The 72,089-nt window shown below is 37.5% G+C and overlaps 1 protein-coding gene across 1 annotated transcript; it reads right to left on the bottom strand.

The window, feature by feature from the left end:
• Positions 1 to 13,982: 13,982 nt before the first annotated feature.
• On the bottom strand, positions 13,983 to 65,041 carry LOC129404979 (protein bicaudal C homolog 1-like). The gene is given in 18 exon segments (XM_055139927.1): positions 13,983 to 14,173; positions 15,822 to 16,082; positions 21,659 to 21,758; positions 26,087 to 26,247; positions 29,230 to 29,386; positions 36,158 to 36,312; positions 36,696 to 36,735; positions 40,015 to 40,180; positions 42,898 to 42,922; positions 43,891 to 44,077; positions 46,635 to 46,766; positions 47,742 to 47,993; positions 48,210 to 48,404; positions 51,452 to 51,505; positions 52,806 to 52,964; positions 54,102 to 54,181; positions 56,844 to 56,857; positions 64,974 to 65,041. Coding segments are annotated over 17 exon segments (2,076 nt in total). The 3' UTR covers positions 13,983 to 14,173; positions 15,822 to 15,951.
• Between the last annotated feature and the right edge of the window lie 7,048 nt (positions 65,042 to 72,089).

The raw sequence follows: 72,089 nt of genomic DNA, 5'->3' as shown, positions 1-72,089 counted from the left end.
CCATGACGCCCAAAAGGAGAGAGAGAACATTAAGGAATTCCCTGTCACGGGGGGGGGGGGCAGCATGGTGGGGGAGGGAGGGACCCTGGGGCCATCGATGGAGGAGAATGGGCACTAGTGGAGGGATGGGTACTCAAGTATTGTATGACTGTAACACAGGCATGAAACTCTGTAGCTGCACCATCACGGTGACTCGTTAATAAAAAAATAAAAATTTAAAAAAATAAAATAAAATATGGATCTAAAGGAGAGTTAAAAAAATGTGTCCAGTCTAGGCCCATAGTTCATTTTCAGATCTCTTATGAAATAACTCCTGTTATCATTATGTAGAATAACAGTGTCCTTTTGCCTGTTTCTTTCCTCAAACTAACCAGAAGAAACATTAGAAAACCCGAACAGCCCTTGAAAAAGGAGACCCTTTATGGTGCCGCAGCAACTCAGGACTCCCTTTGGCTGGACATTTCCCACCGCAGGGCTGGAGGATTACTATGCAGAACATTTCAAAGCCCACAGCATTGTGGCATGCAGACCCACTCTAGAGCATGTTCTCCCAATTTGCCTCTTAAGTGTTTTTATTTGGTTTCTTTCCATCTTGCATGAGCAGTTGGTGCTCATAATCCTCAAGCAGTTTGTAGTTGGTTTGTAACGATCACTCCACTTGGTCCCCTGGTTCAGTTCCAGCTGACACATTGGTTTGGACATCGTCTTCACTTAGCTGTCAACTTAGTGCTCCAAGCTGTAGACTGGAGTTGCCACTATTTGGGATTCAATTTTCCTTTTCGCTGCTCAAAAGATCTCTTTTTCACTGATCGCAGTGGGTAGTGGGATGATTTCTTTGCTTTAGCAGAACATCACAATCAATCTCTAAGAGCATCCTAAACAGGTTTAGTTCTAACATCTGCTAATAAAGAATGGCTCTGAATATAGTGGCCTGGATTAGCCTAAAAAGGGTGAAAACGGCAGCGGGCCCACCTCCAGAATGCTGTAATATTCCATGTGTGCCCTGCTGGCCTCTGATTTGGAGCCCAAGAAATCACCAGCTTGAGAATATCAAAGGAAATATTTTCTGCTCCTAGAGCATGCCAGGTCCTCGGGGTTCTGCCACACAAAATAAACTCTCCTCCAAGTGACTAAAATAATGCTATTTCCGCTCAATTGTGGGAAAGCATAAATAAATGGGACAGCGTGAGATGTAGGAACCAGTAGAGGGAGAATTTGATACATTAAACACACAGGAAGCTGCAGTAGTAGCCACAGGGCTGGCAAAAGATCAGAAATCAAAAGAAAAACACATTTACATTGAGTACACATGGGAGGCATATTTTGATATTTCTCTGGGAGATTCATACAACTTACAGGACACTTGAAATTCAGCCTACAATAAAGTTGGATAAAGTTCTAATATTTTTTTAAAGCGCTAATAAAAAATTAAGCCCTATTAACACATATAGGTTACATTGATAATTCCATATATGTATTTTAAAATACTTTTTAAGCTGATATGAAAAATGTAGAACAGAATTCCTCAAAGAATGATAAATGGACAAGTGTTGCTTTGAGACCTGTATATTTGTTATTTTTTATGAGTACAAAAAGTAGACATTTTAAATCTTTATTCAGAATTTGATGCTGTCATTGCATTTTTTCTATTGTTTACAAATACATGTCTACAAATTACATATATTAATTTGCAATAAGTTAAAAAAACCTTTCCTGTTTTCAGATATGGTTTGTAAAGAACTAGTTTGATGCCATATTTGTATCAACTACATTTATTTTCTTAATTGTGTTTCATTTTGTTTTGGGGTCACACCTGGCAGTGCTCAGGGCTTACACCTGGGTCTGTTCTCAAGCAACTATATGGGGTACCAAGCAATCATATGGGGTGCCAGGGAATCAAACCCAGGCCAGTTGCATGGAAGACTAGCGCCTTACCCACTGTACTATCTGTTTGGCCTCAAGATTCTTTTTCAACTGAAAGAAATTTATACAAAAACACCAATGAAAAGACTTGTCAGGACCTAAGGTGTGGAGGGTGTCTCCCTAGCCATACTCTGGGGGATCCAGGGGCTACTTCCTGGTACTTCGCATTCAACCTGGACAGTTCCATGTGAGTGCCCTAGAATGTGCTGCTCAGGCTCTGTGGTGCTGGCATTCACCCAGGAAGCCACATGGTACTGGGACTGGGCCAAGGTTGGGCACACACCAAGCCTGTGATCGAACCACTTCTCTCTTTCTGGCATCCTAAGTTTAATGTTGAACTATATCTTCGATTCTCACTTTTCTGTCTTGGTAATTTAGAAGTGACTAAAATAGTGTGAGCAGATAGTAAAATATTTTTCATATTTTTGTTGTCTCAGGTTTGTATACTAGTCTTGTAAAGATACATGGCAGATAAATATTATCCATATTATTCTTAGGGTACTCTTTTCTCAGCTTTGTGCTCTGTGATATTTCTTGACGAGTTATTTCTTTAAAGATATCATTATTTGGGAACATACCTTAACCAAAATTTAGTATATAGCGAGCTATCATGTTCCTTGAGGCTACCTCATACCCATATTTTTCCTGATAGAAATGGTGAAGATCCTTTTGCAGTTTATACAAGCATCAAGTTGTCTAAATGTACAAATATAATGTAATAGAATGGAAATGTCCTTCCTCATTTAGGAATTGAATTAAGATTTGGAAAATAGGGTAGGTAGCATTGGGGGGACTTTTTCAACCCATAATAAGAATTTATGTCAAGCAACTACATTTGGATGTTATTAATGTCAGTTCAAGATTCTGGCAATGAGTAGGGAAAAGGAAGCATCAGCCACGCACATCACCAAAATTAAAAAGCTGGAAAATTTTATTCATGGTGACTTTATATCAAGTTGCATCAGCAGTTTGGACAAAGAGTCGATTGTGCTTCACTGAAATTATGTCTGAACATAAATTGTTTTCTAGATGTTTTGCTAAAGCCTTTTAAAGTCTAATTCCCACAGCCACTCTATTAGGGATTAAGATGACTGAACACAGTGAGTTCAGAGTCATTTGTTTTCTCTGGCCTTGAAAAGGGCCACACACACCAAATTACTGAATTGCTCTTTCTCCTGTTGTCACTCATCCAAATGTTCTATTATGAAGTTGAAACCTTTTAGTTACTGTCATTTTCCCCTAAAGGTTCTGGTTCCCACACCAAAATTTTGCCTTCAGAATCGGACTCAAAATCCAATTCCCAAAATCCAATTCCCAAACACATTCCTGGCCTAACCTTGAGTAAGAGAATTTCAAGCTTCATTTGCCTCTTTTCAGAATATGTCAAATAATCTTAACCAGCAAAGAAAATGTAAAATCTCTTGACAAAGTTTTTTGAAGTGTCCAGGCATGTCAGTAGGAGTGGTCAAATATTATTTCAGTTAACTTTTAAAAGGAAACAAACAAAACAGTGTAAATATAAACAAATGGCTTTTTCCAAAAGAAAAGCCCATTGTACACATAAAAAGGAAACTTCCAGGATAGTGATAGATCCAAAAGATTTAAAGTGGGAGAAGTTGGAGGTCAAACTAGGGAGTAGGAATGAAGTGACTTAAGGAAGAATAATTCAACCTAGAAGTAATAACTCTCTGGGAACCTGACAGACGTAACTTTATTATTAATTACTAACTTTCTCCAGACATGGAGAACTCATTTATCAATATTCTGATGAGCTGTAGATTTCAAAGAATATAACAAAAAGCAATAGAGAGCAGATATCTTCTCAAAGTATGAGGTTTCAGCAACTGAATTTACAGTTTTTACATTATTATTTTATTTAATAAATAATAAATTATTTTACATTATTCCTCATGAATAACGTTCTAGCACAGGAAATGGGTTTTCCCTTCTACAGAAGAAGGCATGGGGACACAGTAGAAATACCTGATGCACACAATGAAATAAAAATGCTCCTTCTGTGAGTGGGAGATCCACTTTGTGATAACAGTGGCTGCTATCCACTGCTCACTATGTGCCATACTCTACATGAGATGACTCCCTGAGGGGCACTTGATTGCTTCAACTGTTCTCAAAACTGCACGTTACTCCTTTTTACATATGAGAGTTCTTAGGCAAGAAGGAATACTCTTGAGATCTAAAGTTACGACCTAAATGCATGTGCGTACAGCAGACTATAAAGTTATCCTTTACTCTTTTTGGTCAGACTGCATGAAGGCTACGGGAACAGCTGCTCAAGGTGAGGAAGGGAAGCTAAAGCACCTGGCGTAGCATTGTAGAAAATGGAGACATATCCTCTGGTGATGGTTACAGTGATATAATGCTGCATGAGCATCAGTTTATTATTAAAATCAGGTCAAATGCACTTAAAAATTTTTGATGTAGGATAAATTTAACTCAGTAACTGAATTCAGTAGCTACATAGTAGAACTTACATAAGCAAGAGAGTGGTATTCCACTGGAAACAGATACTTAAGGAAGCTCTGTTTATCTGCAGGTGTCTGGGATGTTTACACAATTGCTATGTAAGTTTGAGGTATACAAACTTAATATATGCTTACATATATTATGAAATTATTTGTTTATAGTAAGTATTCATCTTTCTAGGGTAGACCCCAAAAAAAGCAAAAATAGAAAAAGAAATTTCTTCCTTGTGGTGAGAATGTGTAAAATATATTCTCTTTATAATTTCCAGGTTGACCATTAGCCAAGATAATGTAGTTATCTTCTTGTGTATTACATTTGTAGTACTTCTTTATCTTAGAAGTGGAAGTTTGTAACTTTAATATCTTTCCTCCAAAATATGTAATTTCTGGCAGAATTTTCCCAGGACTTTATACAGAAATCCAAAACCGCGCGGACGCGCGTCCGCGCGACTTAACATTTATAATTGTCATCAATGTGAAAGGGTTCCATTTGAACAGGTCAGACTTGGGGGGGAAACTCCAAATAATAACAGTAAGTTTTTGTTGAAATATTGAAGGTTCTTAATGTAACAGCCACCTCTGGACTATGAGCTAAGCAAAAGCCCCACGCTGGCCAACATGGCGTGGAGTACACCATACTATGAGGCGCAGGAAGGGGGATGAGGGGGAAAAATTAAAAAAAAAAAAAATGGAAAAGGAAAAAGAGAAAAAAAAGAGAGAGAGAGAGTTATGTCAACTATAGTGAGTTTTGTGTTGAATTATGGAATGTAATCAAGGTAAAGAAAAAATGAAGTGAAATTCATTAGTTATACAGTAGGGGGTAGGGGGTGGGGGCGGGGGGTATACTGGGGTTTCTGGTGGTGGAATTTGGGCACTGGTGAAGGGATGGGTGTTTGAATATTGTATAACTGACATATAAACCTGAGAACTTTGTAACTTTCCACATGGTGATTTAATAAAAATTTAAAAAAAATAAAAAAAAAATTAATATCTTTCCTCCAATTCTTTCTCCCTCTATCCTTCTGCCTCTGCTAAATGGACCTTACCTGGTTTTTCCACCCAATGAGTTAATTTGGTCTCTCTCTTTTTTTTTTTGAGCTAATTTTTAATATAAGATTCATTCCCTGTACAAGGGAGATCATAAAATATATGTCCTTGTGACTTATATTACATAGCATAATGCTTTCTAAAAACACCCATTTTGTCACAGATGGCAGAGCTTCTTCCTTTTAATTGTTCAATAATATTCCATTGCATATAGGTACCATACATCATCCATTCCTCTACTGATACACATTTTTATTGTTCTCATGTCCTTCTGAAATAAAACGCCACTATGAACAAGGAGTGGAAATAGCATTTCAAGTTAGTATTTTCATTTGTTTGTGTCTAAGAAATGAAATTGCTGGATCATGTGACAGTTCTAATTTTACTTTTCCTTTCTTCTTCTTCTTTTTTTTTTTTAGGAGTCTCATACTGTTTTCTGTAGTGACTGCCAATTTACAAACCCAGCAACAGTACACAGGGTTTCATGTGCTTTTTTGTCTTTATGATGATGTCATGCGAAGTGATATCTCATTGTGGTTTTAATGGCTATGTCCTATAATGTCATCATCTTCAAAAAAACCTTTTATGTACTTTTTGATCACTCATATATCTTTGACAAATAAACTTAGATTTTTGTCCTATTTTTACTAAACTGGTAGGGTTTTTTTGCTATGTAGTTATATGAATTCTCTATTTTTGGATATTAACTTTGATGAGGTATGTAGTTATAATATTTTTTCATTCCAAAGGTTGTCATTTTGACTTATTGTTTTTATATTACATACAAGGGATCTTTAATTTTATATAACCCCTCTTGGTTTTCCTTTTGTGCTCTTTCCTGTTGTGTTAAAGCCATAAAATCATTACTAAGACACCTATCAAGAACTTTCATTCCTCTATATTCTTCTAAGAAGTTCCTGACCTCAGACTTTATGTTTACATTTAGGTCTAATCTATTTCTAATTAACTTTAATAAATGGGATAATATAGCGATATAATTTATTACATGTGTGCATCCAACTTTTCTGGCACCTTTAAGTATTCCTTCATTGAGCATTCCTGTGTCCCTTGTCAAATATTAATTGATCATATGTACTAGGGTTTATTTATAGACTCTCAATTCTGTTACTTTTATATACTGGCTTAATGCCTGTCTTGTGTTATTTTCATTAATGTAGCTCCATAATATAGCTTGAAACAAGGAAGTGCAGTATCTCTTGTTCTATTCTGCTTTGTCTAAATGCCATTAGCTATTTATTTTGTGGTCTCATATAAATTCTAGACTTTTATCATATTTGTGAAATTGCTTTATAAATATTGATAGGGATTTCATCATATAGATAGCTTTTGATAGTACTGACATGTTAACAGTGTTTTTCAAATTCAAATATTGTTCATTTATTCCATGTTGCCATACTCCTTGTCCACTTCAAGTTATTCATAAATGTCTTATAATTTTTGTAATAGAGCTCTTGCACCTCATCTAGTTCCTAGATATTTTATTTTTTTAAATAATTGCAAGGAGAATAGTCTTCTGTTTGTTTTCAGATAGTTCATTCTTAAAGTCTAAGGATTTGTGTCTGTGTGTATCCTACAGCTTCTGAATTCAATTGTTCTAAAAGTTATTTGGTGGAGTATTTAAGAGTTTTAACAAATAAAATATTATCTACAGAGAGAGGCAATTCTTTTTTATTTCCAAATACAATGCCTTTTATTATATATGTGTGCATGTACATTTAACATAATATATATTTATGTATGTATAATATATATATATATGTCTTGTCTTTTTTACTCGATAGAGCTGTCAGTATGACGACAAATAGGACGGGTAAGACTGAGCTTGGCTGTCTTGTTTCTGATCTTAAATTCATCATTGAATATATTGTAGATTACACACAGCTCTTACACTGGGTTGAGATATATTATGTCTGTAACTATTTTAAGAATTTTTATCATGAAGCGATAGCACAGTGGGTAAGGTGTTTGTCTTGCATGCAGCTGAGCTGGGTTTGATTCCTCTGACCCTGTCTGAGAGCCCAGCAAGCTACTGAGAGTATCTTGCCCGCATGGTAGAGCCTGGCAAGCTACCCATGGCGTATGTGAAAGGCAAAAAAAACCCAAACAAACAGTAACAACAAGTCTCACAACGGAGACCTTACTGGTGCCCACTCGAGCAAATCAATGAACAACGGGAGGTCAGTGACAGTATCATAAACACATATTGAATTTTATAAATATTTCTTCTTTTACCATGGAGATGACCATGATTTTTTTCTTTATTCATTTAGTGTTATATGTCATATTGCTTGCCTATTTTGGACCATCCTTGAATCCCAGGAACAACTCTTCCTTGATTATGCAAGTGAGTTTTGTATGTTCCTAAATTTATTTTGTGGTATTTATTGAGAATTTTTTCCTGTATATTAATCATGGATATTAATCCATAGTTTTCTAGTAGTGTCTGATTTTTTTTTCTGTTTGTTTTTTGGTTTATCAGGGGCCACATCCTTTAGTGCTCAGGGATTACTTCTGGCTTTGTACTCAGGGGTCACTCCTATGTGGTGCTAGATACTGAACCTGAGTTAGCTGCATGTAAAGCAAGCACCTCATCCATTGCACTCTCTCAAGCCCCCTTTTACGGTAATGCTGGCTTTCTCAAGTGAGTTTAGGTTGGGAGTGTTTCCTACTCTTCAATTTTTTAAAAAAAGAATTTAATAAGGATTAACATTTCTAAGAATTCATCAGTGCAACTATGGAACCATCTTGTTCAGAATTTTCGACATTTGGTTAAACTCCACCCCCCCCACCCTCATAAGTTTCAGTTGTTTGTGTATTTCTAAGAACTTTCCCTTTTTTTCCCTAAGGTGTTCTAGTTTGTCAGCATTTAGTTCTTCATAAAAGCCTTTTTTAGATCCTCTAACTTTTTTTTTTTTTGGTTTTGGTGTGGAGCCACACACAAAACAAAAGCAAGTCTTACCTGCTGTACTATCTCCAGCCCCAGATTCTTTGAATTTTATACAACCAGTTGATTTGTCTCCTATTTTATTTATAATTTGCTCATTTCTATACTTCATTTTTTCTGGCTAATCTATGCCCCCCCTTTTTTAAATGAATTTATCTTTTAAAATAGGTAACTCTGGGAATAGCAAGATAGTACAGTTGGTAAGGCGCTTGCTTGCATGCAGCTGATCTGGATCCAATACCTAGACCCCGGGAATATAGATGCTTAAGTCCCATCAGGTGTGATATTTAAGCACAGAGCCAGGAGTAAGCCCTGAGCACCGCTAAATATGGCCCAACCCCCCCAATCCCCCAAGTAGGTAACTGTTTAGTCTTTTCTATTGTTTTTCTGTTGCGCTTTTCTATTGCACTTCTGAGAGCTTGCTTTTAAGTCTCTCTCTGGATGTTGGCCGTTGATGGGATTACACACACCTGGGTTCCTCTGCCGGTACCTTCATGCATGAGGCCTGTCCAAACATGTGGAGAGGGGCCTCAAGCATGGCTGTAGCTAGGTTCTGGTGGTCTTCAGCCTCCGAGAGCTCTGCTCGGGGTGGGGAGGGAAGCTGTTGCCTATCCCCTCTGAGGGGCCCTGGGGAAGACAGCCAGGTGTGCGGGCAAGAGACTCTGTCTTGTAGCCTATTTCTCCCTCTGGGAGAAACTGGCAATCTTCTGAGAGTTTCCTGCCCACATGGGACAGCCTTGCAAGCTTCCCATGGTGTATTCATATGCTAAATCCAGTAACAAGCTGGATCTCATTCCCCTGACCCTGAAAGAGCCCCCAGTGCGACATCGCTGGGAGGGCCAAGTCGAGATGGACTTCTAATGTCTCAGGGAAAGGACGAAATGAGTTGTTACTGAGCCCGCCCGAGAAATCAGTGATTAACGGGATTTCGTGATCGTGATCATGATCGTAATTGTTTTTCTGTTACCCATGACTTTTTAATCTATTATTATTTCTTTACTTATACAAACTATGAGCTCAGTTTATAGTTCATTTGTAATACCTAAGGTGTTTAATACTTTTACATATTTTATTTTTTCACTTGAAGCAACCATGAGCGACAATATTCTTAACGATAGGATTTTATGCATACAATGTTCAAACATTATACCCTCCACCAAAGTGTCCGCTTTCCTCCACCAGTGTCCCAAGATCTCCTATCCCTTCTTCTGTCCCTTAATACTTATTTCTCATCTAATTGCCATGGCAGGGACTTCTAACACTATACTGCCTACTAGTGGTGAGAGTAGGCTTGTCTTGAGCTTGATCTTAATGGAGGCTATCAGTTCTTAAACATTAAGTATGATGTTAGGTTTTGGTACACAACTTTTACTACGCTGAGAAAAGTTCCTTTTATTCCAACTTTATTGAGAGTTTTTGTCATAAATGGGTCCGGAATCTTGTAAAATATTTTTTCTGCATCAACTGATATGACTCTTACAGCTGCTTTAAATATATCCCATAAGTTCTGCAAATTTTATTTGTCTCAAACTTTAAACTTGTACTTTATTTGATCCATTGTTTGCTCAGGAGAATATTGTTTTTCATATCTTTGTAAATTTTCCAGTTTCTCTCTACCTATGTACCACTGTGTCTTCTACATACCTAATTTTAGATTTCTTGAGTTTACAAAGACCTGTGTTGTGGCCTTAGTAAAGTGTTTGATATCCTGGAAAATATTCTTTGTTTATTTGAGAGGACTGTATTTTGTTGTGGTCAGATACAATGTTATGTGTAAGAATGTTGTTTATTTTTCCCTAAAGTTCAAAGAGGGTGTGAAAGTCCCCAATGATTATTCACCACTGACAAACTACTTAATCATGGTAGTTTTATTTTTTGAGAAATATCTACTAAAGACTGAACCAGTTTACATTCCAACAATGCACCTCTTTTTTCTCCATATCCCCATCAGCCCTTGTTTCTGAGCTTTCTGATACAGACCTTTCTCACTAGTGAGGTAGTGCCCCATTGTTTTGATTTGCATTTCCCTAATCATCAGTAGTGATGAACATTTTCCTTATTTTTCTGTTGGTCATCTGTTTATTTTCCCTACTGAAGTGTCCATTCACATCTTCCCACATTTGGTGGTAAGAGATTAAAAAGCAGCACTCAGCAGGCCAGGAGTCACTCCTAGTGAATCTCAGTTAACTGAAGCGGACGCTTCAGAGCTCTAGGCCAGTGGTGTTACAATGTCCAGGGATACTATGAAGTGTTGGGGACCAAATACGGGTACAAGAACATGAAGGCATGCAACACTAAACACTGATATATCTTCCTGGCCCCTTCTCATTTTTGTTGGGAATTTTGTTTTTCTGTTACTAAGTTTTGTGAGAGCTTTATATATATATGTGTGTATATATATACACACACATACATATATGTACATATGTATGTATATTTATTAGGCATTAGTCCTTTGTCATACATATGGTATCCAAATGTTCTTTCAGTAAAATGTTGTTTTAGTGATAATTCTTTTTTGCAGCGCAGCATTTTTGATATAATCCCACAATTTTTTTTTAGCTTTGTTTCCCTTGTTAATGGAGTTTCAGAGGGTACCACTGAAATTGATATCATTAAGTGTTCTATTTTTTCTTCAATATATTTTATAGGCTCATTCTAGCATTTAGGTCCTTAATCATTTTGACTTATGATTAACTTGTGCATCGAGTGAGTTGATGGGTCAATTTCAGTCTTTTGTATGTGATCCTAGAACAGTTTGAGGTCTTTCCTTCCGCCTTTTTATATACCTGGCTCCCTTGTAATAAATTAACTGTCCATGTACATGAGGATTTAATATCTGGCCTTTTATTTTTCATTGATCTGTGTGTCTTAATGCTACACTTTTTATGGCTGTAAATTTATAGTATAATTTAAATTCAGGGATTTTTTTGGGGGTGGATATCCTGGTTGACCTAAATACCAGCAATTCCTCCTGGTTTTACTTGCAATTTAAAGGACAGGCTTTATCCCACAGATGGATTGTTTCCAACAATTTGTTATAAATTAGATATCTATGCAGTATCTGAGAATAAAGGATTTTACTCAGTGCCTTACCTAGAGTGCCTGCTACTTATCAAGCACTCAGTAAGTATATGTTATGAGTTAACAATTTAATATTAGTCTCTTAAGAACTCTTAACTTGAAACTTTTTTTTTTTGGAGGGCCCATACTTGGTAGGACCATATGGTTCCAGGAACTGAATCTGGGTCACGAAGTCCCTCTGATGATGGATAAAGCTGCCATATAATTGAATCTTACAAGAATAAGATATATATTTTATAAGATGACTTTTTTATATGTACTTATGAGTGGCAACAGGAACAATGATTGATTACTGGTTCTAGAATTGCTAGCTGTAATAACATGTCTTAGCTTCTGATTGTAAACAAAGGCACAGACAATGCAAAAACAAAAGCAGGACTTCTTAGAAATCAAAGAAAGGCATAAAACTTATATAACACTTTAAAAATTCAGACATTTTATCTGGCAATGCAATACAAAGATTATATAAATTTATTTTCCATATAACAATTGATTAGTTTAAAAAAAGTTCCCATTTTCAATGTTTAATTCCATCTCTCATTTTTAAAAAAAATCACTAAAAGGACAAACCCCCCCAAAAAAATACAATCTGTATCTGTTCTATATTTACAGATAACCAATCACTATTAGGCACAGATTGATTAAAAACTAACATTTATTCATTCAAATAATCCCAATATTTTGTGCATCATATAACACTGACATTACCATACACTGTAGTGTCATATTCCCTTCATTGCCTCAAAAAGTGAGAAAAGTAATTTCCAGTGTCTTTATTTTTAGCCACCCTATTTAAATGGGACAGTTTTCACTTTGGCATAAAATCAGCACTGTTCATAAAACCTCTATCAATTTAATACTATACCTCCCTTTAATTTTCCTATTGCAACTGCATGATACATACAGAGCTGTGCAAAAAACTCCAAATTATTTTCTTTACTGGGGAAATTCTTTAAACTAAAGAAATTATAAAGTTTAAAACACTGAGCTGTTAGCACAGGAAACAAATCTGGAATTCTTACCCTGACTAAAAATGTAGTGTGACGAATTATGAACAGGAAACAATTTCATTTGACTTACAGAAGTAAATCACTCCCTTTGCATCTTTAAGTAGATATGGCTTACTTTTGAATAGGTATTCCTCCTTAACTGATAGTATAATTTTATTACAGTCTATGCTTTCCAGGTAACCAATGCTATTTAAGTAAAAATTATCCTGTGTGCAAAATTTCTCTTCAAATCTAGCTCTTACTTTGATGGCATGATGGCAACTTGCCCTGGGAAAATGTCAATCAAATGTTTCTCACATTTGTATAAAAATTACCAATTGTTCCATAATCTCCTAAAAGCATATGACAGTGGTCTATGTCCATATGGAAAGTCATGAATACTGAACATAAATATTACAGTACAGGTAATTCACAACATTTCCTATGGGAAACTTTTTCAACAAATCAATACACTTGGAAATAATATTGCTTTGAAGAGGCACTTAAGTGATTGGCTTCGTGGATTAAAAACTCTTCAAAAATCCACAAGATGGTGTCTGAAAATGTTGCCTGGTTTCCTGGACTTTCACAGTATAAGATTGTAATGATGAGTCATTAGCCACTTAGAAAGTGGTTTTGTATTTTTTCCTTTTCTTCAGCTGTCTTACACATATTTGTCACCTTGAAGACTTAAATAAGCCTTTCCATTCTCAACAAATATGTCTACTTTAAACAGACATAATATATGGTTTTGGGAAAGTCCCAGACTTTCATGGCTACTGTGAACAAGATAAAGACAATTATCTATTTCTCCTTCTAATGGCAACAGAGCTGTCTTGTCAGATGATTGTCTTCTTTCAATAAAGTGACAATCTAGGGCTCCAGTTATTGAATGCTGTTCGTTCTCTACCACATAAAATTCTAGTAGATAACAATTTAATCAGTTATGTATTGTATGCTTATAATAGCTAAAATAAGTTTGATATAAATTAAATAAGTGTCCTTTAGTGGCAGCATACTAAAAATAGTCCTTTGCCTTCATATAACCATTACAATCATTTTAGCAATACAGGCAGCAGCTAAATACGATGACTGCAAAGGGTTAATATTGCAAAGTTCATTAGGTCTTTCTTTGCAACTGTTACAGTGAACTAGGTTGATTGCTAAGTATTTCTAGAATGCTGACATAAATGAACAGAACTGGTCCAAAACCAATTGGAGTCACTTATACCTTTCAATCACAGAATGAATACTCGGCACAAAAAGTAGTAATCCAGTACCATTTCAAACAAACACCATAAAAAAAGAGCAAATCTGATTTGTACCCATATATTAGGTGACATGAAAGATAATTTCCACAGGACAAGAAATTAGAAAGTGTAAAGTGCTGAAAGACCTCAATAATTATTTTAAAGCAGTACCAGAAAAATCCACCTTGATTATTTTTTAATCCCCCAAACAAGCAAAAAATAAAAATAAAACAAACTTTTGTTTTCTGGCATCCCAGATGTCAATTCATCCTTCATTTTAAGTAAAAAAAAATCAGTGCATATGTTATATAGGTAAATAAAAACATGAAATAAAGCCCTATTCTCATATTGCAAATTCTGTTCAACTGCCATTAAAAAAAAAAAAAGCAATCCACATGTGGTATTCTCCATGACATAAGAATTTTTTTCCTTCTTTTCTTCCTTTTTGTTTTTTGTTTTTTTTTTTTTGTAATTTTCTAATGATAGAGAATTTTTTTTTTAATTTTTTTTTTTTTTTAAATTTTATTGAATCACCATGTGGAGGGTTACATAGTTCTCAGGATTATGTCGGTTATACAGTTCTCAAACACCCTTCACTTCACCAGTGCCCATCTTCCATCACCAACCCCCCCAGTATACCTGCCGCCCCCTCCCACCTCCCCAGTCCCAACCCTTGCACATGATATGTTTCACTTCGTTTACGCCTTATTTCGATTACATTCCATGTTTCAACATACAACTCACTACCGTTGTTGGGGTTTCCCCCAAAAAAGAAAAGCAGTCCTATTGCCAAGGAGGCATTTGATAGTTCTCCATTGCTAAGAATATAGAGATATTAAGTCCCGCTGTTTGTTACATAGTTTTTCTTTTTCCCCCTTGCCCCGCGCCACCGAGTTCACGCCTGTTTTAGTAATCGCCACGCTGCCTGACAAGGGAAAAAAAACCGAAAAGGATGGTTATTTCCCGTCATCAGCAGGCGTGGGGCTCTGGCTTAGTTGATAGACTTGTAGAGTATCTGCAAGCAGTCTCTGGAACCGACGGTCTTGCGCTGGTGTCGGCTCCGGCTCGAGATTCCACCAGCGTCCCGCTGTTCCTTGTACATAATTTTTCCCCTTATATCCCATTCCCACGCCACCAGGTCTGTTTGCTTAATGGACATCACACTGTAGTTGATGACACACCGCGTTTCTTCCCGAGAAAGAAGAAAATTTCTTCTCAGCCGGCGTGGGGATATAGCTTAGTTCAGTCTAGTGAGATGGCTACCACTTTGATTGCCTTCAATATTTCAGCAACAGACTTACTATTAGGATCTCCCACAAAAGTCCGCCCCATTAGAAAGGAACCATTACATATTGCTCATACTAAGATGACATTAAGTTGCGCGGCCGCGGCAGCGGCCGCGCGGTTTTGGGTTTCTGTATAAAGTCCAGGGAAAGTACAACCAGAAATAACATCACTATAAACTTTTACCCTTTTATGGTGCTCATAAGATGGAGAAACCTAGAGAGAGGCTCGGCGTCTCCGTTTTGCGCTCAGGAAAACCGCGGCCCCTGCGCTGTGTTCAGGAGGGAGGAGTTGAGAGAGAGACAGGTTAAAAGAATTGGGGGATGCCCGGGTCCCACAGCTTCAGCACGCCGTGGGGTCTCTGGTCCCATGCCGGAATTAGTTCAGTGGGCTGCTTGGGGTCCGAGGGCGCTCCCTCGGGCCCCTCCATCATGCTCCTTCCACAGCCGGGTCCAAAAGGAAGCACACGTGGGGGAGGTGGGTTTAAGTATCTAACTGCGGTGGGCGGGGGTCGCCGCCCCCGCCCCCTGGGGACTCCCGCAAGCGCGCTCAAGTCCTGTTTTGGCTGAATCGGCGACTCCGTTTTGCGCTCAGGAAAACCGCGGCCCCTGCGCTGTGTTCAGGAGGGAGGAGTTGAGAGAGAGACAGGTTAAAAGAATTGGGGGATGCCCGGGTCCCACAGCTTCAGCACGCCGTGGGGTCTCTGGTCCCATGCCGGAATTAGTTCAGTGGGCTGCTTGGGGCGCTCCCTCGGGCCCCTCCATCATGCTCCTTCCACAGCCGGGTCCAAAAGGACCTTTTCTTCCTTTTTGGCACAAAGTTCAGGTGCGAGTACGATGCTTTGGTCCATTCACCCAGCGTGCTGAGCACAGTGAAGGCTGTTCACAGAGCTCCAAGTTGGCATCCGTGTGCCCGGGAGGGTCCTGCTACCAACGGCCACTGACACTAGCAATGTCTGAGTGATACTGACGTGGCAGCCTGCCACTCGCTCCACCTTCCAGGAAAGAGGTACGTGCATTTGGTGGTTCAAAAAGCTTTCTTCGGTTCTTATTAAGTTCTAGAAAGGGAAAAAGAGAATCACTGGAATTTCACTGGAGAAATCATGTATTTTAGCAGCAAGACATGGTGGGGTAGAAGAGTCAAGTCTGGTAGCTAAATGGAAAAAAAGCCTTTAGTTGGTGGTCAAGACAGGTCTGAAATACTAGAATATCTAATGTTAAAGGAAATGTTGGTATTACAAGAACCAAAAGCAGCACACAGTGCTGACTGCAGTTTGTCAACTATCTGAGGGCTATCTCTGAGTCCTCTAAATCCAACTAAGCAAATTAGGTTAAGCACACTCAAATTTTATAGCTTTTTAAAGGGAGGGGACTTGGGTTATGACCGGATGCACTGCTATTAAACTCATTCATGTATACAATCATTAATTTTTTTAAATTTTGAAAAGTAACCCCCACATCTAAACACGAGAATACTGAAGGTTTGTGCAAAAATATTAAACAGTCCAGCAACTTCATGGACTCATAATATCCAAGTTCCTGAGAAGTAGTTGAAGGAGAAAAAGCATATCAGTGGGATGTTTATTTAAATAAAACCAGTTTAACAAGTCAACACATGTGAAAATTAATGATAAGTTAACCTGTACTTTTAGGAGAAAACAAAGTTTTTTTTTAAAACTTTAAAGAAATTACACTTGACAGAAAACACTATTTACTTTCTTTTGCCACACCCAGTGGTCTGTCAGGGTGGATCAGCTCCATGTAGGACTTCACCCCTATACTACTGCCCCTCTACTGCCGCATCCATAAACATACACATTCAAGTCCTCAAATCACATAGTTCTTGCTAAATTCTTTACTTGCTAAGTTCTTTACTTGTTTAAGAACTTAAACAAGTAAACAGAACAGTCAGGTTCTGGAAATCAGGGCTTCTGAGAACCACTGCAACCAAATACCTGATTTTACAGTTCATGTAATGTCTTTTGGGAAGGGTAATGGAATGATAGCGCAGCGGTTGGGCTTTCGCCTTTCACTCGGCCAACCGGTGTTCGATTCCTCCGCCCCTCTTGGAGAGCCCGGCAAGCTACCGAGAGTATGGAGCCCTCGAGGCAGAGCCTGTCAAGCTACCCGTGCATATTGGATATGCCAAAAACAGTAACAATAAGTCTCTCAATGAGAGATGTTACTGGTGCCCGCTCAAACAAATCGATGAGCAACAGGATGACAGTGACAGTACCCAGTACTTTATAACATAGCACCTGAAGTTACACTGCAAACTCTGGTCTGCCATAGACGCTCATGCTGAGAACAGACGCTGTAGCAGGTGGCCAAGGATAGCCCTATGACAGATACATGTCTTTCTTCCGAGTTCCAGATAATGAACCAAGACCCTTGATGTTGCACCTTATGGCCTTTCAAAATGTAAATGCCTGCCTTACAGGGGTGATGCAATTGTAGAGACATCTCTTTGGTTCACATTTAGGTCTTGGAGGAGAAGTAAAATAACAGTGATTTATTAGAGCCAACTACACAAAAAACACTTTGTATTCAGGTTGTCCTGTTTGCCTTCCTTCAGAGTAATACTATCATGACTCTCCATTTTAGAAATACACTAACTCGCCCCACTGGCAAAACCCTGCCTGTCCAATGTCAAGATCCATGCCCTGGGCTGCACTAATTCAGGGGACAGAGAAGACCAACCATCAAGAACACAGATTTTGAGAATGCCTAAAGAAACTGGTAGTTTCAGGTATGTCAGATATTTTAGTATGTCAAATCTGTTCTTACAAAGAAAGCATAGTTTAAGACTCTGAAGAAGCAAGGAAAACATTAAAAAAAAAAGAAAGAAACCAAAAAATGACATGCAGGCATGCATAGAGATGACCATTTCAAGTTCTTCCAGAAACACAGTAACAAAGAAATTCCTATTAAAAGCTGAACACATGGATGCTGTTTTTAAAAAATCTGAAATCAAGAACTCTTGAAAGGCACACTATAGGAGAATTAAGAATAGATGAACCCTTCGCAGCACTGTTTACAATAGCCAGAATCTGGAAAAAACCCGAATGCCCCAGAACGGATGACTGGTTGAGGAAACTTTGGTACATCTATACAATGGAATACTATGCAGCTGTTAGAAAAAAAGGAGGTCAAGAATTTTGTAGTTAAGTGGATGGGCATGAAAAGTTTCATGCTGAGTGAAATGAGTCAGAAAGAGAGAGACAGACATAGAAAGATTGCACTCATTTATGGTATATAGAATAACAGAGTGGGAGACTAACACCCAAGAACTGTAGAAATAAGTACCAGGAGGTTGACTCCATGGCTTCGAGGCTGGCCTCACGTTCCGGGGAAAGGTCAACTCAGAGAAGCGATCACCAACTACATTGTAGTCGAAGGCCATGCGGGGGAAGGGAGTTGAGGGCTGAATGAGGGCTAGAGACTGAGCACAGCGGCCACTCAACACCTTTATTGCAAACCACAACAGCTAATTAGAGAGAGAAAACAGAAGGGAATGCCTTGCCACAGTGGCAGGGTGGGGTGGGGGGGAGATGGGATTGGGGAGGGTGGGAGGGACACTGGGTTTATGGGTGGTGGAGAATGGGCACTGGTGAAGGGATGGGTTCCCAAACTTTGTATGAGGGAAGTATAAGCACAAAAGTGTATAAATCTGTAACTGTACCCTCACGGTGATTCTCTAATTAAAAATAAATAAATAAATAAATAAATAAAAATAAAAATAAAAATAAAAAGAATAGATGAACCCTTTCTTTGCTCTCCATTTTCTCAGAGAGCATGAAAGACAACTGGGCCATTGAAGACAAAAACCTTAAAAAGGAACTGAAAACTTAGAGCTAAAAAAGTCACAGCAACTAGACTTGAGAATAAAATTATGAAGGAATTCCTAAAGATAGTTACTGATATACATATTTCCAGAGATAAACCTTCAAGAAAGATTATCAAGGAACAACTCCTACTAAAGAGACCTTAGTTTGTTATTTAATTAAAATGCAAACTCCTTCCTCTGATTTTTTTTTTCAATAAGCCTAAGGAATAGTTTGGGAAAATACCAACCTTTTTCTTTGAAATTCCAAGGTTCACACAATCCTGGCAGCTCTCAGGATCTTGTTGCGGATCTGAACAGAGTCACAAACTAAAAGAATAGGTCAGGAAATGTTAGATCTACCTGAGGTGGCGTGGAGTCTCTCAATAGGACACTAAACTTCCTTTCACCTAGTCCCTGTATATTTAGCTAGCCATTCACTAAAATACTCAGAGAAGTCAAAGAATTTTTAAAACATCAATTTTTTTCTGTGATCCGACTCTACCAGGGACAAATCTCATCTCCTATCACATTAAAATAAGTGTCTTCTGGCCCAAGATTAAAAACCGATACAAAACCTATGCTGCAAGAACAACTCTGATTACAAGTTGAATAATCTAGAAAATTTTTGAAAGAAATTTTGACCACACTTTTCATCTAAACAATGTAACTACCAGACAAATGTGAATCACTGTTGGCCTGCATTCCTGCATGCATCTGAGAAATGGATGTCTCTGTTATCAATGAGTTGAACTGGGGGGGAGGGGGAAGCAGCTTTTTGATGAAGCATTTCTCAACAAATACTTATTGCTTTTACAAATAACACTTTATGGAGTTCAAACAAATGCATTCAACAAAGCACCGTCAGATCATCCTTAATAGAATCATATGCTACTTGCTGTGCAGAGCATACATAAGGCATCTTAGTCACAGCTGCTAATTCCCTTTAAAAGCAAGAGGACATGTGAACCCACTGCGAGGCAGTTTACAGAAGCAGGATGTAATCTCCATAGAACCACACTAAGGATGATTATAATTTCCTGTTCCCCATTCTCCTTCTCAAACCTACCTGAAATACATCACAAATGTATTCCAAGTAAAGAAATTAGTAATCCCTTTAGTAACCTATGAACGTATTCAAAGATGTCTGCTTGTTCCTGAAAGGCTTACATAGTTTGGAGGATTGGCGCATACAGAGAAAGGTTTTACATCTCAGTTTATCACCAATATTCCACAAATCTCCAGTGAAAGATTATGGAGTTCTGATATACTTTCTGATTTAAAGTGCTACCCCACAAAGCATATGTTAAGTATAGCCCTCTGAGACTGAGCTTTGAGGTAAAGAAGCTAATAGAAATAATCCTATTGCTGTAGAGAGCAAGGCAGTACCATGCTATTAACCATAGACTGTTAAAAATGTAGACGGCTTATTTTCACCGTGCTTGATGCTGTGCCCCATATGGAAGCACAATCTCAGAAGTGGAATATGACCTTGCAATATCATTTATTCTAATTGATTTTCATGATTAAAAAACCAAAAGAGGTTTGGAAACTCATAACCTGGCAGAAGCAAAGCCCAGATTTCCTCATGTGAATACTGTGTTCACTCCACTTAGACCAAGCTGATCTTAGGGCAAACATGAAAAAGCATGTGCTCTGTGAATGCAGACATGTGGGTATACAGAACATGGAAACTTTTCACAAACTGAGGTGTGCAGATCTCTATTTCTCCACGGGGGGACCTAACAGGCCCCTCAATGACCAATTCCCTACCCTATTTAAAGCTACTCTTCAGATATTAGGTGTATTATATAAGACTGAAGAGTCAGGTAGGTGGAGGGTGCCATATGCTGTCAAAATTAAATGGGAACCCACTGAGGTTCTTAATTTCATTTGCTGCTCTGATCAGTGAATGCTGTTAGGAAAGGGGTTTCACCAGCTGGATGCCACTGTGATAAAGGCTTTCCTTGCAAATTCAGTGTTTTGGAAAAAGCAAAGTCATTTTCTTTCAACACTTGACATTTGGCTTCTGCCTTCAGTGCGTCTGTATTATTCAAAGTCTGGCACACATACAAAATTGATGTGATGTTTATCAAAAGGGTCTTAAAAAAGTAACCCCATTTTTTCATTTTCCCAATTCCTTCACATTTATCTAATACCTTTTTTGCTGTGAATTAGCTGACTATTCATTTGGCTCAAATCCTTTCAAGTGGCAGGTGCCCAGTAAAAGGATTTTTTAGTATCTATAGTTATATAACAGAGACATTGGAGATAAACAACATTATATTCCTTCATTTTTTTTACTACCTGCAGGACACTACACCATTATGTAATTCACAAATTAAGGAAATGTTAAAAAGCATTAATACTGCCAGGCTGCAGCTATACCAAAGAGCATGTTTTCTTCTATGGTGTAAACACCTCTGTACACACACACACACACACACACACACACACACACGCCAAGTCACATAAATCTGAAATGTAACAGACGTAACAGCTAATCCAAAATAATTACTCATCAACTCAACAGTTTACACTTAATACAATAAAAAAAAGAATTAAATAGCTCTCCCATTTTGATATTCTGTCAAAGGCAATACTTTCTGCAGCAATGTGTAGATTGATATAATTTGCATAATGTTTTAATGAGAGGGTAGGGACAGTATCAATATTTATTTGCAGAATACTCTGAAATCACAATCACTGAGGTGAGGTTCGAGCTTAGTAAGAAAGTGGCTGAGTTAGGTGCAGCCGTATGGGCAGAGGTGATTTAAGTCTTAAAATACAAAAATTAATATTTATAGTCACCTGAGATTGCAAGTAGCATTTTCCTTCTGGCACCAAAAGTTGTGATTCCCAGTTCTTTCAAATCCTGATCTGTGAGAGTGAGGAATGTCTGAAGATCAATCTGTGGGTGAGAAAATAATCTATAACCAATACATTAAAATGTTTTCTTTCTCATTAACTCATCATTGCAACTTAAATTATGTCCGGCCTACTTCCGAAAAAGAATGATGGTGTCACAAACTTAAGAGAATAAAGGTAGTGAAATAAGTGATGGAGTAGAAAAGTCAGTCTAAGTCAGTGGTTTACTGTAATTAAAGTAAAACATAAAACTTAAAAAATTTAAAACATTAATGTTTAGCCAGGACAAAATGGAAGTTGGAGAGTTCTTGCAAACTGATAAAAGAATATCTGTACAGAAAAAAATAAAGTACTTTTAAACTCTGGATTTTGACGTGATAAAAATTAAATAATACCATTATAAGATAGAATTTTCCACTATATTCTACAGAAAACTTAGAGATTCCCAGGCTACAAATCACTTGGCACAGCCCAACAGACTATCTCTGAAATTAGGACATAAGTATTTCCAAGATCAGTATAAATAAACTCTAGAATCAGTGACAATATGTAGGGAAGTAACCCAAGGATGTTACCATTTCCTTAAACGTAGGGTAGGGGAATAAAGAAAATAGGGGTTGTGAACCCAGACACCTGGGTTCAGAACACAACAAAATATATTTTTCCAAAAAATAAAGAATGTAATATGAAATCTTTATTTTTATTTTGGAAGTGCATTCAGATCTTATACCACCTTATCCTAGTTAACATTATCTGAGAATCTCTGAAACAGAATGTCTATATCTAAAACTTTTCTAAAGGACCAAAGAGTAGTAACTCTTCCAGACCCACTTGGTCATACTTTGTATAATCTACTCAACTGTGCAGAGTTAGTTTGAAAACCATCATGGATAACTGAACGAATGAGTGTGGTTTCCAATAAGGCTTTATTTACAAAATCAAGCCAAATTTTTGTCTGCTTTATTAGATAAATTAAGAAAGACTTTTTATGTTTTCTTCCTTCCTGGAACAACTGAATAAGAAATACATATAAAGTATTTTTGAACTTACTGAAATAGGAAATATATGTTTTTTAATGATTTTCTTAAAATTTTTTGGAGACATTCTGTGTGTGAATAAGTAACTCTGCACTTTAGTGTTATCTAACCAATTACTCTCTAATCAGTCACTCTCGGTAAATGAGAGTGACTTTAGTAGTCTGATGATAAAAGTTTTATTCAACTTAGTATTTGTTTAACCAAGAATTTTTCAAATTTAAATACAGGGAAAAGAAGACTACACCCTGAAATCCAATATACATATATTTAATGAAAAAGTTCAGTGATTCAAGTTATAAACCATGAATGACACATGAAATTCATGACAAATTTAGGATCATAAAAATTCTAGATTTTTTATTTATTTATAAATTTTTATTAGTAAATCACTGTGGGGTACAGTTACAAACTTATGAACTTTCATGTTTGTATTTGGTTTACATCCCTCCACCAGTGCCCATTCTCCTCCACCACCAATGTTCCCAATATCCCTCTCACTGCCCCCACCCCAACGCCCACCACCCCACCCTGCCTCTGTGGCAGGGCATTCCCTTTTGTTCTCTCTCCTGTTGGATGTTGTAGTTTGCAATAGAGGTATTGAGTGGCCATCATGTTTGGTCTATAGTCCACTTTTGGTATGCGGCTTTCAACCCGAGTGGGTCCTCCCAATATTCTCTACTAGGTGTTCCCTTCTCTGTCTCTGCTGCCTTTTCCCCCAACATGTGAGGCCAGTTTCCAATCTGTGGGGCAGACTTCCTGGTTCTAATCTCTACTACTCTTAGGTGTTAGTGTCTCATTCTGCTACTTTATATTCCACATATGAGTGTGATCTTTCTATGTCTGTCTCTTTCTTTAAGACTCATTTCACTCAACATGATACTCTCTACGCTGATCCACTTATAGGCAAATTTTGTGACTTCATCTTTTCTAACAGCTACATAGTATTCCATTGTGTAGATGTACCAAAGTTTCTTTAACCAGTCATCTGTTTTTTTTTTAATTTTTAATTAGTGAATCATCAGATTTATATATTTTTGTGCTCATGTTTCCCCCATACAAAGTTCGAGAACCCATCCCTTCACCAGTGCCCATTCTCTACCACCAGTAAACCCAGCATCCCCCCACCCCACACTGCCACTATGGCAGGGTATTCCCTTTTGTTCTCTCTCTCTGATTAGGTGTTGTGGTTTGCAATAAAGGTGTTGAGTGGCCATTGTGTTCAGTCTCCAGTCTACATTCTGCACGGGTCACCCTTCCCCCGTATGACCTCCAACCACATTTTACTTGGTGTTTCCTTCTCTGAGTTGCCCAGAATGAGAGACCAGCCTCCAAGCCATGGAGTCAATCTCCTGGTACTTATTTCTACTATTCTTGGGTGTTAGAATCCTAGTCTATTATTCTATATTCCACAGATGAGTGCAATCTTTCTATGTCTGTCTCTCTCTTTCTGAACCAGTCATCTGTTTTTGGGCACTCCGGCTAAACTAAGAAGCTTCTGCACCTCAAAAGAAATAGAGACCAAAGTACAAAGACAGCCTACAGAATGGGAGAGGATATTTACCCAATACCCATCTGATATGGGGTTGATATCAAGGATATACAAGACACTGGCTAAACTCCAGAAGAAGAGAACTGCCAACCCAATCAAAAAATGGGGTGATGAAATGAACAGAAACTTTCCCAAAGAAGAAATCCGAATGGCTGAGAGGCACATGAGAAAATGCTCTACATCACTAATCATTAGGGAGATGCAGATCAAAACAACAATGAGATATCATCTCACACCACAGAGACTGGCCCACATCCAAAAGAACAAAAGCAGCCGGTGTTGGCGTGAATGTGGGGAGAAATGGACTCTCCGTCACTGCTGGTGGGAATACTGACTGGTTCAGCCCCAAAGGGTTGAACAATATGGACGATTCTCACAAACCTAGAAACTGAGGTCCCATTTGACCCAGCAATACCACTTCTGGAAATATACCCTGGAGAGGCAAAAAGGCATAGTAGAAATGACATCTGCATTTCTATGTTCATTGCAGCACTATTTACAATAGCCAAAATCTGGAAAAATTCTAGATTTTGAAATCAAAATAGCTATGGAGAAGAGCTAGACATTTTGTGATGATCATCATATAGCATATATAGTTGTCACATAAAGCTATATATCTGAAACTAACAAATATGAACGAAGTATCTTAGGTCAGAACAAAAGATTTCTGCCACCAGAAGAGTGTAGGGAGGTGAGCAAATCAGATAAAGGGAAGCTAATTATATGGCTGATGGTGGAAACTAGACTTAATGGAAATCACTACGTAGCACATATAGATGTCAAGTTATAATACTTCAATAAAACTTAGAAAATAACAGTCACATACAATCCTTTGGTTTATTACAGATACATGTCTGGGAATGACTGATTTAAATGATATCCTATAGGGTGAATTAAAAGTAAATCATGGAATAATGTGTATATTTGAAAAAAATAATCTTATAGATCTACAGTCATGTATGCATAATGACATTTTGATCAATAACAATGGCTCTTTGTAGAATCCAAATATATACCTATAGACTAAACATTTAAGTTTGTGTAAATATACTTATTACAGTTTTTACACAATGAAATCACTTGATAATGCATGTCTCAGCCATTTTAAGCACTTAAGCATTTTAAGTATTGTATTCTGACTTTCTGTCGCAATGTGTTAGCTGTACTTTGATAATCTGAAAGCACTAAGGAAAAAAAACCACTCAGTACCTCCTTTCTTTCTATCAGTGTATAATGGCCACGACTGATTAGTCTAATCCAGATCCATGATAGGAAGGATTCAAAAGATGTGTTAGTTTTGTCTCAGTTCAGAAATAGCCCAAATAGTAAATAAATGTAAAAATAATACATTATACTCTATGATAACGAACTTTAGTAACCAGACAAGGATGGAGGAAAAGACACATATTATAGATGCTGCTTTTTAAAGTGCAACATGTAAAAATATCAACTATTAAGTTCAATCATATTAAAACTAGACTTGTTGCTCATCTTAGGAGAACAATGAATCCAAAGCTTCTATGAATCAATCCACTAATTAGGTCATTTCGCTAACACTGGTAAAGGAAGGCTATCTTTTTTTCTTTTCTGCATATCCATCTTTACCGGCTGACTAAACAAGATATGCATGACATTTTTCTTAACAGCAAAGACAAGCTATGAAGCTTGAATATTTAAATGCTCAGTGAGAGGATAGGCATAGGTCAATGAGTGATACCATTCTAGAAGTAGACATACAGACAGCCAAATAAAGACACCCAGGAAAATGCATACATACTGACTGACCTCTTGCTGCTGGAAGACGTCTGTGTATTTACCCAGGCCCAGCTTACTGAAGAGCTCAGGGAGGTCAGAGCCTTTGAAAGAGCTGTTCAGGTTACAGCCATTGCTCCCTGTCAGCGAAGAAATGCAGTCCATGTAATTGCTACTGCTGAGATAGTGTTCCGCTGAAAGGCAAAGGAGAGACAAGCTGAAAATGTAAATGCCCAGAGAGAATAGAGTTTAATTAAAAGTTTTAATCACTTCAATATTTCAAGTTCCTTTGTTGAGCTGAACAGAGCAATAGCTGCAGAAATAAGGCAATTCTTTACTAAAACATTGGCTTTTCATTAAGGAAATGCTGGTTATTGCTTTCAGAGACTCTTGCCATTTAGAGAGTTACTCTTGAGGGGCAGCAATTCAGCAACAGTGCCTCTGTAGTTAATAATCATTAATTATATTCTCTCTAAGCATTCAGAAGAATTTTTTCTTTATAATTGATTTGATATGAATTAAATGAGCTGGAGGGAGGATTTCTGGGAAGAGCAAAGGTACAGTGAGTTACTGTAAATACAAGCTCTTTACACAACCATGCTTTCCTGAGATCAAAAGAATCTGATATTGCAACATATAAATCCCATCATTTCAAATATAAAATTTGATAATAAGTTCACAAAATAGAGCATTTTCAAAATTAGGAAATACATCTAAAACAATGAGAATGATGCTGGAGAGCCTAGATTTCACTGATGATAGAAATAAATCTGTGCCTGGAGAAAAAATTCTAAGGATTTTCCATGGCTCTCTGATTGGTGAGCACAGGTTTCTCTACAATCTGTGGTTCTCAGATCCAATGACAGGCCAGGCTGGGTGATGGGCTAGTAAGCCATGCCAAGTACCTGACAAAATGTTGAAAGACTGAGACATCTATTACTTTGACAATGCTGCTGCAGGAATCCTGGAGAGATAATGGTAGATGCTCAGTCAATGAGATCCATCCGTCTCCTCTAGATTTGTCAAATCAAAAAAATCTTGCTCAATTTTTTTGAGCGCCACACATCACATTTTTCAGGTTATTTTCATCTCCCAATTAATAAGTCCTTCATATGGTTGAGAGATAGTACAGAAGATAAGGCACCAGCCCAGCACGTGACCAACCAGGGTATGATGCCAAGAACCATGTGTGGTTGCACGAGCACTGCCAGGGGTTAAGCCCTGAGCACCCTGTGTATGGCCACAAAAACAAAACTAAACAAAAACCAAAGTGAGTATTTTATATATTTGAAGTGGAATATGTTTCTTCATAAGGCTTCTCTGAAAGACATTGTTTTAACTTTTGTAAGGAGAGTATATAAAGGATTCAGGACTAAGCCCTGAAGCCTAAATTATTCTACCAGTTGAAGATAAAGCCTCAAAGTTATCAAAAGTGATTAATAAAGAATAACCAATGAAGTACCAGGTCAAGGGTGACACACACAAAATACAGGGCAATAACACCATGGAAAGTATTGGCAGGATACTTGGATATAAGGTCATTAATTGTCCAAATAATATAGATGGAGTTATTGAAAAATGTTACACTGCAAGAGTTGGGTATAGATAAGGAAAACCTAGATACTTGTGACCTTGACAAAGATGTCAAGGAAAAGTATCTAAAAGTGTGCTGATCAATAGCGCACATGGGGCTATTCAGCTTAACTGAGGTTAGTGGGAATTAAAATACTCTATAAGTATATAAAACACATTAGATTTTGGCAGCAGTACCAAAAACAATACAAAATCTCATAAAACATCATTATATTAGGTTAGGGAAGATTTTGAAGGACTAGGGTGCATGCTAAGCACCAGTTCTGATCCTTGGTACTAGTAGTACCAAATCCTTAGGCCCTTGATTCAATTGCTAACCTAGATGGCTGAGGATAACTGGAAGTGGTTTCTGGGCCTAATAAGAAATGCTTGGAAGGCCCCTATACCAATAAAGTCTGTAAAGCAATTGCACATTTAAATATTTATACATGTTTTTGGGTCAAACAAATATACCAGTTGAGATTTGAAAAAAGATTTAATAAAATATTCTTAGTGGCAAATATTTACAGATATGCTAAGAGTCCTGTGTTTCTATTTAAATTACTTTCTACATTCTCTTTCAAACTCCCTATACTCTTAAGATAGATTAAAATAATCATTTCATTTTATTAGTAACTAACTTAACCCTAATTTGGGAGGCAGCTAAATTGTACAGTAAATTTTAATTCAGTTAGGTAAAGGAAAAGAAGATGAAGAGAAACATAAACAACCAGTAATTAATAGGGTGTCTCTGAGATACTACTGATAATACACTTGGGAATGAAAAGGATCACCAGACTTCCATATTTAAGCTTGGCTGTCCAGCAGGCCTTTTCAAATCTGAAACTCAACAATGCAGCCACCTTGGCTGATGGTAAAACTTGGCTATTATTACTGTCTACTACACTCATTTAGATTGTCTTTCTTCAAGTATTCTTCCAACACTTCAAGCTACATGTCTCTGGATTCCAATTTTATCAGAAAACCTAATAAAGGACTTATCTCATGATAGCTATGTCAATTCTTGTCCACCCACCAATTTTTTATTGTTTGCAAGTGTGGACATGGCTACAGACAAAACCACAGGACGCATGCTGAGCCTTAACTGTATTTGTTCACTTTCAGAAGCGCCATGCCTTAAACTTTACTGTTTGTCAATTTAACTACATCTTGTCACTTGAAAAGATAAATATAGCATGCTTTTCATCTTCTAGCATTTACCAATGGGCAATGACTACTATTGTCAAGATAGTGAGTTCATCAAATATTACTCATTTCCTTAAGTCCCTATCTTTTTCTCATCATTACCTGTAATATTTTGTAAGATTTATTCATTCAGCAGATATTTATCAAGCACCTACAAGGTGTTAGACATTATTAGACATTTGGAAAAAAATAACAAATAAGGTATAGTCAAACAGAATTTCAAGCACTAGGGTATTCATTAGTAATTACTGAATAAATGAACATAGTTCCTGGTTTGTGAAGCTCAACTTCCACAGGAAGAGACCAGAAATCTGAGTTTATATTTGAACATCACTTAAGCCAAGTAAGCAAATTCTAAACTGATGACACCAAAAGTCTTACTAAAAGTCAAAGCTCACTTGATTTGTTTTGTTTACGTTTGGGACTCCCAAGAGAACCTGCAAATTCACTGTGACTTGCGGGTCCTATTCCATTTCGATCTCGCCAGTTATCAGATTCACTTCCACTTCCCAAGTGCTCACGACTGTTGGATCTTGATAGGGACATAGATGAGCCCTGTAACAAAGCCAGGTAAGAAAGGCTTAATACGGTGGGTTTCCTGGGCTTGGAGGAGAAGTGTGCCATTTCACTTTAGGGTACAATTTGCTTCCTCTGCTCAATGCTGCAGTTTCCATGAATGCTAATGCTCAAGTAAAGTCTGGATCATAGCCTCTGTCCTCAGCCATCCACTATGGACATGTGGTAATACAGTGAAGTCTCCCCTTTTTTCCCATTATGAGAATTGATTGTGTTGCCCCATACCTCCCCCTCCCCCAGAGTTATGTATTTGTAAAGTTATCCCAAGAAAATTCTTACTATTTAATAAATTCACTGAATTCAGCCTCAGGCACAGCCAGAGGTGGCCAAGCCTTCATTTAGTCTCTGGGTCAGAGATAATACAGAAGGTAAGGCGCTTGCCTTGCACATGGCTGATGTGGGTTCAATCCTGGGCACCCTATTCGGTCCTTGAGCAATTCCAGGAGTCATCCCTAAGCACTGTTGAGTGTGGCCAAAACAAAAACAAAACTTTCCTTCTCAATTTATGACACATTTTCTAGGTTTTCTGCCTTTAAAGGATTTTCTTCCTCTCTCTATTCCAAATGTCCATTAACCATGTGGTTTGGTCCCAGCATTCTTTCTCATTACACTTCAGTTTCTCATTAAGTAATCTTATTTTTCAAAGCTGAATGATATCCAGGACTGCAAATCATTACCTCCATGTTTGACATCTTTAACCTCTAGAATCACAGAACTGTCAAACTGACACCTTACACTTAACTGCCCTATCCTAATTTTAAATTAGGGTATTGGAAATATAACTATTGATTACCCATACAAGCAAACTGAATCAGCCTTGATTCCTCCTTCCCTCACCATATCTAACCCATCAGCAATACTATCCAGGCTGATTCTAAACATGCCCAATTCTACCTACTTCTCTGTATCCTGTCATCATGTCACTTTACTAGACATTTTTAGTCTACCCTTATTTCCCACCCCAACAGTCCATTTCCCATAAACAACTTTAAAAAAGAGCAAATCATAATTCTAAAGTCTTAGAGCACTTTTCCAGTATTTTATTATAGATTGAGGTGTGCCATATCTGAGTTAGAAACTCCAACCTTTTTTTAATTTAATATACATATACCACAAATGAAGTCATTCTATATCTGAACTTCTCCTTCTGACTCATCTCACTCAGCATGGAATTCTCCATGTCCATCCATTTATAAGCAAATTGAATGGCCTCGTTATTCCTAACAGCTGTGTAGTATTCCACTGTTTAGATGTACCATAGTTTCTTTATCCAGTCATCTATTCTCGGGCACTCAGGTTGTTTCTAGATTCTGGCTATTGTGAATAGTGCTGCAATGAACACAGGAGTGCAAATCGTGTTTCTGCTGTGTGTTTTTGGGCTCCCACAGTATACTGCCAGAAGTGGTATTGCTGGGCCAAATGAGAGCTCAATTTCTAGTTTTTTGAAGGATATCCATATTGTTTTCCAAAAAGCTGGACCAGTCAGTATTCTCACCAACAGTGAAGGAACGTCACTTTCTCCCCACATCCAAAGCCAGGGAAAGGAGTATTGGTCAATGGTTGGAATCTACCACAAGTCTATATGGGGCAGAGGGTAGGTAAAATAGAGAAGGGACCAGTATGACAATAACAGTTGGAAATGATCACACTGGACAAGAACTGAGTGTTAAAAGTACAAGAGATATACATGACAACCTTTATCAGTATCGCAAACTACAATGCCCAAAAGGAGGGTAGGAGAGAAATAGAGAGAGAGAGGTGCCTAACATAAAAGCAGGCTGGGGGTAGGGTGGGAGGTGATGGGAGGGAAACTGGAAACACTGGTGCTGTGAAATGTACACCGGTGGATGGATGGGTGTTGGAACACTGTAGGACTGAAACCTAATCATGAACAGCTTTGTAAAGGTCTACTTCAGAGTGATTCAACAAAAAACTCTTGGGAGGAAAAATTTAAAAAATAAAGGGGAAAAAACCCTCTAACCTTATATTTCAATAGTCCACCAACATATCCATGTTCTACTCCATGAGCTCGTTCTGACTTTAGTATGTAATGCCAGTTATTCCCTAAATGCCAGTTATTCCCTTATGCCAGTGCTCTTGCTCGAAATTGTCACAATATTGGTCTTTTTGGCACTGAAATCTTAGCATGGATGTCATCTGATCATTAGCCTACAATGATAACCTACTCTAAAGCAGCATCTGTTTCTATTTAAACAGGGGATTTTATTAATGAATGCCTTTAAGAAGAGCAAAACCTTTGTATCCAATAAAGATTAAAATGTTCATGAAATTAAGAGCCTTATATTTAAAGATTTTATCTTTAGTGCCAAAATTGACTGGAACATAGAAGGTATTTAATATTGGTGGAATTACTAAGTCTCAAAAGATGTTTTCTCCTACACATTCCATGTACTAACTTTTGGAAGGGAACATTGGAAAAAAGATATGACTGACATAAAAAGTAATCGGCTTTTCAATTCAAAACATCTTTAACATTATATATTTCAACCAAGAAAAAAACCAGTGTAGCAAGGGAGAAAACTATAATTGCTAGAACCATTCTCAAGGTCATTATGTGAAAAAATACAAAGTAAGTTCTGACTCTGTTTCCTGACTATATAAAACTTCCTAGCTGATTTCATTCACTTTGCTATATCAGGCAAGTTAAAGAAATATGTTGGAGTAAAATATAATTATATAACTAGTTTAGTATCAATAATTATTTGTTAAAATACAAATAAAATACAAAAAACATCTTAGCTTACCTCCATTCTTTGATTTGTAAAATTTTAAATAATTTCATTACTCTTGTTACTGAAGAAATTAGATACACTTATGACTCCTAATGCAGGAAGTTGTTGTTCCTAAGGCTATGTGACCATTACTTAAACTTTTAAGAAATAAGTGTCAAAAAATATCAAAAGCATAATTTCAAATCTCTTTATAGTTCTCTTGATAGGTCAAAGACCTATGTATCACAGGATCATATTTTTTGAGTCTTGCAGAAAATAAAAAAAGCCTCAAGCTGTTTACTTCTTATCTAAAGGAGCTCTTGGGATCAGGCTTTTTTATCATGGCTACCCTAACTGGAAACAATGATTTAAGTCTAGCTACTCTGTGATCCGAATACAGAACTCAAAGCTAGACTTGCCTGGGGCAAGTTTCCTAGAGTAAGAAACTCCAAGTGCCTTGATCTCTGGCACAGAGAGGGGCCCACACCCAGCAGAACCTACTGGCCAAACATGTTTCTTCTCATAGATCAGCATTCTCCATGACCATTTGGTTTTATTTTTCTTTGGAAAAGAGTATGGAAAAATGGAAAAAGTTTTCTAGTCATCCTCCAATTTGAAAATATTAGTGCTATAAGCAGAAATGTGGTCAAGTCTTGTTGTGTGTGTGTGTTTGTGTGTGTGTGTGTGTGTGTGATTTTGGTTTGGGGTTACAGCAGTGTTTGGGGGCTATTCCCAGCACCATTCTCGGAGGGCCCTGTGGTGCCAGGGATCAAACCCAGGGCTCCGGCACACAAAGCATGAGCTCCACCATTCTACACCATCTCTCCAGGGTTGTGATAATCTCTCCTTACAAATTTTAATCCACCTCCCTCCAGGTAAGTCTTCCATGCTGTCCCTAAACTACAAACACAAACCTCAATGCCTAGTTTTTGTAAACAGCTCTAAGCTATAGTAGAAAAAAGGAAAGGCAGGTATACGCAAATACCAACTGGTCATGTAAGATGGGGGGTGGGGGAGGGTGGATTTCCCCAGATCTTAGAAGCAATGAGGGTAAATTTAAGTCTTACACACACAACAGAGACACTACTTCCAAAGAAAGATGGATCACATCTTTTCATCAGCAGTGTTTAAAAACGGTCCTCAACAATGTTTCGCTATCTCAATGTTCTTTCTGTAATTTTCTTTCATGTCTTTGGTGATGTCTCTGTATTGCGCCTTTTGAGGTACCATGATCAATAAAAGGAGACTACAGGGCTCTCTACCTTTGTCAAGAGTCAGAGAGACCCTTGGCCCTCCATGAAATACGAAACAAAATTAAAAAAAACAAAAGCGGTCCTCAAGACTAGGGTTGTGTGGGGAATGCCTGGGCTCTGATCTAGCTGGTCACACCCACTTCCTGACCTTTCAAGTGAAAGGGGCTACTAGACATCAGCCAAGAAGGTGGGACAGCAAGTCCAGAAGAACCAAAGCCAGAAAAGCCACAGGAAAGGATTGAGCCAGACCTTTCACATCTTGTCCTCAGAAAGTGGCCCAACTGGTCCTTGGTATGTTCCAGAACAAGAGTGGCAGGTTCTGCTATCATTTGTACAAAATCGCCAGCCCCTTTGTGTTTCTGACTTAGCACATCAGTTTCACACTAGACTTCTGCCGAAAATGTGAATTCCTGATGCCTGTTCCCTACCTGATGAAATCTTGAGGGAAAACTGGTCACTTTTCTCAAGCTCGCCAAGTGATTCTTATGTCTGTTAAGGTAGGGCAACATGGTTCTGGATCATTTATGAGTTACTGCTAAGTACTCTCTGGATTAAGCCATTAATATAAGGCTGTCTTGCTTGTGACTGATCCCAGTCAAATTCCTGGCACCACATACAGTGCCCCAAGCATCACCAGGTTTGGCCCCCACCAAGTATTCAAACCGTCCCCCCACACCCACCACCTCTGTCCCCCACAAAAAGAATTCAAGTCCTTTCTCATTTCTTTTGCCATGGTCTCAAATAATACAGTTAACTTTCCTGAGCCGTGTTTGTACTGAAAGGTTACAAGAACCGAAAAGCTTCTAAGTGGAAATATACCTTGTAACCCATCAAGAAACCAAAAACGGGGCTGGACAACAGTACAGCAGGTGAGCGTTTGTCTTGCATGCAGCAAACCCAGGTTTGATCCCCTAGCACCCCATATGGTCCTCCAAGCACCACCAAGAGTACTCCCTGAATGCAGCAGAACCAGGAGTAAGCCCGAGCACCACTGGGTATGTCCCTCAAATAAACAACAACAAAAAGAAATCAATGAAAGTGATCTAAGGTAATCATGACTATGCACTGTCTTCATGGACTGGCCCAAGGTCTTTCTCTAGATATAAGAAGTGTGTCGAGTTGAATGTCCAGTAATAGTTTCAGCAATAAGTATTAAAATACTTATTAAGTATTTTATTAATACTTATTAAATAAGTATTAAAATACTTTTATCAGACTCCTAGTAACATTTTCCAGTGGAAATAACATGTATTGTGTTACATACTGATGCCCTCTCATATAACCCTCAAACCACCCCAAATAAGAAGTTAAAGAGTGAAATTGTTCACCAGAACCACGCTTGTGATAGTGGTGACTGTCAGACTCCTATATTTGACCACTACATTTACAGAATAAATATAATTTCAATGCTGTGCTATTGATCGTAGCAAACAATTAGGATTTCAAAGGTAAAATATTTCACCTCTATCGGTACAGACACAGAACCAACCACCTACTCACTCTATTCTGCCAAAAGCAAGGCTGGTTGAAACTGGTAGCCAAGGATGCATCAATTGAAAGTCTAAATTTTACCACAGCAGTCTTAGGGTCTCTAGCATCAAAAGAAAATGTTTCTTTTCTCTCATAGCTCTAAGGGCAAAAAAAGGAGTGTACCTCCTAGTGCCCCGACATTATTCATAATGGCTTCTACATTTTGACAGCTGGCTGTAACTTCAATCTTTAAATATAGCCTGCTGGCTTGCTATTGTAAGTCTGACAATGGAATTCGCAGGAGACAGTTCTTTTTAGTGTTTGAGTGGTATTTTCTTTTTCACTTGCTCAAAGAAACAAACACACAAAATAGCACATTTGGTTTGCCTTTCATCAATGGTCTAGTTTATTACAAAGACTATGGGTAAAAAAAAAAAAAAGTCAATCTACAAATGCTAGTTTTTAGACTTATAATTATGAAGCCCTTAGCCAGCGTTTGCTTTTTGGCTTATAGTAGAAGACTGTGTTTCTTGGATTAATCATTTTCATCCAAGTTCGGGTTTGTCTCTCGTCTCCTCAGTATTTTGTGTGCGTGAGTTCAACTCTCTTTAGCTCTACCCCTATTCTCCCAGGTTTATAGCCAAAATCTGATACTCTCAAATGGAAAAAGCCTTGCTGTGTGATCACGTGTGGCCTGGCTGAGGGCTCTGGGTCCCTGGATCCCTTCTCAATGTGGTGAGGATGCCAGCTTCCCAGTCTCACCCGGAGCAGAGGAGCCAACATCTGGGAAACATAAAACTTTGGAACTCTTGTTTGCAGCATTTCCTGCTATGTTCCTGGCATAGCTGAATACACTGAATTTTTAGCTCATATCAGAAAGCTTTGTTAAGTATTTGCCTTTTCCCCCAATAGAGGATTACAAGTGATGCCATTTGTATAAGGTTATTTTATACATTGTATAAGGTGTCTTTTATCTTAATATATTTTTGTGTACTCTTATATATGTCCTTTACCTAATATCTCAGTCTTGTCCTATCACTTAAAAAACTCTCTTCTTAACAAAAGCAGATTTATCCGAACTTATATCTCCTAATGGATGATGTACAATTTTAATAGATTTATGAAAACCCTACAAGGCTGTTACAACTTTATAGAAATAGGAATTTTACAAAACAAATAAGCTATAGATGATTTTCCTTATTGAAATAAAGGAGGGGTGTATGTAGAGAAGGTGAATGTTCTCTTTTCTATAGGAGAATATATAGGAAGAATGAGTAGGGTACGATTCTACAAACCTCAAAAGTAGTTGTCATTGTGGGTTTATACGATACATGGTTAGCTCTTCTCAGTTCCTTGATAGTCTCAGCCGGCATGGACTTAGAAAACCCCAGGCCACTCCAGGTATTTGTGGGTGTTCGGACCTCTGTCACCACTGGTTTCTTTAACATAGCTTTGGAAAACAGAATTATGAAACAAATGCTTTGTACTCTTAATGTATTACACAAAATACCAGTGAATGCTGATTTTGATATATGTAAAGAAATAATCACTGTTTATTAATAATCACTAAGTTTAGAATAAAATGCTTTAAAATATCTTCATAACACATCTTATCTGAAACAGTGAATTCAAATATGCTATAGTATTGTGGTGATCTAATGTTAATCTATTCAACAAAATACATTTAACTTAAACAAGATTTGTGTAATTTAAACATAAACATTCTTGGTTTCTTTTCTATAAGTAAAAAGTATCTCAATTTTTCCCCAAACTTTGTATAGGTCTGCTTTAAAAAATAAAAATCAAGGTATAGATCAACAATGTATCACATACCTTTGGTTGCTAATAGCTTCTTTTGTTCATAGTCAAAGGCCTTAAAGTAAAACAGAAAAAATATCTTTATTGTACTCTAAACAGATGACATGCCAAATTACTCCATGATTAGATGATTTTGAGCCATGAATCAGTCTGTCCAAATGCTAAGCTTTGATACACATCGATGCCTGTACTATCATTCTGGCCCTAAACATGTTTTGAAAACTAATTAGAATAAAGAATTACTGCCTCTTGCTTTTAAGTTATAATAATTATGAACTAACAAACTTCCTTAATAAGAAAAAATTATCTGATATAAACTTCTAAATACCAGGACCAATATAAGATAAAGAATAGCTGAACAACATAAACTGTGAAAACACTTCACTAAAAAAATGCTTTCAGTTTATCTGTTTCTTTTTCTTAAAAATCTTTTTCTTTTAAGTTAAACATGGCTGAAATGATATCTATCACAGCTTGAGAAACTGCTGAACCAAATTAACAGTCTTTGCTATTGAAGTGAGATAAATGACAAATGTCTATATTTAATTTACAATGATGTTTAGCAATACAATAAAAGTTAGCTCTATTTACTTTGTTGCATAAGATTAGATGACATCATTCTTTCTTTCTATTAACATTAAATAAGTAGCTAAAACACCAGAGGGGTCTACAAGGACCAAGGTAGTTCATTCTGAGATATATAGCTATATTGCAAATGTTAATTACTTAGTATTCTCAACTCCCCAGTTTAGGGAATAGTTGAAGTCTTGATTTAAAAATATCACTTAGGGATACGAGGAAGGTTAAAAACCAATCAATGAGAATTCTTTACAGCCTGGAGTAACAGTATAGCGGAAAGAGTATTTGCCTTGTATGAAGTCAACTGGGGTTCAATCCCTGACCCCCCATATAGTCCCCTGAACACTGCTGGGTGTGGCCCAGAAATAAAAGTTTTTTTTTTTATTTTTGGCACTTCTTCCTGGAGGATTATACCATGCATATATAGATTTTTTTTTTCTTCTTGGATCACACCCGGCCATGCATAGGGGTTACTCCTGGCTTTGCACTCAGGAGTTACTCCCGGCGGTGCTTGGAGGACCATATGGGATGCTGGAAATCCAACCTGGATTGGCCGCGTGCAAGGCAAATGCCCAACCTGTTGTACTATAGCTCCAGCCCCGCATATATAATTTATGGGTTAAAACAGGTTGCTTCTGCAGAGTGAAATATGCTATAAATGATAATTAGACCAGAGTAATAAAAGTAAACAGAACTATCCCATATGAATTTGAGAATTTGACAGTAAACCGAAAGAGCCAGCTTTTCAGATAACAAAATTTGATTATATTTTTTAAATCCTAGGTTTAAAATGGCCTTGTAATTAAAAATAAACAATTGTTAATTAACAACTAAGGGCAAGGTGTGGGGAAATGCTTGAATTCATTAATTGGTTCAGCATGAGTTTGAGCACCTTCTCATTAACGGGACTGTGCTGAACTTTGTGGAAGAATACAATAATGATTTTTTAAAAATTATAGTTTCAAAGCATTAAGAGTATTAACAGGAATGAGTGAAAAGATAACCATGAAATAAATTAATAAGTGAGGTAAATGTGGAAAAAAGCTGGATAAAGTACAAGAACAGTCAGGAGACACGTCATTCAAAGCTAAAGGAACTAGGGAAGTCTTCAGTATTTCTCAATGACTACCACTGATTTCTTACTGATTTTAAGAGTCAGGTCTTCACTAGTGGTATAAATACAACAACTTAAATTGAAACTCTAGCACTGGAACGTTTATCCTCAAAGAAGAAACATAAAAATGGTTCACTACAGGTGAAAACCTGATAGAAAAGAAAGTAAGAGCTGCAAGATGGACTTAGAGATTAACTACAAATGCCAAATTCCCTTTTATAAAAGGAATTTGGCACTTATTAGTTGAGAGAATTTTAATTTATATTAAGTGAAAATAAAGATCCAGGTAAATATATTGTTTTTGATGCTAAATTTACAAATAAACCTGGCATGTAAAAGTTTATATCAAATATAAAATACTTAAAAAATGACTTTACAAAAGCCATGGCTTTTATAAATATATTCATCTAAACACAATATTAGAAAAATGCTGAAATGCAAAAAATAAAATACAAATGGAACTGCACCATGGTTTTCACTGGAAATATATAAGTATAATTTAATTCCATGAATTAATTTACTTGACATATCTGATCTTTCTCTTTCTAGGATTTTGTGAAAAATTATTCCTTTGGGGAAAAGTGGTTAAAGGGGATCATAAATCTCTTACAGTGAACTAAGAAAGTCTACTCAGTTATTCTGTCACTGAAATCAATATATGTAAGAATCTTCAAAAGCACAAAATTCTTCTTTTTCATATTGCGATCTAAATGGAAATTTGATTTCTGAATTTTATGCTCAACATTTTATTGAGCAGTTTACCTAAAAAAAAAAATTCCTGCTAAGGAAAAATTCCTGCTGAGGAAATTACTTTATCTTCTGTTTTTTTTCTAATTAATCATTAGTATTAGTATTAAATTATTCTAATTTAATCATTAGTATTTGGTATCTACTTTATAAATAATTTTATATTAATTTTTGTAACTGTGTCAATCATACAACAAATACAAAATTTTCATTTTATAAGTATATCTATTACTCAAGGTTGTTGTGAAGCGGGGCTGGAGTGATAGCAAAGTGGATAAGGGCATTTGCCTTGCATGTGGCCAACCGGGGTTTGATTCCACTGTTCCTCTCAGAGAGCCCGGCAAGCTACTGAGAGTGTCTCGCCCACATGGTAGAGCCTGGCAAGCTACCCAAGAGTATCTCGCTCACACAGGGAGCTCTCCAAGCTCTGCTGGCAAGCTCCCTGTGTCGTATTCAATATGCCAAAAACAGTAACAACAAGTCTCGCAATGAAAACGTTACTGGTGCCCACTCGAGCAAATCGATGAACAATGGGACGACAGTGCTACAGTGCTACAGTTTTGAAGCACTAAAAGAGAAATAAGTCTAAAATTCATCATCTAAAATTCATTTTAATCTAAAATTTAAGCAGCTGATGAACAATGTCTTTTTATAAGAAAGATATACATTGTTTTGTCATTTTAAATATTAACTAATTCTTTGTAAGTTAATTCTTGTAGTTTAGTGTTAACATTTAGTTAGAACCGATTCCTAACTATTGCAAATATATTTAAATTTAATTTGGTCTGGAGTGCAGAAGGGAAATCTGATTTCTGCACTACTGCTAAACACTCACTGAATCTCCCATTCCAAACTCTCCATCTGGACGCCCTTCCCATTCTTTAACCTCATTACCTGCGTGTTGATGTAAGAGGGCCGAGGGGCAAGACGCGCCCTTTCCCAGTTTTGCTGGGCAGCTGCGGCCCTCTTCAGCAGCGCGCTCACTCCAGGAGCTTTCTTGTCTGCCAAAGGGCTTTCTGCAGCACTCAGTTCAGGGTCTGAGAGCAACCTGTCAGTGCTGCTGTGAAAGAGAGTTTGTAATTTAACACTCTACTATCATAACTGAAAATTTCCCATGTGCCTTGTTTACTATGGATGTTTACCACTGTCGGCTGTTTCAAATTGAATCATGATACTATGAAGGTGCAAGTATTACACCCATTTTATTTATTTATTTTATTTATTTATTTATTTATTTATTTTTATTAGTTTACTTTTAATTAGAGAGTCATCGTGAGGGTACAGTTACAGATCCATACATCTTTGTGCTCATGCTTCCCCCATACAAAGTTCGATAACCCATCCCTTCACCAGTGCCCATTCTCCACCACCCGTAAACCCAACATCCCTCCCCCCCTCCCCACTCCCGTCTCCCCCCACCCCAAACTGCCACTATGGCAGGGAATTCCCTTTTGTTCTCTCTCTCTGATTAGGTGTTGTGGTTTGCAATAAAGGTGTTGAGTGGCCATTGTGTTCAGTCTCTAGTCTGTATTCGGCCCGCCTCACCCTTCCCCCACATGACCTCCAACCACATTTTACTTGGTGGTTCCTTCCCTGAGTTACCCAGAATGAGAGACCAGCCTCCAAGCCATGGAAACAATCTCCTGGTACTTATTTCTACTATTCTTGGGTGTTAGAATCCTAGTCTATTATTCTATATTCCACAGATGAGTGCAATCTTTCTATGTCTGTCTCTCTCTTTCTGACTCATTTCACTTAGCATGATACTTTCCATGTTGATCCACTTATATGCAAACGTCATGACCTCATTTTTTCTAACAGCTGCATAGTATTCCATTGTATAGATGTACCAGAGTTTCTTCAAACAGTCATCTGTTCTAGGGCACTCGGGTTTTTTCCAGATTTTGGCTATTGTAAACAGTGCTGCGGTGAACATATAAGTGCATATGTCACTTCGACTATACTTTTTGGCTTTTCTGGGATATATTCCCAGCAGTGGTATTGCTGGGTCAAATGGGAGCTCAACCTCTAGTTTTTTGAGAATCGTCCATACTGTTTTCCAAAAGGGCTGAACTAGCCGGCATTCCCACCAGCAGTGTAGAAGGGTCCCTTTCTCCCCACATCCTCTCCAACAGCGGTTGCTTTTGTTCTTTTGGATGTGTGCTAGCCTCTGTGGTGTGAGGTGGTATCTCATGGTTGTTTTGATCTGCATCTCTCTGACGACTAGTGATGTAGAGCACTTTTTCATGTGCCTTTTGGCCATTCGTATCTCTTCCTTGGTAAAGTTTCTGTTCATTTCTTCGCCCCATTTTTTGATGGGGTTGGATGTTTTCTTCTTGTAGAGTTCAACCAGTGCTTTATATACCCTTGATATCAACCCCTTATCTGATGGGTATTGTGTAAATATCCTTTCCCATTCTGTAGATAGTCTTTGTATTCTGGTCACTGTATCTTTTGTGGTGCAGAAGCTTTTTAGTTTAATGTAGTCCCATTTGTTGATCTCTGTTTTTACTAGATTGCTTAGTTCCGTGTCATCTTTGAAGATACCTTTATCTTCAATATCCTGGAGGGTTTTGCCGACCTTGTCTTCAATGTACCTTATGGTTTGTGGTCTGATGTTGAGGTCTTTAATCCATTTTGATCTGACTTTTGTGCATGGTGTCAGGTCGAGTTCTAAGCCCATTTTTTTGCATGTGATTGTCCAGTTGTGCCAGCACCATTTGTTAAAGAGGCTTTCCTTGCTCCACTTCACATCTCTTGCTCCTTTATCAAAGATTAGATGATCATACATTTGAGGTTGTGTGTGGGGATATTCCACCCTGTTCCATAGATCTGCAGCTCTGCCTTTGTTCCAGTACCATGCTGTTTTAATTATTACCGCTTTGTAGTAGAGTTTAAGGTTGGGGAGGGTGATGCCTCCCATCATCGTTTTCCCAAGAATTGTTTTAGCTATCCGTGGGCGTTTATTGTTCCATATAAATTTCAGGATTGCTTGCTCCGCTTCTTTGAAGAATGCCATGGGTATCCCTATAGGGATCGCGTTAAATCTGTATAATGCTTTTGGGAGTATTGCCATTTTGACAATGTTTATTCTCCCTATCCATAAGCAGGGGATATGTTTCCATTTCCTCATGTCCTCTTTTATTTCATGGAGTAGAGTTATGTAGTTTTCTTTGTAGAGGTCCAGGAGTAAGCCCTAACTACTTCTGAGTGTGGCCCCAATACAAAAATAAACCAACCAGAAAAAAAAAAACCCTAATCTCTGTAGCTCAGCCTAAGTCAGAAGATATACCTGGCTGCTCCTTTTCAATACATATGAAAAGCTCTCTCTCAAAAAATTTTTTTAAGGATTTAATATAGATGAAATTTCCCTACAGGCATTTAAATAATGCCTTTTGTTTTGTTTGGGGCAACATGTAGAGATGCTCAGGGGTTACTCCTGGATCTGCACTTAGGAATCACTCTTGGTGGTGCTCATATTTTATAGAGAATGAAATTAGAGATGAAGTTGATCCAAGTATTCTAAAATCAAAATAGAGTTTAGGGAAGAAAGGAAATAAATAATCTATATAGTAATATAATGGTGTCAAGGCAGACCCTCCTTGGAAACTAAATCCATACTCTAACATTTTGTGGTGACTTTATTATATTTTTTTTGAGGGGGAAGGGGGCACACCCAGAGCTCACAGCCAGTGCTCAGAGGACCATGTAGTGCCGGGAATCAAACCCAGGGAGCTTCAATGCAAAACATTCAATATATTAAGCTATCCCTCTGACCTGCGCAATTTGTTTAAAGTGGTTCCTGGAAGCAAAATAAAGACTGCTGGGTCTTGTTTTTATGTCAGATTGAAAATGAATAAGGCAAAATGATTCGATAGAACCCTATTCCTTCACCTCCTAGTTTGGGAGGACACATCCACGGTGCTTGGGTCTTACTTCTGGCTCTGTGCTATGGGATCACTCTTAGAGATGCTCAAGGGACCACATGTTTTGCTGTAGATTGAACTGGGGTTGGTCATGTTCAAGGCACATGCCCCACCTGCTGTACTATCTTGCCAACCCTGCTGTTTGAACTTTTTATATAAAAAATGTGCAATTTGTGATAAATTTATAATATAGCAACTAATTTCAGCCTGTAAAATGGGAATCCATAAATGAGTCAATGTATGTGACCATGACTATGGAGTGGCTCACCTACTCCAGCAACCAAGATGAAGTTACTGTTTCATCCTTCTGTTCTTCACCTCTGATCTAAATAAGTCCCCTTTGCCCCCTGGGGTGGCTGTACACTAGATTTCCTTTGTCCAGCAGAGGCAGGTCTAGCAGTTGAGGGTGGATTGGGTTCTGCTAGCTGCACCTCTCCCCCCTCCTACGGATTGGCAATTATTTTTTGAAAAGCAAACTGGATAATCTTTATCTCTGGGGACTGATGGCAATATTGCAAATGCAAGAGAGAACAAACACATAAATTACAGGCAGCCTGCCCACTTCATCCTCGGTGGCATTCTTAATTTAGAAGAACAGCCACTGAAAAGAAAAAGTCAGACCTCTATTATTTATGCCCAAAATAAGAAAAGTGTAGGAAATAGAAATCAAGAGCGATATAGATGAGCACGTGTGTATATTTGAGTTTTGTGGCTTTTCATCTGGTCTTAAGACTTGAAGAGGGAAAAATAGCCTTCAAAATATAACTCCAAACAACAGAAAGAAAGGGAACCAGAAAAGCATTCCCCCAGTGACTGCAGAGTGGTATAATAATAAATTTTATACCTAGTCCAGTGAGTCCGAGGCCTGCAGAGGCTAAGATATCCAAACTGGGACATGACAGACCGGCAGGGCATGATGCTGGGGAAGGACTGGTTGCTATGGTAACCCCACTGCTTTCAAGTCCGAGGAGACATTTCCTTGCTTCATACATATTTAAGGCATTTCGCTCAACACTTTTCACAATCACAGACTATGAAAACACATAATGGGAAAGAAAAAAGTGACATGCAAGCCTACAATGAATTGGGGAGGTGGGTGAGAAATGAAAATGATAAGAATTCCCCTGGGAACACATAATGCTGCTTTAAAGCCAACTATAAATACCAACCATTCATTGATTAAGTAAAGGAGGATTTAGTAAAAAAAGATATATTCCTTTTGTGAAAATCCCTAAAACTTTACAGTTACCATTTATTGGGTATGTGCTGTGTTGCAGGAATTAAGGTAGAAATTACTAATATTCATATTCAAGGAAATAAGAAAATTAATAGGGTCATAGCACCACTTTGGAAGGGCAATGAGAAAGATGGAACTTAGGTTCATCTCTGCAGCCTATTTTTGTTTACATCCTGTCTGTACATCAAAGCATCTCCTCCTTATCTCATCTTTATAAATCAGACTTGTCTTCCTATACAGGAATATATGTAATATATATTAAGTATGTGTATTTTATGGTCTATAGTTAACTGATTGACCTCCAGGTACCATATTCCAAACCGATGACTCTTCTATTGCAAAGCTTCTGTTAAAATAAATTTTTAGACAGTAAACCTTTTTCTTTTTCTCAGTGGACTTATCTGAAAAACAAGAAATGTGAGCCCCAGGAGGAAGGCCGACAATGGGCAATAAAAATCATGTGTGGCTGAAAAGGCAGTAAAAGCATCACCAAAATCAGGGCTACTAGGAATAATTAAATGCCCCTGAGATGCTGCAAGGTTTCTGAGTTCTCACTTATAATCTATTCTTCCCTGCTCTGCTCACTTCTTATAAACTCTTAAGAATTCCTGTGGCTGCCTGTCCTTATATGCACGAGTCCTCAAAGATCTCATCTCTTATTAGTCCTTGTTCTACGGTCATTTTATCAATTCAAATTAGTCAAACAAAAGCTTCATGGTAAGTAAAATTAATGGTCCATTCTCTAACTTTAAACTCAATGTACCAAGTTCACTTAGAATCAAAGCTACCTGCTTCTTCAGTGTCTTATTAAGAAGTATTTTATTAAAGTAGGCAGGATAATTTTCTTTAAACTGAACAGAAAATAACACACTACTTACTATTAGTCAAAACTGTACAAAACACAGACATATAAGAGCTCTAGTTTAGAAATTAAAAAATAGAATACATGACTGGTATTTACCTCTTATGTAACACAGTGACCTCAACTCAGTTCAATAATCTTATTTTTCTTCAAAGATTTTTAAAAGTTAAACCATTCCATTTTAAAATTCAAATAGTTTAAAAACATTTAGGAAACCAAGATTAATATGACATACATCCTAGAATTAAATGTCATTCTCTGCTTCTAATTGTTGTTAAAGAAAGGAACAGTCCTCTTTTTACCCTCCTGTTATTAGGGTGCAGTCTGAACAAAGCTCTAGATGTCAAAATATGTTACCGTTAACTCCAAGTTATTGTAAGTTATTTTATGCAACTTGCTTTAAAAAAAATATCCAATACCATTCAATTCCTTATCTCTAGGTCAAAGTTTTCTTCAGAGTGTAAAATGAAAGGTAAAATTTCTGGGAGTAAGATATGGTATTTTCAATGTGTTCATGGATGAAAATTACTCTTTTTTGATAAAAAAAAAGTAGTTGTGCCAATTAATACCAGTATAAGCATGTTCCACTGTCCTCACATTTTTATTTGTACTTATTATAAGTACTTATTATAAGATAAATCCCACTGAATTTTAACCGTAATTGTAATTATAAAATCATAATAGAGTAGGGATTCAAGAAGGCTACTTGTCCAAGGGACAAGTCAGTACTTAAAGAATTTATAAAAAAAAGAGAATGGTCATCTATCCTTTGAATCTCCAGAACTAGCACAATGGCTCGCATATGGCAAGCAAACTGTTTTTTTAATAATTTACTGGGTATGTACACATGCACATACATGCAATAATTCTTTAGCCTTATTCACTGTATCACTGTCATCTCGTTGCTCATCGATTTGTTCGAACAGGCACCAGTAAGGTTTCTCATTGAGAGACTTATTGTTACTGTTTCTGACATATCAAATATGAATGGGTAGCTTGCCAGGCTCTGCCATGCGGGCTCCATACTCTCGGTAGCTTGCCGGGCTCTCCGAGAGGGGCGGAGGAATCGAACACGAACACGGGTTGGCCGAGTGAAAGGTGAAAGTCCAACCGCTGTGCTATGGCTCCAGCTCTTAGCCTTATTAACACTGGTAATTTAGTATTTCTTAAAAGTACAAGATTATAAATAAAAATAAATTTCTTGTTTCTTGTCATATTTGAAAAGACTAAGAATTACTAAAAGGAACTCCAAAACATATATGTTGATGATCCATAAATGGAAAATGATGATCCATATGAATGTTATAAATTTTATTTATAGTTACTAAATATAATATATAATGACATATATATTATATAGGATCTTTAGTCACATGTATATGCAAATGCACACGTAAGTAAAATAAAAACAGTATGGAATGTGACATTATACATTTCCTGACATATTTCCTGGCTCACTAGCCAAACTATGTCCAAACTATGAGCCCACCTTGCTTGGCTGTTTTGGCTTTGGTTTAATACTGATGAAGACATCGAGTTGCTCCATCAACTGAGCAATGAATTGTGGATCGACCTCAATTTCTTCCTTCATGTCAAACATCAGCACAAGAGGCAGACAACCCTAGAAAATGTGACAATAGAAAGTATTGGTGGAAAACAGTTACTCAGCAAAACACCATTAATTTAATATACCCATAAATAATGCATTATCTAATCGATCCAAGAAATAAAAATATTAAAATTCATATAGCTTGGAAAACTTATTGAAAATAATGTTATGGGGAACAAACTAATCTTGATGTCAAAATTTATTGTCTTAATTATACTATTTTAATTTTTACAGGCTACTGTCTATGTTAAAAATAAGACTGAAAAAGATTTGCTTACAAAATTATCAAAATTAACTTCTTAAAATGTCTATTTGTTTTTGGGCTGCATGTGATGCTGCTAAAGGGTTCCTCCTGGCAGTGCTTGGGGGATGATAAGGGATGCCAGGGATGGAACCTGGGCCAGCCGTGTGCAAGGCAAGTGCAAGGCAAGCACTCTCCCCTCTCTGCTATTTCTCTGGCCCTAATTTCTTAAATTTCTATATTATAATCCTTAAGAATTATTTTAAAGACTCATATGTCAGAAGAATGTAATTAATAATACAGCCCTGGGTGTCCTGAAAGCTTCTTAAAAATAAATTCTGCAAGTTAAGATTAGCAAAGGTCACACCTGAAGTGTAATGATTTAAATGTCAGTAAAGGTCAAATTCTGATCAGAAAAAATATGATTATATTTTCAATAAGAACATTTTTTGAGTTCACATTATATTAGCCCATTTTGTTATTATGTATCAACAGTGGGTATATAAATCAATCATCGGAAGGATAGAAAAACTGCAAATTGCAAATTGAAGGCAGCACTGAATTAAGCAGTTAAATTATTTTTCATCACTGCTCATGACATTCAAATTCATGGTTTGGTTTACATCTTCAAAACTGCAACCAAGATTTATGAAATTCCAAATGTTTTATATTACCAAATTTTATGTTTTTCAGGGTAAAATAAACCCTGAAAATTTTAGGCTCAAAACTAATCTCAGTAAACCTACCATGAGATATTGCCGTGCAAGACAGACAGACTCAATGGTGCCCTGGAGGTAGACAGTAGATTTCTTTTGTGGATTGCTGGGATCAGGAAAGTGGATCTGAGCACCTGTTCTCTGCATGATATGTTTGATGTTGCTTCCATTTCTACCCATCATAAAGAGATGATGTTGAGCTGCAATATCTAGTTGTGTGCTCACAGGAATAGCTGATGCCAAGCTCCCGGCAAGATGTTCCAACAGCATAGCAGTTCCTTCCTAGGAGAAAAGGATGGGAGGACAAGAGTCCTATAAGATAACTGCTCACATGGAGAGTGAATTATACTCTACTGCACTTCTGCCAGTTTTAGAGATATTCAGCATATTCTATAAACCAGAATGTGGTACAAGACAAAATCTTGGAAAACAAATTAGTGTAAAATCATTCAAAACTGAAACTTGTGTGCTGTACAATGAATCATCTAAACTGCATACCTTCACAGCACTAGTATTATTTTGGGACCCTCGCACTATGACAGTAGCACCATACATTCGGGAACGCTGTTTAAATGACACTGAAATGTTGTACGTTTGTGATATGTGCTAAATAGACGGAGAATTAGGATCAGGAACTGGTTGCAGAATTCCAGCAATTGGGAGCTCAAACATCAGCACCAAAGGAAGCAGCTCCTAAAATGATATTATGAGAGCTCACATTAGAGAGTGAAGTCATTATGTATCTAAAGATACGCAGAATATTTTCATTCTCTTTTGAAGGTAGGATTTTAGAACATTACTTTTATTAAATAGACATAAGCTTGAGTAGACTACATAGAGTTTCTTGAATGAAAGGAGCCTTGTGTGTGGCACTTTTTCTCAGGCCTCTTTCTGATCATTTCAAAATCAGAGAAATTGAGTCAGAATAAAATCCAGAATATCCCTAGAAAGCTCTTTAATTAACACAGCTTAGTCACTATTTCCTACATATTCACATGAATTAGCTATAAATTAATACCTTATACTTGAATACCTTATAAAACAAATGTTACTGACATCAACTTATGGCGCTAAAGTGATAAATAACATTTTGTTGACAAATGATATTGAGAAAACTGGATAAATGAAAAGCAAAAAAAGGGCAACTAATTCATATCATTGTATCACTGTCATCCCATTGTTCATCGATTTGCTCGAGCGGGAACCAATAATGTCTCCATTGTGAGACTTGTTGTTACTGTTTTTGGCATATCGAATATGCCACGAGGAGCTTGCCAGGCTCTGCCGTGCAGAGATACTCTCAGTAGCTTGCTGGGCTCTCTCAGAGGGGTGGAGGAATCGAACTTGGGTCAGCCACGTGCAAGGCAAATGCCCTACCCACTGTTTTATCGCTCCAGTCCAGTAATTCATATACACACATTAATTTAAAATTAATTAAAGACTTGGATAGGACTTTTGGGGTGGACCCCTGGCTAAAAGCAACCTCCTTGCAAGCATGAGGCCAGGTGAGTTTATGCCCTGGTGCCACTCACACATGCCACAATTGGTTGCAATGGCTCTCCAGTGCTATTCCAGTGGATGCTATCTCTGGTGTGCAGACTGGTTTGTGTGAACAGCTAAAGATGTGTTACATACTGCATCCATGAGTGAGCTCCAGCCAGCAAGTATTTGATGGACCCTGGAAGAGCACCATGTATGTAAACACTAGAGTGGGAAAAAAAAATGTGTTCCACCTCTAAAAACACTATGGCTGAAAGCAGGGTCCTACAGCCAGAGAGTCAGAGTCTGATGAGCAACACAACTAAGTGAACAAGAAGCACGACAAGCATATCTGACTTCTGGTCCTCACAATAACAAAAACCAAGAGATGGGAGTTGAAAAAAGGTCTTGCGGAAGACATCAAGCCAAAAATCACACAGAAGCAAACAATAGAATTCATTGATTTCACTTGAGTGGGGCCCTGGAGCATTTCAAATGCAAAAGAAACCAAAGCAAACACAAACATGACTCCATTAAACTAAAAGGTTTTGCACAGCAAAAAAAAAAAAAAAGTTTATTAAAACAAAAAGGCACCCCAGGGAGTGGGAGCAAGAAAGTGCACATCATGCATCTGATAAGGGGCATTATCATCCAAAATATACAAATCACAAAGCCCAATGATAAGAAAACTCCAAAAAGGGAACAGAAGAACTAAATATGTTTTCCTGAGAAGATAGAGACAACAGGCACTTATCACTTACTAGGGAAATGAACATCAAAAAAACTAGAATAAGATTACCACTTCATTTCTCTGAGAATGGCTTAAATCTAAAACCTGAAATCACCAAGCACTGGAAAGGAGAAGTAGAAAAGAGAATCTAGTTACACTGCTGAACTATAAACCGGTCCTGGTCTCTCAAAATATTGAAAATAGAACTACCATAGGATCCAGTACCAATGTTGCTATCTATCCAAGATATTTGCATTCCTATGTACACAGCTTTTATAAAATCACCAAGATATGAAAACAACCCAAATGCCCAACAACTATTAAGGGGATTTTTTTAAAAGGTGTACTATAAATATATAATGAATACTCAAAGAAAAAAATTTTATTTTATTTACCTTATTTTTTAATTTTATTTCTTTATTATAAAAAAATTCTATTTGTAAAACAGTAACAAATTTCACAATGGAGACGTTACTGGTGCCCGCTCTAGCAAACTGATGAAGAACGGGGATGACAGTGCTACCTACAGTGTTATTTGTAAAAAAAAAAAATGGACAGAACTTGATAAGGATTGTGCTGAACAAAATATGTCAAGAGCAAACAAAACAAATATAAGATGACTTCATATGCAGAAAGGAAAAAAGCAAGAGGACAGACAAAACCAATCCAAAACACTCTTGGATTCGGATGGAAGAACAGCAGTTGGTTGGGGACAGGGGAAAGGGAGATGATCGAAGGGCAGAGATGACCTAATAGATGGTGCATTGTAGTGGGGATTTTATTTGTACTGTGGCAGACGATGAAACATACATTTGATGAAATGTGAAACTATTTTCCTAAAACATAGCAGTGTAGCACTGTCGCCCCATTGTTCATTGATTTGCTCGAGTGGGTACCAGTAACGCCTCCATTGTGAGACTTGTTGTTACTGTTTTTTGGCATATCGAATACACCACAGGTAGCTTGCCAGGCTCTGCTGTGCAGGCAGGATACTCTTGGTAGATTGCCAGGCTCCCTGAAAGTGGCAGAGGAATCGAACCCGGGTCGGCCTCATGCAAGGCAAACGCTTTACCCGTTGTGCTATCACTTCAGTCCCTCCCTAAAACATAAACTGTTGTAAACTATTAATACCTTAGTAAAAAAAGTACTCAGACCATACATGAATAAAACACAACAAAAAGGATCCTTTTTGGGATCCATTTAGGAACAAAATCAACATATTTTTGACAATTAGGGAAACAGATTAATTATGGAAAATTGATTTTATTATAAGTGATTATTGAGCCACGGTTGTTTTTGAAAGCTCCTTATTTGTTTCAAAAAGTTTGGAATTATTTATATATAATTGATATAACTAGAATTTGCAAAAGGATTCAAGTAAATGGAGGGGAGAAAGATGACAAAATGATGAAGTGGCAAGTGGAAAAGCTAGACATAGTGTACAAGAGTATTCATGTTATTCTTTCTGATATATATGTATATGGAGAATTATAGATGTCTTTAATAAAAAAATAATGTAACAAATAGTTACCCTAATTCTAACTCGGGCAGATTCAACTCCTGCGGTTTGTCCTGCTATAGATACCTGCCAAAATAAGAAATGTGAGTTAGATTTATTTAACTGAATTCATACCTGCCTTTCCAGTTCTCTATTTCCTTGCTACCCAAGTGTTTTCCATGGGAAAAAAATCACTGGCATTGTCTAGGAGCTTGTTAAAAATGAAGGATTTCATGCACCAACCCAGACCTGCTTAATTGAAACATCCATTTTAACAAGCTCCTCAGCTGATCTGTGTCAACTGATCTCTTTCACTCCCTTAGACTTACCTGAAACCTAACAGCCTTTGAGACCATCAGAATCCCTCCTTATAATTTCCCTGGTTCACTCACTAAATTTTTCTTTTGTTTAAATTCCACATACATTAATATGAAATGATACTGAGCTCAAGGTTCTTGAAAAAAAAAAAACTGTCAACACAAATAGTAAAAATTCTTACTCCAAACCCCATTTCCAATCCTGTACTGAGATCCATCCCAAAAACTTTCATGTGACCCATTAACTGAAGAATTAATCTTTGTATTGGCTGAGAATAGAGGGATCTAGGAGACTGCTTTTAGAAACTGTATCCTTGTCATACTTTTGTCAAACATTTTCATCACCATCCCAGCTTCCTAACATGGCCTTTGATTTGGCGTTTATGCGTGCATCTCAGTGTCACTGTTAATCCCGACAGGAAAAAAAAAAACCTACATCTCATTCACCTTCATTCAACAGTTTCAAATACTGTTAGTAGTTTAGGAGTATTGGGAAACTTCCAGATAACAAGAATACCACTATTATCTTCTTCAAGCACTCAAGTGTTTTCACGTGGACAGGTGAGTTCCATTTTGTGTCCAAACTCAGAAACTAGTGAGGAAAAGTATAGAAACTAGAGAGAGACAATGGAACTCATTTAAAGTAAAGAAGTCAAGCACTAACATACGGCCTCTGACAAGACGAGGTGTGTGAGCGGCAGGGCCACTCTGCAGACACGGTAGACAGAATCCCAACAATGAATAGTTTCTTGGATGAGGCAAGCTTTCAAAATTTTCCGAATTCACATGGTCTCTGAGTATTTCCTCAGCAATTTCACTTTCTTCAGCTCTCCCATCCTCCCCCTCCCTTTTATCAAACACTCAGATTAAGAGTTTAGGACTTGCCTACAACTTGTCTCGAAACAAGCAATGCACCTGTTGTCTCTCCACAGGAAGGTCATACTGACTGGACTATAATCCATCTCCTTCCTGACTACTTTTATGCTCACATTTCCCTCCAAACATATGCATGTTAAAAATCAAGCTTGTACTTTGTCCCATAAAAGTTCAGGTATAGAAAATTAAAGTACCTGGTTACTTTTTTCAGCTTGGTTATTTCTGTTGGAATCCGGAAAATGAATGTGGCATCCCGTTTCTTCCATTACTTTTTTGATATTGTTGCCACCTTTGCCAATCACATGAGAATGTTCAGTATGTGAAACATCCATCTTCAATGTTACTCGGTTGCTCTACATGGAAATAATGTATTATTTCTCGATGCAAAGACAGGACAAAATTCCTTAAATACCTTTCCCCCAAAGGAATAGTATTAACAAAAGTGACCCAACACAAATTCTTACTAGAACTTTTAAGCTGATCATTTTCATGTATAAAAGTTCTATTTCTATTTCTCTTACATTATAAAAGTTGTTTTAAGAGAAATTTGTCATAAATATAACATTCTTTATGAGATTTCTTTTAGAAAGTAGTCTTTAAATCAAGTCAGCCACAGTTACAAATTGCTCATTTTTAATAAATATTATTCATGAAAATATTATTTTAAATAACTAAAAAGTGGATGAGGATACAACGACCAGTATCAACATATATGCTCAGAAAAATGTGTAACAAGATGATTGAAAACTAGAAGTATAAGCTCCTAACAGAATAAAGAAATATTAACAATCTTTTTCACATCTATACTACTGAATGTCAAACTTTACACAACAGATCTACTATTCTCATGGATAGAAGGAAGAGATTCATGAAGCAAAAAGTTTGAAACACTATAAAGTAAAAGATTATATTAGAGGCAAAATGCAAAATCTAAGACAAAAATGTGGCCATAAACAAATCTATTATTTAATCTGAAAAAATTTAACATTGTGAAACTTAAAAGTCTGACATGAAATCTTTAGATGATATTAAAATTAGTTGGAGCTTATAAAGTAAAATTAGTCAAAGTACAAGTATTAAAAATACTTGTACAGGGAAGACAGTACAGGGATCAAGGCATTTGCCTTGCATGTAGTTAAGCCTGGTTCAGTCCCCAGCACCACATATGGTCTGAGTACCACCTGGACTCACTTAAGATCAGTATCTCATATCTGAATGACTATGTAGATATCATAGTGCATATATAGATAATTGCCCGAACATAAGTATGGGTATAATATTATTCAATTATCCAGCATGAAAAACTTATTACAATTTAAACCATTTGTAAACATTGCAGAATCATACTTATTTTAAAATTCACCATGACTTTCTCCTGATTTTTCTTCTCCAAATTGGTTCTGCATGAAAAGCACAAAGAAGATCTGGCAGGTCGAGTTCAGATGCTTCAGTGGCCTCGAATGTTACTAATTAAAGGAACAGTCACTTACCTTTGTGTCTAGGACAGACATGATCATTTCCTTGGCTTCCTTAACATCTTCTTTTTTTCCAGAAACCTTGATATGGGGATCTACAAGAAATAAGAAAAAGAGATATATATGTAAGACTCCCAAAAATCTTTGTAAAATTAATTTCACCATGTAAGAGATTCTTCAATGAACATTTTCTTTTTAAAGCAAGGTAGTTTTTACTGAAATTTATCTAGAAAGATGTGAGGAGATAAGAGAAGTACATTTTGAGAGAGAATGCAGGCTTCTCTAGAGTGTAAATAAGCAAGCAAAGAAATATAAACACAAGCAAGCAAGATACATGTTCAAGGGAGAGCATGGACTTAAAGAGCAAGCCTATTATGAATATTTTATTGGTCCTTGGTGCACCGTAATAAAAACAAGGAAATAGAACACAACCAAATATTGTGTATCTGTCTATAGGTTTTTTCTCTCTGAAAACTGTACAAGGAAAATTTAAATTCAATTTTAGAAAAAATATATAATTTTATTTTAAATAAGTGAATAACATAAATTCAATTTGCTACTGATCTTGTGCTACATTACAGGCCATGTCCCAAGGCAGAGGTGGGACCAACTGGACCATGGAATCATGTGTCCTGGCTGATGCATGACAGAACAGGTACTGCTGCTTCTTGTCAGCTGTTTGTTGTCTGATTATTTAAGCTGAATGGCCCAAAATGATGTTACAAATCTCCAGTTGGCTCTTGGTAGAAGAAAAGCCCCCATCCCTGTTCTAAGGGTTTAAATGTATTTAATACATTTAATACATTTAATACAATTAACTCATTTAATCTATACTATAGCTTTGTGCAGTCATTTACAGAGGAAATCAAGGTAAAAGTCTGTTTATTATAATCCAATGTCTTAATTCTGGTACAATATTTTATGTGACAATTTAAGAACTTTTTCTTACAGATCAAGGTTAAAGCACTCAGGAATATTTACCACTTATTCAAAATTAGTACTAAATGACTAATATGTTGCTATCTTTTACTTATGACCATCTGAATCTTATATAGAAAGGTATTCATCCAATATTCTCTGAATCTGATCTCTAACACTCTTCTACGGCTTGGAGTGAGAATCACCTGATTGGGACTTTTGGAGAATCACCTGGAGGGAGAGAGGAGAGAGAAAAAAAAAAGAAGAGGAGAGGAAATGACTTTCTAAATTTTCCCATTCTCAGTATCAGGATGGAGCAATCATTGTTAATAAGACTGCATGAAGAGCTTCAGAGTTCAGGAATGCATCTGACCTCCAGAAGGGACATCTCAGCAGCTGTGCTTAATTTGAGTCTGTGCCATCGCCTCCAGTGTCCCACCCGCTCCCCAGACTCTTCTGGTGGCTGATCTTGGCTTTCTGCGCTTCTCCTCATCCTGTTCTCTAACCCCACGCCTGACACTTACCCTATCAAAAGGTAGGGTGAACATCCAAGGCCTTAACTCTGAAACTTTCTAAAATGTTTAAATATCAAGCAAGAGACCTAAATGATCCCTAAAGTAGAGCAAAAAGAGTCACTGAATAATACTAGGCTTAGGAGTGCTTCTGCAGTATGGCATTGTTTTTTTCTCCTCTTACTTATGCATCCTAACAGGGATGGTCTTTCTGCTTGGGTTTGGCTTGGGGACCACATCCAGTCATGCTCAGATCTTACTCCTTGCCCAGTGCCCAGGGATCATTCTTCCTGGGGATTAGAGGACCATATGCATTGCTGAGAACCTGGGTTGGCTGCACACAAGGCAAGAGCCTTACCCGCTGTGCTTGTCTGGTCCTGGATCACCACTTTGCTGTAAGACTCTCACCAACTTCAACACACTTGTACAAACAAAGAGCATTTTCTTCTTCCTTAAGTCTATTGTAGCTTCTTTTAGTAATAAAGACCTGTCTACTGTCAAAATTTTGATCTCGACTATCTTCAACTTTGCTTTGAATGCATTTTGTTGTTGGCTTCCTGAGTGATTATTAAATCAAGTTTGGACACAGCAGATTAAACCATATTAAAACACAATTTTGTCTTATGTATCACTAAGCACCTATAACATAAGATGCTTCTACAAGGAAAAAAATGTATTTTTTTTTCCACAAAATAAACTGGAAGTATTTACAGTATGGTAATCTGAAGCCCTATTACTTTACAGGTTGAACGATCACATTAAATTTTCCATGCTTCTCTGGAAGAGCAGGAAATATCTAAGGAAGATGATTATTTTTCACCATCTATTCATGAACAAATAAACAAAAAGCAAAATCCTCACATAGAAAATACTTTGTTTCAAAGTGGAAGAGCACCATCTAGTGACCAAAATTATAAACTATCAAGAGTGGGTGGGTATATGGACATATGGATGGACACATGGATGGATGGTATAGTCTCTCTCTCTCTCTCTCTCTCTCTCTCTCTCACACACACACACACACACACACACACACACATCACAACCTTATCAAATTCATGTCAGAACTTGTTTGGATCGCAGTTTTTTTTTAAATAATCAAATCCTGTACAAACAAACATGACCAAAGTCTACTTTAGAAAGCTAAGATAGCTTAGCAGTATTTTGTTATTATTTTACTTTGCTTAAAAGATACATAATGTGAGCTGTTATTTCAGGTTGAACTGAAATCCAGAAATAAACTTCTTTGCTTTCAATGAAAGTTAAAGATTCTAGTTTAAGCTGGTTCGTGTAATACCACAATTTTCATTCAGACTTATAGACTTACTTGGGAATACTTTACTGGGGGGAGAAGAGCAGAATACAATGTCTAAATGTAAATACAAGGAAAGTGTCAGCTAGAAAGAGTGTTGGAAAATGACAGAGAAACAGGTAATAAGTGTGTAGTCTACTCCTCTGTAAAATAAGTTCAAGCTCACCCCCAATCTGGCCATAAGTTTTCAGTCATTTACTCGAAAAAGAATTTATTTTAATTTTTTTAAAAAATAAACCCTCAAATTCTCTGAGTATAGAATGACTTAATGTGTCTTGTAATTAGAAATTACAACAGATAATCAGTCAACAATTGTTGGATGAACTCAGCTTGCCTATTTTCTTGAATGTCTTAAGTAAAATTTGGGACAAATGAAAAAATCTGCCCAAGGTGACCATATAGTCTGCACTAACCAAAATCATGAGGTTTTTGATTTGTGTACCTTTAAAAAATACAGAAAAGTCTCAGCAATTCATCTAGATTTTTGGCCTTTAGATTCCACCCATTTGCTCACATCTCTCTTGTATCATTCTATGTCTAAAAGGAAGACCAGACCAAGATTCGACAATAGGCAATATGAAACTATGAGGACCTGGGTAGGAAATGAGTATTTTATGTATTCTACAAAAAAGTTCTTATGATTTCCATATGGAAATTCATAAGGAATTGATAAGCAACAATTGTTTCCAGAAGAGCCCCTACCAAAGGCCTTATTTTAGTAAAAACTATTTCCAAGAGCTAGGACATATATACGAACATAAAGATAATTAGCTATGGTTTCAAAAGATTATCTCTTGATACTTTACTTTCTGATTTTCCATCCTTGGAAACATTCACATTCCTAAAAGCTTATTTAATAGTTCCTGTCTCTTCCTTCTCCAGCCTTTAACTTCCTTCCCATATCATTCTATTCCACAGCAAATCCTACTGAAAATACTCATGTAAGTGATTTTGTTGTGTTTATTTTCCACAGAAACCAATGTGTTATTAACACATGATCAATCTGTCACTGACGTTTCATCTACCATCACTTATAGCTCTTTTTCTGGCTTCCTGATTGAGTACTTCAGAACTAGTGATTCAACCTCCAATTTCAAAGCCATGCTTCTATTCACAGCATGTTCTTTTGGAGAGGGAAAAAAAAACCAGGAAATTCTTTGATCAACTTCATTCCTCCCACTCACACCACCCCCAAAATGAAATACATTTTATTAAATAAAGTTGCTCTTTTTGTTCAAGGGACAAAGTTCCCTTTCATAGCATGGCATAAGGATGGCTTTGGTAGACATTATACATATATCTATGTAATTGTCCTTAATTACAAAAGAACAAAACAGAGGACAGACTTTTACTTCTGGATTTTCATTTACATTTTGAGTTCTTTCTAAAGCATCTGGACATTTTAAAAAACTATCTCATCAGAAGAATATTGGCTCGGGCCAATTTAGTCAACACTATCCTTAGTGGGGGCGTGAAATAATATAGGGGGTAGGGCACAGAGTTGACCTGGGTTTTATCCAATAGAGTCCGCCAGGAGTAATTCTTGAGTATAGAGCCTGAAGTAACCCCTGAGCATCACCAGATGTGGCCCCAAAACAAAGGAATAACAACAAAACCCATTCATTAAAGGAGGTAAAGTGATATGCATAATACACTTTCAGTAACAGTATTGCAAAAGTGCCTAGAAGAGCAAAAATGAGAGACAGACAGACAGAAGTATCAGTCACATATTCAGGCTGGAAGGAGCAGGAACAGAGGGAGGGAAACGGGAACACTGGTGGCGGAAATGTGCACTGTTGAAGCGAGAGGTGTTGGAACATTGTATGACTAAAACTCAATTATGAAAAACTTTGTAACTGTGTGATTCAACTAAAAACTTAAGAAAAAATAAAATGAAAATCATGCAAACAAAATCCCCATTGTCAGAAGCAGTGTTGACTGTAGACAGAGGCATCTTCTGAAATGTCTTACAAGCCTACCCTTAGCTGGCAAGCAGCTCCAGAAAATAGCAAAACTATATGGAAACGTGTGGCTCTAGGGTAAAGATTGCAGTTGGGACTTGAGAGATAGTACAGTGGGTAGAATGCCTGCTTTGTAACCTGGGTCTGATCCCCAAAACCCAAGATGGTCTCCCTAGTTCACCAGAACTAATTCCTGAGCACTGAGCCAGGAGTAACCCTTGAGCATCACTGGATGTGGCTCCCATCAAATAAAAATCAGTCAATATACATCAAGTCTTGGAAGATAATGCAGGTGTCACAAGGAAAAGCCAAAGCCAGCAGATATCACACTCAGCATGCATCAATAACATTTTATGACTTTGACTCTCAAAATTCCCTTTCATGTTACAGGGAAAAATGTGGGTTCTGGTCATAATATATTCTAAATCCCATTTTAGCCATAAATAAGCTCTGTCACCTTGAAAAAGTCATTGATATGCTGGCATATACTTTGCAACAGTGGGAGTGCATGCTCAGATCATATGTATCATTTATCAGTCTGATCTTCTTCAGCGTAAGATGGTACCATAAGGTGCTTAAATAAATCTAAACTCGTAAATATCACTGTTTTCCAAATTTTTGGTGTCTCAACAAAAACAGTCCTCTAAAGAATGCTCAATGTAGGGGCTAGAGTGCAGGTAGGTAGGGCCTTCACACAGCCAACCTGGGTTCGATTCCCAGCATCCCATATGGTCCCCCTGAGCACCACCAGGAGTGATTCCTGAGTGCAGAGAGCCAGGAGTAACCCCTGTGCATCGCTGGGTGTGACGCCCCCCAAAAAAAGAATGCTCAATTTAAGATGTTTCCAAAACTTAAGCGCCATTATTAAACACAAATGTTTTGAAATAGCAATTTGTTTCTGAGGAAAATAAATTGAACCTTGATAATGGAGCCCTACCTGGCTGCGGAGATAACAGCTTCTATTTGTTTTTTGTTTCACACTCGAAGGAATTTTGCATCAAAGTAGCTAAAATGTTTTATTCATCTCACAGGCCTGTCCTGAATGTGCTTATGAGCACCAAACAAATGCACTGACAACCTATATGACGATAAATTCTACTTCCAGTCCTACTTAATCCATGTCATGGTTCAGAATTAAATGCCATCCAAGACATCTGTTATTTTGATCACTTTCTTCTTAGGTTGGTAAATCAGTTTGGTGATCAGCAAAAGTGATTTCAATTCCATCAACAGATCACAGCTCTTATTTTCTGGTGTAAAAGTATTTCTCTATCTTCTTAGAAATACTTCCACTATAGAAAGATTTTAAAAAGGTCAAACAGCAAAAGCCACCAAGCAGGAGAACTGTCCCAGGTCGCCTGATCTGTAAACTCTGAGGTCTTCTCATACTGCTTCCCTTCCCTTCCAGAGTGGTCCAGAGACCACACACAATTATGTCCCACAGATAACTGGCCCAGCTCCGCCGCTCCTGAGGGACACCTCCTCCGTATTTCCACAGTTCTGAAACCCCAGTGACAGCACATCAAATTTGATAGGAAAGTTGCATAGAAGCCCACAAAACTCAGTGAGCAAAAACAGTAACACAAAAGGTTCAACCATCACCCACCAGCTCAGTAAAGCCTCAATGATTTTAGTAAACACCATTGTGAGATATAAAATGATCACAAATTGACTTATGGATCTATTTTATTATGACTCCATGTGCATTTTTGCTGTAAAAAGCATTATGGTGTGACCTTGTTTGTCCCTGCTAAGGATGCAGGTGTCGGGAAGTGAGTGAAAAACTGGGGATATTTGAAGGGTGGGTCTCTCTGGTGGTGGGATGGACTGGGGTTGGAACACTGAATGCCTGTATGCCTGAAACAACTGTATTTTAAAAAGTTTGTAAATTATTGAATTTGAAAAAACACTTTGAATTTTAAAACATTGCTGAATTTAAAAAACATATGAAAAAGAGTCAAATACCAGTATCATCTTTTAAAAAATGATGATATGTATTTATCAAGACATTTTTTTAACTCAAAATAACTTATTAAACCCAAAAAAACAATTTTAAAAGGATGGAAGAGGATGATAGGAAGGTTGCCTAACTTAATGTGTGGTCAGAGATAGTGCAGATTTTCTTTTAAGGAATTCTCTGACAAGAATTCCAATAAACTGAGTTAAAATGAAAGGACAGAGAGTACATTTGGAGAGGAGGCAGAAGAGTTCAGACTTTTATGTATTTAAGCAAAATGTTAGTAAGTAGCCATTGCAGACCAGATGCAGCACTGGGATTAAGGGAGAAAAATCCATCTATTGTAGGCAATTATTCAGCCAACAGTGTTGCTTTAGGACAAGTCATAAAAATCATCCTTTATCTCATTTTAAGACAAAAATATAATCTCATGAGTCAACTAGAAAAAGAAGGAATGGATAGGAAAGAGTTCAAGAACAAATGTTTTTTTTTAAATTAAAAAATCTAGTTTTTGTAAGAAAAATGTTTCCCAGGGCCAGCATGACAGAACAGTGGGTAGAGTGCTTGAATTGCACATGGCCAACTCAGGTTTGAACCCCAGCATCCCATACAGTGCGCCAGGTACACCAGGAGTGATCCCTCAGTGCAGAGCCAGGAGTACCTCTGGAAAAAAAATGCAATAATCAACTGAGAAAGTGTTTTGGATATATAGTGTCATGAATGACAGGAGCAAATCAGAAAAATCTAAAGTATGAAAAGTTCTTCAAAATGCTTTTCAGTTCATTCTGTGGCCATGATTAGAGATGAGATGCTTTCACCGCCATGGTACTGAACCTTTCAGGAAATGTCTTGAAAATAAAAAGATAAGACATATATTCACATAACAATATGGAGCTAATGGATTCTTTATCAATTGAGTAGAAAAGGTCTATCAGCTTGAGAAAAATCAAAGCTGGCTTGAAGATAACTAACATTCCTAACATAATCAGCGATGAATGTTCAAAAACACTGATAATATTCCAGTAGTCCTCTACTGATATTTCAACTATAGGAGGTAATGAAGCATAAGAGGCAGGAGGTAAACAAATACAAGCCTCCTCCCTATTACGTTCCTTATGTGCCTTATCAAAGCTCTTTAATTAGAGTTAGTGGGACTCAGCAAAATCCTAAAAATAATCTCAGTAAAGAAAAATGAAATGAAAACAAAGTACAAGCAAAATTAAGGCACAGTGTTTGAAATAATCAAGAACAGATGTGTTTAAGGAGTGTAACTACCTTATCTTATAAACTACCTTATGCAGTGTAAACTAAACTCCCATCATAACTTGAGAATTGCTGTTCAGGTAGAAGGAGTGCAGGAAAAAAAAAATCCAGAGCATAAAATATTTGGAGCACAGAGGGTAGAGGAGAAAGGTGAAACAAAACTAAACACTGTCTAGTTAGTTTTTCAAAACCACTTGACATCGAATCTCTATATTCCAGAGAGAAGAAAGAAGATCCTGAATAGCGGGGCTGGGAAGACTAAGAGGCAGAAGGAAAACTGGAGTTGTTGGGAGGCTTATATAACAACTCTATGCACTCACAGGCAGAACTAGGGAGGTCACTCTAGGGAATCTCACTCACAGGAGACAGACAAATATTGTGACAACAGAAACAGAAATAAAGGTACAAAGAATGACAGAAGTAATAACCCAAGGACCAGCATGAAGAAGAAACAAATGGGATTAAGTCAGAGTCCAGGTCTGATACTCCACAGTCCATTACTTGATAAAAGAGGGAGCATTAAAGTGGAGGTGGAGGCATGTGCCAGGGAATAACGCATTCCCAGGGAACTGTATTAAGATAACAGCAAGTTAGGCAAGAATTTCTAAGAGCCAGCAATGATTCACCTTTTCTCTCTCCAAGGAATACTGATGTCCACTTATACATGGCAGGTCCCAGCAGGACTGCCTGTAGTCCAAACCCACAGAGCTGTTATCTGTGGCCAGGGCAGATTGTTCCCCTTTTTATTTTTTTTATAACAGCTGTGACTATTCAAGAACAATCTTAGCACGAAACCGCTAGTTGCCAAAAGAGGAAAGCAGCAATGTATTTACAAATTTATACACATTAGATTAGATTAGTTCTATAAATGAAAAACTGACCATACCACACATGGTCTGTTTTTTTCTGTTTTGCATACAAAAATGTAAAATTGAGTATCACAGAGACAGTGCAGGGGTTAAGTCATCTGTCTTGCACACTGCCAATTCCAGCTAAATCCCTGGCACTGCATATCCCCTGAGCACTGTCAAGAGTGATCTGAGAGCAGAGTTAGGGATAAGCTCTAAGCACCACCAGGTAGTGTTCAAATATAGCCAGTCCTCCACCCCAAAAATGAGAAGTTGAAAAACCACAGATCTGCTTTTCAAGGATATTTGAGGCACAATGAAAGTTGTAAGGAGTTCAATTCTAAAAATAACCTACAAGTTTAAAATTGGCATCAAAATTTTCTACCTTTCTCATCTTTAAGATCTAGTGAGAAAATTGTGCAGATTCACTGAAGAGCAAATAATTACAAATAAATATAACTCTTGAAGTTAATGACTATTTCAAACTTGTGCATGATCTCAGAAAAGCATTTTTCTGGGGTCAAAAAGATAGTACAGTGGGCAGTGCTACCCTAGGTTTGACCTCTAGTACCACATATGGTCCCCTGAGCACTGTCAGGAATAATCCCTAAGCACAGAGTCAGTAGTAAGTGAGAGTGAGGACAGCAGGTGCGGGGCAAAAACAATCAAGAAAGTTAGCAATTTTCACAAGATTAGGTAATTATAAGACTTAAAGAAAACTGTCACTTCAAAAATGTCTAATTCCATTAGTTGTAACAAGCAATATAAAATAAGTTACTGTGTGGAGGAGGTTGGGAAAATGGGGACAATAGAGGGAAGGCCACTTTTGTGGTGGGACAGTTGTTGGAACAGTAACAGCCCATAACAACTGTATTATGAGCAAGGTGTTTAAATTTAAAAAAAATTAATGTCTATTATTTTTACCATACTCTCACTTTCTACGGATGAACTAATCTGCTATTGGTAGTCTTTTGGGAAACCATGCACACACACACACACACACACACACACACATGCACACACATACGTATATGACTAGTCAGTCACAACTTTTAAAAAGCACAGCAGTAAGGCTTTCACGCGGCCCACCCGTGTTGGATTCCTCCGCCCCTCTCGGAGAGGCCGGCAAGCTACTGAGAGTATCATGCCCGGATGGCAGAGCCTGGCAAGCTACCCGTGGTGTATTGGATATGTCAAAAACAGTAACAATAAGTCTCACAATGAGAGATGTTGCTGGTGCCTACTCGAACAAATTGATGAGCAATGGGGTCGACAGTTACAGTGACAGTGACATTTCTTAATAAAAATCTAATTTTTACCTTGCTACCTAAGAATTCCTAAATCAGGATTCACCAACATATTTTCAAAGGTAGTATTTCCGCTTAATCATCTTAGATAATGAGAAAATTCAGAGATAAGAACGTTAATGAGAATGGCAAAAGTGTTTTGCTCAGCCAGTAAAAGATCCCTCTTTCTCACCCACAATTCTGTGACAGGCTTTTTGTTGATTTGTTGTGCCACTGCGCTTCATATTTTTATCACTGTACCCTGGCTTGGAATAGAGACTTCCCCAGAAAAACAAGAGTGAGGCTACATAAATATGGGGTTAACTAGATTTGAAAGACATGGCTGGAACATAATCCAAACAGTTGGGGAAGGCCACGTGTTTATGGCCTTCACTAACTACACATGGAATTCTTGCAAATATTTATGGCCATGTCTCTTTTATTCACTAGTGGTTTCCAAAATAAATGGAGACAAGAGCAATCAGGGTAGTGCGAGCAGAGCGCTCCCTTGAAAGAATTCTCAGATATTCCAGCAAGCAAGAACATTTGGAAGAACATTATTCACTCTCAGAGTCATTCATAGAGTTCCATAATACTTTCAAAGGACAGTGCCCTCAAAACAAATATTTCACCAGGATGACAGCAACAACTTCTTTGTCTTTACAGCAGGGAAATCTCAGAGGTGAAAAATGATAGCTGGTTCTGTGTTCTACTGCCCAATGCCCAGGGCCACCCTCTGCCCTGCTTCTAACTGTAGTTGTCTGGTTCCAGGACTACACAGCCTGCCACACTGCCCCTTTCCCTGGGTGCCCATCGTACTCCTTCCTTACCCCTTCTGCCCTCGAATGATGATGGATTCCAGCTGTTGCCAGTCCCATGGCCAGTTACTCATATTCATATCCGTATACCCTGTGTACTGTAAGCAGCTGTTGATGTTAAACTGTTTGGAGTCAATTCTATTTTCCTATCAGATCAATACTGATATAATGCCTACTAACTCATTTCCTTGATAAGAAAGTACAGATGGGCTGGAGAGAGAGTACAATAAGTAGGGCACTTGCCATGCGTGCAGCTGACGCAGGTTTGATCCCCAGCACCCAAGCACTGCCAGGAGTGATTCCTGAGTGTAGAGCCCAGAGTTAAACGCTAAACACTGCCAGGTGTGGTCCAATACCCCGGCCCCCTCTGGGCAAAAAACAAAACAAAACACTCAAAGAAACAAAGAGTACAAGGGAGGGATGGGTGTGGGGAAGTGCAGAGCCCACATCTGATACTTTCTCCACAAAGCATTCAGCATAGATTGGTTTAGAACCGTCAGTCATTAAGCACAGTGGCACAGCATCCCTCTTAACACATATTCACACACAAATACATACACATGTCTTAGTAGACACCTTTTTTGAAAAGATAGATTTCTTAGTTTCAACAGTTCAACACAAGTCAATTTCACAACCCCAGCTGAGGAAGTTAAGGCAATTTTTCCTCTATTTTCTCTCCTCTTTTTCCAGTTCCCTTCTCTCCTTCCTCTGTCTCATTCCCTTCCCTCCCCTCCCTCTCCTCACAAGTTATGCAAATGCATTTTCATTATATGATCATCTTTCTTCTGTTACATTACTGGAAATATCTTGGCACCTTCAGATGTTTCCTGATAAAAGTGCTGTAATGTTTATAAGACTTGAGAAATATGTGCAGTTTCAGCAGCATTTAGATTTTTGTTTAATGTTTTCCTAGCTTCCATACAACTTTTAATTCTAAAAGATTACTTGTTTGTATATTCTACTACCCACCTCTCTCCCAATAACCACTGTTTTATGGTTTTTGATTTTTTATGTATTTTATATGTCTGTATACATATCTGTTTAATGCCATCTTCAAATCTATATAAATGGATTTTTGTAAGCCACTGAATCATTCTAGATTCAGTTTTTTACTGGAGCATGGGAAGTCTACGGTTTATCTTTATAATGTTTTTGCCTATGGACCTGCCAATAATTATTTTCAAAAATTGTGTACACATGCATTAGCAGATTTTTCTGTACAGAGCTATAGGATATGCCACAGAGCTATAGGATATGCCAAAAAATAAGTGTCTGAAAGGTCCTTCTCTATATACTAAAATTTTATAAAGACAACGAGAAAAAAATTTTTGAGGGGGGGATGTAGGGGGAGCAGACCCAGAGGTAATCAGGGCTTACCTCAGGCTCTGCATTCAGGGAAAACTTCTGGCAGGGCTTGAAGGACCATATGGGGTTCCGGGGACAGAACCCAGATTGGCCACATGCAAGGCAAGTGCCCAACCAGCTGTACTGTCTCACTAGCTCTGTGAGAACATATTTTAAAATAGCTCAAGTATTCAATTTTGGTATGGAATAATTCTAAGTGGACCTTATCTTCTATTAAGAAAATTCAACAATTATATTTTTGATTACAATATCTGAAATTGTAACTTAAAACATAAATGCTAACCTATAAGATGACACCAAATGTATGTCCTATGAAATTTCTCTCAGAAATGTTATAGGGCAGAAGATAAAGTAACAAAACATGGAAGACATGTAAGAGAAAGAACGATAGATTCTTTAATTCTAATGAAAGCCCTATTTTATTACAGTAACAGTCCTAAACCTTTTCATCATTTTACTCAACGGATGACATAAATCATGTTTCTAGGACGTAACTCCTAGAGTTACACCACAGAGCTGCAAACTTGGAATGAAACAAAATTCTAGTCTTGCTTTATTAATGTCCACCTTTTGGACTCTTGGTGAATATTAATAAAGAAAGGAAGACATCCTACATCATTCGGTTAGAGTGATAAACATCCACATTCTAAGTGACTACAGACCTTAAAAATTCCCACCCTTGGGCAAGGGAGACAATACTGAGATAGTAAAGACGGTGCCTGCCATGGTCCTGGGTTTGATCTTTGGTACCACAAGGCCTCCCAAGCATTGGCCGGTATAGCATGGAAGGCCCTGGAGCATCTCTATCGTTTCAGCCCTAAAATCCACATTTTATTCTTAGGATTGATGAAATATTTTGGCAAAACGAGGAGCTAAATTCCGTCTTTTCTTATCTAAAAAAATGAAAACTAGCTCTTTTTTAATTTGGAGTGATTTTCTCCCCACATTAAACTTTCGTACCCTTCACATCATGTGAACATTTTAATTTGTAAAAATTTTAAAACATTTCTTTATATTTAAAAATGTTTATATTTAAAATATTTCAATATTTAAAATAGCCTAATTGATTTTGCCAAACAAAGCTTTAAAATGAATTTAAAAGTTATGATGATGGGGCTGGGGCAATAGCACAGCGGGTAGGGCATTTGCCTTTCACACGGCCAACCCAGGTTCGATTCCCAGCATCCCATATGGTCCCCTGAGCACCGCCAGGGGTGATTCCTGATAGTTTAGATATATGCCTAAGAAAAAGCGTTTGTAATACTATATAGTAAAAGGGAAATGCAAATCAAAACAACAATGTGATATCAACCCAGATCAGTAAGAATGGCAAATTAAAACACACACACACACACACACACACACACACACACACACACACACCAGTATTGGCAGTGAAAAAGAACCCTCATTCACTGGGAATGCTGTCTAGTTCAGCCTCTAAGGAAGAATATGAAGATTCCTCTAAAAACAATGCCAGAGTTCCCATATGACACACCAACTCTACTTCATGGCATCTAGCTCCCCCCACCAAGCACATTAATTCAAAATGATACCGCACACCTGTGTTCACTCAGTGCTTATTACGATAAGCAGGATATGGAAACCACCCAAAAACTGCAATGAAAGATGAATAAAGAAGTTGTGATATATAAAAAGAAATACCATGCAGCCAAAATAATGCAATTTTCTGCAATAAGAATTGAGCAGAATGATCTCACTCATCTGTGGTATAGAGAGACAAAACAAGGATACAGACATACAGGTATAAAGAGAGACAACTCAAGGACGTACAGAATGATAACAACCATTGGCCTTGGATCAGAAAACTCCGATTGATTCCCAAACTGTGGAAATGAAGAGGTGGAGTAAAGCTGACATATAGTGTCAGTTAAGAGAAGGGTCTTAGGCACTTTGGCAGTGGTGATGTTGCAGTAACTTTGCATACAAAAATAAATATTAATACTACTGGAAGCTTACCTAAACTATTATAAAAATCAAGTATACATAAAAATTATATGGCAACTGATATTTTGTATGTTTAGTACCACCTTGAGAGTATTATGAATGTACAACACACTAACATGGTACCCCCTGATGAAGACAACATCTCTCTGTAACTCATGAAAAGGTAACATTTGAAGAGTGAAAAGCAAGGAAAAAACCAGGACGTATCCACTGTCATCACCTGTCTGGCTAAAATCACTTTATCACTGTCATCCTGTTGATCATCAAATTGCTCAAGCGGGTTCCAGTAACGTCTCCATTCGTCCTAGCCCTGAGATTTTTTTTTATTTTATTTTAATTAATTTATTTATTTTTAATTCGTGAATCACCCTGAGGGCACATTTACAGATTTATACACTTTTGTGCTTATGCTTCCCTCATACAAAGTTCGGGAACCCATCCCTTCACCAGTGCCCATTCTCCACCACCAGAAAACCCAGCATCCCTCCCACCCTCCCCGATCCCATCTCCCCCCACCCCACCCTGCCACTGTGGCAGGGCATTCCCTTCTGTTCTCTCTCTCTAATTAGCTGTTGTGGTTTGCAATAAAGGTGTTGAGTGGCCACTGTGCTCAGTCTCTAGCCCTCATTCAGCCCGCAACTCCCTTCCCCCATATGGCCTTCGACTACATTATAGTTGGTGATCCCTTCTCTGAGTTGCCCTTTCCCCAGAATGTGAGGCCAGCCTCGAAGCCATGGAGTCAACCTCCTAGTACTTATTTCTACAGTTCTTGGGTGTTAGTCTCCCACTCTGTTATTCTATATACCCTAGATGAGTGCAATCTTTCTATGTCTGTCTCTCTCTTTCTGACTCATTTCACTCAGCATGAAACTTTTCATGCCCATCCACTTAAATACAAAATTCGTGACCTCCTTTTTTCTGACAGCTGCATAGTATTCCATTGTATAGATGTACCAAAGTTTCCTCAGCCAGTCATCCGTTCTAGGGCATTCGGGTTTTTTCCAGATTCTGGCTATTGTAAACAGTGCTGCGATGAACATACATGTGCAGATGTTGTTTCGATTATACTTTTTTGCCTCTCTGGGATATATTCCCAGCAGTGGTATTGCTGGGTCAAATGGGAGCTCAACCTCTAATTTTTTGAGAGTCGTCCATATTGTTTTCCAGAAGGGCTGAACCAGTCGGCATTCCCACCAGCAGTGTAGAAGGGTCCCTTTCTCCCCACATCCTCTCCAACAGCGGTTGCTTTTGTTCTTTTGGATGTGTGCTAGTCTCTGTGGTGTGAGGTGGTATCTCGTGGTTGTTTTGATCTGCATCTCTCTGATGATTAGTGATGTAGAGCACTTTTTCATGTGCCTTTTGGCCATTCGTATTTCTTCCTTGGTAAAGTTTCTATTCATTTCTTTGCCCCATTTTTTGATGGGGTTGGATGTTTTCTTCTTGTAGAGTTCAACCAGTGCTTTATATACCATTGATATCAACCCCTTATCTGATGGGTATTGTGTAAATATCCTTTCCCATTCTGTGGATAGTCTTTGGATTCTGGTCACTGTATCTTTTGCGGTGCAGAAGCTTTTTAGTTAATGGAGTCCCATTTGTTGATCTCTGTTTTTACTAGATTGCTTAGTTCTGTTTCACCTTTGAAGATACCTTTATCTTCAATATCGTGGAGGGTTTTGCCGACCTTGTCTTCAATGTACCTTATGGTTTGTGGTCTAATGTTGAGGTCTTTAATCCATTTTGATCTGACTTTTGTGCATGGTGTCAGGTCAAGGTCTAAGCCCATTTTTTTGCATGTATTTGTCCAGTTGTTCCAGCACCATTTGTTGAAGAGACTTTCCTTGTTCCACTTCACATCTCTTGCTCCCTTATCAAAGATTAGATGATCATACATTTGGGGTTGTGTGTAGGGATATTCCACCCAGGTCTACGGCTCTGCCTTTGTTCCAGTACCATGCTGTTTTAATTGTTACTGCTTTGTAGTAGAGTTTGAGGTTGGGGAGGGTGATGCCTCCCATCATCTTTTTCCCAAGAATTGTTTTAGCTATCCGTGGGCGTTTGTTGTTCCATATGAATTTTAGGATTGCTTGATCCATTTCTTTGAAGAATGGCATGGGTATACTTATAGGGATCTCGTTGAATCTGTACAATGCTTTGGGGAGTATTTTCATTTTGACAATATTGATTCTCCCTATCCATGAGCAAGGTATATGTTTCCATTTTCTCATGTCTTCTTTTATTTCATGGAGTAGCGTTTTATAGTTTTCTTTGTAGAGGTCTTTTACATCCTTGGTTAAGCTGATTCCGAGGTACTTGATTTTCTGGGGCACGATTGTGAATGGGATTGCTTTTTTCGTGTCCCTTTCCTCTGCCTCATTGTTTGTATATAGGAAAGCCATGGATTTTTGCGTATTGATTTTGTAGCCTGCAACTTTACTGTATAAGTCTATTGTTTCTAAGAGTTTCTTAGTAGAGGCTTTGTAGCCCTGAGATTTTAGCAGCCTCTATTTGCTCATTCTTCCGAGCGGTGCAGCATTGGAGGCTCTTTCAGGGTAAAGAATGAGACCTATCATTGTTACTATTTTTGGCATATCAAATACATCACGGGAGCTTGCCAGGCTCTGCCGTGTGGGCAGGATGCTCTCAATACCTTGCCCATCTTGGCTAAAAGAAAAAAAAATTTAAATAGGATGGCAAAAAGAAAAGTACCAGTAAGATTAAAGGTCACAATACAAATTCTAAAATATAAAAATCAATAAAATGATTTAGAATAAACATGTCACATCTTCAAGTATATATTTTTCACAGCAGAACTTCTTGGTAATTTTTCAATACACAAATTAGAAAATTCAGCAAATTTTAAGACTTGTAATAAATTAAACTAAATTATAACTGCTAAGTACCAAAAAGACTACTCATAAAATAATTTGGAATTTTTGTTTTGCAGTTATATTAAAAATCTGATGGATTTAGGTAACTTTAAGAACATATCAAATGACATGTAAAGTGGAAATGTACATCCCCAGTCCACATTTTTACTGAATATTTCCTATTTTACTGCCCACTTTTTAGCTCCAAATGATAAATAGGGATTTCTCAGTGGTTTACCTGCTAAAATACAAATATGTTATGGTATAGTTATTCGAGTACAATATTATGATGATAATGAGCCCTTAAAATTAAAAAAAGTCATCAAGTAGAGGGGAGATAGAATAGTGGGTAAGATGCCTCCAACCTGGGTTCAATGCCTAGCTCCCTGATTCCCACCAGAAGTGACCCCTGAACACAGACCCATGAGAGAGCCCTGAGCACAGCCAGGCATGGCCCCAAAACAAAATCAAATATTCACAATTTCTCAAACTAAGTTCTTTTCAAAGAAAAGTATCTTTCAACAATAATGAGTTAATATAATTGTTTATATTATGTTGGATCAATAGCAATTGAGAGTTCTAGTGAAAAGACTGAGACATATAAAAATAAAAACCAAAGGGAAAGTGGAAAATGTAATTATGTTACCAATGGTATAAAATATTTTCCTAATGAAATATTAGTATCAAAAGAGCGAAACTTTGGAAATGATGAGGTTTTGTTTTTTTTTTAAAGAGTTACTAGCTGGTTCCGTTGGAAACTGAGATCCAAATTTTATTACAAGTCATATCACAAAATAAAAACATATGCTAAGGAAATAATTTTCTTATACCTAGGCCCAATTACTATTCCCCAATCCATGAAGAATTTAAATATATATACATTAGTTTAATTCTCTATTTCCATCAAGTTCCAGCTTTATTGCTA

The sequence above is a fragment of the Sorex araneus genome, chromosome 5, assembly GCF_027595985.1.
Source record: "Sorex araneus isolate mSorAra2 chromosome 5, mSorAra2.pri, whole genome shotgun sequence".
NCBI lineage: Eukaryota > Metazoa > Chordata > Mammalia > Eulipotyphla > Soricidae > Sorex > Sorex araneus.
The sequence above is the reverse complement of the archived record's forward strand: the minus strand, read 5'-3'. Positions and strand labels throughout refer to the sequence as shown.